This window comes from Molossus molossus, unplaced genomic scaffold (assembly GCF_014108415.1).
Source record: "Molossus molossus isolate mMolMol1 unplaced genomic scaffold, mMolMol1.p scaffold_m16_p_7, whole genome shotgun sequence".
In the NCBI taxonomy this organism is placed as follows: Eukaryota; Metazoa; Chordata; class Mammalia; order Chiroptera; family Molossidae; genus Molossus; species Molossus molossus.
The window spans coordinates 3,900,797-3,969,424 of NW_023425401.1; the positions used below are offsets into that span (position 1 = coordinate 3,900,797).

The 68,628-nt window shown below is 53.2% G+C and overlaps 2 protein-coding genes across 3 annotated transcripts; both read right to left on the bottom strand.

Annotated features, from left to right (window-relative positions):
* Positions 1 to 2,037: 2,037 nt before the first annotated feature.
* On the bottom strand, positions 2,038 to 49,628 carry VOPP1 (VOPP1 WW domain binding protein). Its single transcript, XM_036247657.1, has 5 exons — positions 49,563 to 49,628; positions 21,553 to 21,611; positions 9,769 to 9,846; positions 7,224 to 7,360; positions 2,038 to 2,296 (listed from the first exon to the last, which is right to left on the bottom strand). The coding sequence occupies exons 1-5, from the start codon at positions 49,611 to 49,613 to the stop codon at positions 2,106 to 2,108; spliced, it is 516 nt and encodes a 171-aa protein (XP_036103550.1). The 5' UTR covers positions 49,614 to 49,628; the 3' UTR covers positions 2,038 to 2,105.
* An 8,270-nt stretch (positions 49,629 to 57,898) lies between these two features.
* LSMEM1 (leucine rich single-pass membrane protein 1) lies at positions 57,899 to 67,846 on the bottom strand. 2 transcript variants are annotated; one of them, XM_036247232.1, is made up of 5 exons: positions 67,536 to 67,846; positions 62,826 to 62,957; positions 60,509 to 60,637; positions 58,702 to 58,836; positions 57,899 to 58,242 (listed from the first exon to the last, which is right to left on the bottom strand). In XM_036247232.1, exons 1-4 carry the CDS (start codon positions 67,621 to 67,623, stop codon positions 58,706 to 58,708), a joined length of 480 nt encoding a protein of 159 aa, XP_036103125.1. In that variant the 5' UTR covers positions 67,624 to 67,846; the 3' UTR covers positions 57,899 to 58,242; positions 58,702 to 58,705. The 2 variants fall into 2 exon arrangements, with proteins under 2 accessions (XP_036103125.1, XP_036103126.1); XM_036247233.1 differs by having other exon boundaries at positions 67,293 to 67,603.
* Positions 67,847 to 68,628: the final 782 nt, after the last annotated feature.

Consider the following 68,628-nt stretch of genomic DNA (forward strand, 5'->3'; position numbering starts at 1 on the left):
AGCACAACAGCCAAAGCACACATCCAAATTTACTTTTATTTTGCATACATAAGAAACAGGACCCTATCAAAAGAGAACGGAAGAGAGAAAGGAGCCAAGTGCTGAGAGGAGACACACAGCTCTGCTGAGAGATCCCTCCTGACCACCAACTGCCGGGGACACCCCCCCACCAGTGGACGGGCAGCTCCCCCCACGTGAGGAGCTCCCCCATGCGGTCCGAGCCCTCTGGAGCAGGGTTCCTACCCAGGTTCAAGGGACAACAAAATGTGCCTCACACAAACAGGGAAGTATAAAACTGTTGGAAGCCGCTGAAATCGTCTCTTAACACCGCTTGCTATCAAAAAAGATGCTCAAGATTTTGTCACGGACACAAGGTGCCTCTTGAATGGCACGGGGTCCAGTGCCGGGGCAGCGCCGAGTGTGCCTCCTTATTTAAAAAAAAGCAAAGGGACCGATTGAAGTTCCAAATGCAAAACAAACGACCCGGAGGAGGAACTTTTTAGACCCCTGGTGTTGCGTTGATTGTAAACAGCAAATGTTGTGCTTGATCAACTCATTTCACTCAGGCCCCAGGTGTGAGAGACCCTGCGGCCAGGGTCAGGAGTTCACGGGTCACAGAGGGTGGTCAGGGCACGATGTTTCCTGGGGAGGCTCCCAGAGTCTCCATCCTCACCGGAAGGTAGGTCCGTCTGAGCATCTGGGTGGCCCATCCTGACTCCTCACCACCGCCCCCTGGAGACAGCCAGGAGAACAGGGACACCACGACTCCTGGTCTGGGGAACGGAAAACACCCAGCGTCCACCCCAATGACATGTCCTGGTGTTTCAGTTCAACAAGTAAGGACTAGGTCATTTCAAAAATAGGCACCCTCCACCCCCACCCGCGCCGTCAGACCACCACACATACAGGGATCTAAGCTTCTTGGCTCCGCTGTTTGCCTCCTACTCAGGACCCACCCGTCAGGCCTCCGTCTTGGTTTAAACCCTACACCAGCAGCAGCACTAACTACACAGAGGAAGGGACCTCCCGGCTCACTGTCAGCAGCCCTGGGGGTGGCGTCAACAATCCTGGGGAGGACTCCCGAGATCCCAGGGTGAGATGGGTTTGGCAGCCAGGGTCTGCATCTCCAGCCACATCTTCATTCCCACACTGAGTACGTTGTCAGCGAAGTCTGTTCGGTGCTTTTTGAAGAGATCAACTTGCAGTCCTGTCTTTTTCTTAAGAAGCTCCTCTTTGGAGCCCGACACACACCTGCTGAGATCACACAGACCACAGCCCCGCGGGCCATGCCCTGCTGAGACGCCTTGGCTTTGAAAGCGTCCTTTCTCAGAACTGCCTGGGAAAGGGTGTGGAGACCTTGGTCATGCTCAAAGGCCAGACAGCGGCTGACAGTCAGTTAAGACACTCCAGTCAGACAGGACTGTACACATACTTCCATACAAGCACTAAAAGGGGGAGACACACTGTTCCCCCAGGTCATACCAAGAGCTCCGAAAATGCAATGTCCCGGTTTGAGGCACAGAGCACTGTCCCAGGAATGCCAGAGAACTTTCCTTTGTGATCGTCGGCAGCTGATCTAAAAAATGCAGAGAGGCTTCTTGTCCACCAAACAGCTCTCTAGCAGCTTCTTAAAGAGGAAGACAGGACGAGAGGCCCCAACCTCTGGCCCTGTGGGGCCTCATTCCACCGGCTGCCTGGGCGCAGGACTTCCCGGGGCGGGAGGAGGCCCCTGGGCAGGGCATCGGGCCCTCCCCTGGGCTCTCCCGCACACAGCGGCCCTCACTTGCCTCCTCCTCTCAGTCCCTGTCCTGAGGATCTGGACATGCCACCCTAAGGTGTCAACCCTCGGGGGCTGTTCACACTCTGCCCAAACACAGAGTACAACGGAAACAGAAGGACACAGGGCAAATTCAAATACTGGTCACCTACGGAGAACGGGAAGGGGAGCTATGCTTGCTTCGAAGGTACCCAAGAGGAACACGCCCTGAGAGGCTCACAGGACCGTCCCGGAGCGAGCCCTGCGGGGGACAGGGAAGGTGGCCGGGGGAGGCTTCTCCCCGGCTCCTCTGCAGTGTGGTCCAGGCAGGCTCTGGGCAGCACCCCCGCTACTTGGCCTTCACCACCTGTTCGTACGGGGGCGGGGGCGTGTTGCAGTAGGAAGGGGGTGGGGGGTAGGCCACACTCCCCTGGGCTGAGCTGGGTTGGACCGGAAAAGGCATGGCCATGGTGTTCCCAGAAGGGTTCATCGCCGGTCCTCCGGGGTCTGTGTAATAGGGCAGCCCCGGCGGCTGGGTTCCTGCAAGACAGACAAGCAGGTGTGAGCACGGACAACCTGCAGCCCATCGCCCCCAAGCACTGCCAGGATGGGCGGGCCTGGAGACCACCGCCCCGATGAGTCACCCAGCAGACAGTGGGCACCCGGACAAGGTGAGGCAACAGCAGGCCTGGGCCTCCTGGGGCTTCTAGCCTCCTGGGTGCAAACAACTGGCAGAACGGGTGAGGCTGCGCAACAGGAGGGGCAGTGGCGGCATCGGGCACGGGGTGGGCAGGGACCAAGAACCGGTTTCTGGACTCGGCTAGAGTCCCCCGGCAGCTCTCCAGCCCTCGGAGAACCATCTCAATGCAGAAGCCCATTCCCACCGGCTGGGCTAGCATCTTATCAGGGGGGAGATGGCCTGTTGCCCAGGTGAGCCCACTCCAGACAGGAGACCAGCTGTGGAGGGCCAGCAGCGTGGGCTGGGGCAGCTGTGGGCTCTGCCTGCCCTCGGTGCTGGTGGGGCAGCAGCTCTCCTCCAAGGCGACCCCGTGCCAGCCAGGGCGCAGGGTCCAGACGGCACGGAAGGTCCCGGGAAGGAGCAGGCCGGTCACCCTGCCTGTCAGTCATTCGGCCCCAACCCTCTTTTTATTTATTTTATTTATTTATTTATTTTTTATCCTCACCCGAGGACATTTTTCCATTTTTTGTTCAGGTAGAGTGGGAGGGAGAGAGAGGAACAGAGAGAAACATCAATGTGAAAGGGACACATCGAGTGGCTGCCACCTGCATGACCAACCAGGGCTGGGGACAAACTGCAACCGAGGTACGTGCCCTTAGCGGGAACCGAACCCGGGTCTCTCAGGACCGCAGGCCGACGCTCTAACCGCTGAGCCAAACCGGCCAGGGCCCAACCCTCGTTTTAATGGTAGAAATATCTGAGCTGCTATTCTGGAGCTGACGTGTCAGATCTGCTTGCTCTGGTCATGTTGACACGGAAAGAACCCTGAACATATGAACAAGAATCAAGAAACGAAACGAGGCCCAGCCGGTGTGGCACAGTGGATGAGCATCGTCCCATGGACTGAGAGGTCCCGGTTCAATTCCTGGTTCAATTCCCAGTCAGGGCCCATGCCTGCGTTGCAGGCTTGGTCCCCAGTGGGAGGCGTGCAGGAGGCAGCTGATCATTTCTCTCTCATGTCAATGTTTCTACCTCTCTCTCCCTGCTTCTCTAAAAAAAGAAAAACCAATAAAAACATATTTTTAAAAACAGAAAGAAAACAGGGAGCGTTGGGACTTCCCGGGCTCAGCTGACTTTGTGAGTGGACGCAGGCCTGTTTGAGGGACCCTCCTGTACCCCCGGGGATACCGGGAGTGTCAGAGGTGTCATCCTAGGGTGCGCACACGGTCAGGGGTTCTTCTTCCCCATGTCTCCCTGTGCTACAGTTTAACTGAGTGAAGGTCCGATTGTCCCATACTTGCGTAAGTCAGACCTGGGACCCCACAAATGTGTTGAAAAGAGAATGGAGAAGAGAAACACGAGGCCAGAAATGCACCCCGAGGTGTCCGGCAGGAGGGTGACCAGCCGCGGCCTCCTCTGACACCACATGGCTAACAGATGGCACCGGCGTCTCCTGGGCCGTGTGTGTCCACAGCCCTTCCCCACCCATGACCGTGAGTCTCCTAAGGGCAGAGGTTTACCTCTGGATCCCATTACCTTTCATAAGAACAAAAAGTCCAAGATTTAGCCCTGGCCGGTTTGGCTCAGCGGCAGGAGTGTCGATTTGATTCTGGCCAAGGGCATGTACCTCAGTTGCATTTCGGTCCCCGGCCCTGGTTGAGGTCGTATGAGAGGCAGCCACTCAATGTGTCTCTCTCACATCGATGTTTCTCTCTCTCTCTCTCTCCCCCTCTCCCCCTTCCCCACTCTATCTGAAGATAAATGGAAAAATGTCCCCAGGTGAGGATTTAAAAAAAAAGCTAAAGATTTTTAAAAGAGGTTATTGTCCTGGTACTGGCACAAGAACAGGCATATAGACCAGTGGAACAGAACTGAAAACCCACAAATGGACCCAAGGCAATACGCTCAATTAATATTTGACAAAGGTGGCAAGAGCATACAGTGGAGTAAAGACAGCCTCTTTAATAAATGGTGTTGGGAAAATTGGACAGCTACATGCAAAAAAATGAAACTAGACCATCAACTTACACCATACACAAAAATAAACTCGAAATGGATAAAAGACTTAAATGTGACCCGTGAATCCATAAAAATTCTAGAAGAAAATGTAGGCAACAAAATTTTGGACATCATACGGAGCAGAATTTTCACTGATACATCACCTAAGGCAACAGAAATAAAGGAGAAAATGAACACATGGGACTACATCAAACTAAAAAGCTTCTGCACAGCAAAAGACACAATCATCAAAATGGAAAGGCAACCCACTGTGTGGGAGAACATCATTGCCAATGATGTATCAGATAAGGGGTTAATCTCCAATATATATAGAGTGCTCATACAACTCCACAAAAGAAAGACAAAGAACCCAATTAAAAAATGGGCAGAGGAGCTGAATAGACACCTCTCCAAACAGGACATACAAATGGCCAAAAGACATATGAAGAAATGCTCAACATCACTAATCATCAGAGAGATGCAAATTAAAACAACAATGAGGTATCACCTCACACCTGTCAGAATGGCCGCCATCAACAAATCATCAAACAACAAGTGTTGGTGAGGGTGTGGAGAAAAGGGGACTCTAATACACTGCTGGTGGGAATGCAGACTGGTGCAGCCGCTATGGAAAACAATATGGTGCTACCTCAAAAAATTAAAAATTGAACTTCCATTTGACCCAGTGATCCCACTGCTGGGAATATACCCTAAGAAGCCTGAAACACCAATCAGGAAGAATATATGTACCCCCATGTTCATAGCAGCACTATTTACAATGGCTAAGATCTGGAAACAGCCCAAGTGTCCACCAGTAGACAATGGATAAAAAAGCAGTGGTACATATACACAATGGAGTACTATGCAGCTGTAAGAAAGAAAGATCTCTTATCCTTTGAGACGACATGGAGGACCTGGAAAGTATTATCCTAAGTGAAAGAAGCCAAGCAGAAAAAGACAAATACCATATGATCTCACTTATATACAGAATATAATGAACATAACAGTCTGAGGAATACAGTAGACCTAGACACATGGAAGTAGGGCACAGACTGACATCCCTCAGAAGAGGGGATGGGGGGGTGGGGGGTGGGAAGAGATGGACCACAGAACTTGTGTGCATGTATGCATGACCAATGGACATGGACAACTAAGCCGGGGACGGGGCGGAGGTGGGGTGGGGTGGGGGGTGCCAATGGGGTAAAAAGGTAAAATATCTGTAATAAAAAAAATAAATAAAAATTCATATAAAACTTGAAAAATAAATAAATAAATAAAAAGAGGCTATTGTAATAGTGCAGGAAGCTTCTGAATACGAGACCAAACAGGGAGGTGAGAGGAAGAGGCAGTCGGGAGCTACAGCCCAAGGACCTGGGGACTGGCTCCAGGTGGATGCATGAGATGGAGAAGAGGTCAAACAGAAGTGGCCCTGGCTTCTGGTCTCCATAAGGGGTCCCACCAAGCAACAGCGGGACTGGGGGGGTGGAGGAGGGCGGGGCTACAGGGAAGGGCGGGGCTATGGGGAAGGGCGGGGCTACGGGTGGGGCTACGGGGAGGGCGGGGCTACGGGGAAGGGAAGGGCTACAGAGGAAGGGCAGGCTACAGGGAAGGGAGGGGCTACGGGGAGGGCGGGGCACAGGGAAGGGAGGGGCTACGGGGAGGGCGGGGCACAGGGAAGGGTGGGGCTGCGGGGCAGGGCTACGGGGGAGGGCGGGGCTGGGGAAGGGTCCAGGCGGACCTGCTGGCGCCAGGGCAGCTTTGGGAGTCTTCCGTGTGGAAGCAACCAAACACTGGGCCACAACCCCGACAGCGTGCAGGGAGACACAGGCGGGAGAGCGTGGGGGGAAGCCGACCTCCGGGACAGGAAAGAACGCGGTATCCACGTAGATGAGAAGAGCGCAATGGAGGCTGGGGGGAAGCCGGGTGTGGGCGTGGGAGCTGGGTCAGCAGCAGGGGAAAGCAGAATTTTTAGGAAGGAACACCTGTACTCTACAAGGTCGCAGAGAGGTCAGAACGGCACGGGTTGGGTGAACATGGCATGCAGGGTTTGTCGTCAGTGTTTGGGCACAAAACCCTAGCTGTGGTGGGCAGAAAGCTATGGGGGCTGCAGACTGGTCGGGGGGAGGGGTGCAGACTGGTCAAACGAAGATGTATCTGTCCGGCGTACAGCCTGCACCCCTGTACAGGGTGTGGGGCAGAGTACGGGAAGAGAGAGGGCTTAAGGAGAATATGAGCTCAGCGAGGTCAGGGACCTGAGAACTCTGCTCAACACGTGGACTGCGCTGCCCAGCAGAGTCCGGCCGGAGGGCACCCAATCCTCCCCGTGGAATGGGCAGCGAGAAGCCCGGCTGCCTGGAGAGCCCCACTATGTGGGAAGCGGGGCCAGGGCGCCCCCAGCAGGCAGCCTCTGCCCTGAGCGAAACTGGGTTTCCGACTGGGGCGGCTGGATTCGAGCATCCTCCAAGAAGAGCCGGCCACAGCTGGCAGCAGAATCGTGATGAGGAGTGACCAAGCCCGCTGGTCTGGGATCCAGGGTGGTGGGGACAGTATGCACGAGGGGGAGGATATAAAAGTGTCATCCAGAAGCCGAGGGGACAGCAGCCTCACCTCACCCTCAGGGGGGGAACATTCAGCAGGTGAACTTCAGATGGGAAGGGTTATGGTGGACAGTCGAATTAGAGAAACATGGCCTGGATCGCTCCTTCTAGCACTTTCCTTGGGGCGCCCTTCTCGAATGCTTACAGAGGACACCTGCACGTCAGGAGGGATGAGGGCAGAGGGTTGGCTGACCTGGAGCAGGGTTCGGGGGCTGCCTGGTGTAGGACACATTGAACACCGGCTCCTCGATCAGCGGTGGGGGGTACATGCGCCTCCGGATGAAGAAGCCAGCGCCGCAGCAGAAGAGGACCCCCATCATCAGGAGGAACCTGGGTGAGGACACAGCCGTGAGGAGCCCAGAAGCTAGCAGTGTCCCCCACTTTTCGGGCATCAGAGGCCGCGCTGTTGCTGGAGCGGTGGTCTGAACTTCCCACGTGTAAGTACCTGGTTGGACACCTGTGTCCTTTAGGAGCCTGGCCGCCGTGGGGGCCTCTCAGGGGACCCTGGCGCACACCAGCGGCCCCGCTCACAGACAGAGGAATGCATGGAGCAGCACCGGGCACCCTGAGTTCAGCGGGGGCGCCGAGCTCACGTCTCAGGTTTCTCCGGCTCTATCCTCCATCTAGAACATGGAGTCAGACTCTCAACTCCAGCAGTTCAAACAAATACCCTGGTGTCTGGCACTCCAACCTTGTGGGGGACTTGTCCTCATCCTCGGGGACCTGCTCACCTCACCGTGTTCAAGGTGCCCCGACCTGGGCAAGTGAGCCTGGCCCACCACTCAGAAGCGCCTGCTGCCGGCTCGGGACCCCCTCCCGGGACGGCCCTCGGAAGCCGCTTGGGCCCGGCCTCCCAGTTCTCCAGGACTCTGTTACTTTTGTCTTTTTTTTTTTTTTTATCCTCACTCGAGGACATTTTTCCATTTTTTGTTCAGATAGAGCGGGAGGGAGAGAGAGGAAGAGAGAGAGAGAGAGAAACATCGATGTGAAGGGACACATCGAGTGGCTGCCACCCGCACGACCAACCAGGGCCGGGGACAAACTGCAACCGAGGTACGCGCCCTTAGCGGGAACCGAACCCGGGTCTCTCTGTACCGCAGGCCGACGCTCCAACCACTGAGCCAAACCGGCCAGGGCTACTTTTGTCTTTTTAATCACGTAACACCTGCACTTTGAAGCGTTTGTCTTCCCATCTCCTAGGAGTGTGCCCGCAACCTCACTGTCACCCGCGGCTTGGCGCGGCCTGGTAGTTCTGAGCCCTTGCGCGATGTCCCCCGGACGGCCCGCCCTGCTTCCCCCACAGGCCCCACGGAGGGGACTCTGAGCCGCAGCGCGAAGCCAGACACAGCTCTGAAACGCCACCCCTCCCGGTCTTCCTCCCGACGTGGTACCAGACCCCTCCACGGAAGGTACGCAGACGTGTTGACAGTCGGAAAATCAGAGGCTGAAGTCGCCTGTTATGACAGAGTTTTGAGCACTAGCCCATGAGGGGGGAGGAGCCACCGGCATGTCGCTGCTCAGGAGGTCCGGCCTCGGTGACACCGGGACGGGAAATGCCAGCTCCAGGGAGGCCAGGCCAAGGCCCCGTGACAGGTGAGTCCAGCCCCAGAGGCCACTGCCCCGGAAGGCAGCGGGGATGGTGGGGACAAAAGGAGTCTCTCCCTTGACGGGAAACGTGGCAGGTGGAGTCCCCACATATTGGGGGTGTCCTGAAGCAAGCACGGGGAACAGGTGTCAAGAGGGAAAGATAAAATCCCATAAAAAAGTTCAAGTAGCTTCTGCGACGTGCTTGGTGAAGGTATTCAAGTCCTCAGAGATCAGTCCCGTCAGCATCTTCAAGTCAAAAAGAAGCTTAAGTCTCGAGGGAGTGCCAGCTCAGCCCTCGGTGGGGTGTGCCTGGGTGGGGTGCCCAGGGCCGTGAGCAGGGCGGAGGCGGGTGGGTCCAAGCTCTGCTCCCCTGGTTTCAGGCAAAGCCTTTCCGCCCGCACTCCGCTCCGCCATCCCCGTCATCGACAGCAACAGCTGCTTTGTCTACAGTCAGATAAACCCCCAGACGTGCTCCCAAGGGGGCAGCCCCTGAGTCGGCAGCCGCTGGACCCCTCTTGCTCATGGAGACGCGGACCCCCTTCGAGGACCCCGCGGGCATCACTCCCTCGTTCCCGCCCACGGTCAGTTTTACAGACTTCAGACCGTCGCCCTCTTCCCGCGGGAGGGCTGGGCGGTGGACGGGGTGCAGCCGTCTGTCTTGAAAGTCAGGATCCACTGACACGACGTGGATGGGGAGGCTGTGAGGCAGCAGAAACGTTATCATGAGATCTGTGGATTCTCTAAGGCGGCCTCCTCCTGGCCGGTGGCTCAGTGGGTCGGGCGTCAACCCCTGCACCGAAAGGTTGCAGGTTCAATTCCTGGTCGGGGCACATGCCAGCTTTTGGGCTGCAACCCCTCTCCTTCCCTCTCTCTCTAAAACAGCAATAGAAAATATTTGTAAGAAAGACGGTGGCCTCAGCATCATCGCTGAAACGGAGGAGCCGCTGGCCAGCGCGCCGTCGGAAAGAATCGGCCTCTTCCCAGCCACCGGCCTGCGGACACGGAAGGAGCTTCCTGCCACTCTGCGAGCTGCAATGCTGTCGTGGACCGAACATACCTGCTTGTGACCCTGGGGGAAGTGACTGTGGTCAGGACAGGACTAGCTGTGGGCCGAGCCCTGGGGGGTCCTGACAGGAGGGGGCGTGACCTACCAGAAGTACCACAGCCTCTGGATGGACAGGGCCCGCACGCAGCACCTGGAGCCGCAGCAATCCTCGTAGGGGCGGCATCTGCAGGAGAGGACACAGGTGGTCAGCGTCGGTCACAGGAGGGGCCGGACCGGCCATGAGATCCAGGCAGACCTCAGGGCAAAGGACAGAAAGCCACCGCCATGGAGTCCACGTGGAAGGTGCCGAGATGGACACGGTCAGTGTAACTCAAAGCACCACACGGCCTACGATGGCCGCGGCCAAATACAACGGCTCCTCCCGGGCACAACGGCCAAGCAGGGGCACGAGCCCTGCCGGATCCTGGGGGCACGGCCCTGAGCGGTCCAGGAAGGTCAAAGACAGAGCTTACAGACCAGACAAACCAGGGAGGCCCTGGTCTTGCCACTCACTCATGTGGGCCTTGGGCGAGCTACCCCGGCTCTGCGCCTCGGTTCCCTGAGCAGGATGGGCGGGCAGGACCCATGCACAGGGCCACGCCAGTCTTAAGGCCCCATCCTCGTCCTCGTAGAAGTGCACACGGGGACTGTCCGTGCTCTCGCCACCCCTCCTCCTGCACCCCAACGCCGGAGGCCTCAGGGGCTGCTCGTCCCCCAGAAGAGCAGAGAAAGGCCCTCGCCAAGGACGGGACCCCTCCGGCCCGAGGCCCTCCTTCGCGATCAGGGCCCCTCACCCTGCCTTCTGGAGAGAGACGTATGGAAGGTCAGGCTTGGGTCCGCACGTGGGTTTCTACAGACGCGTTCACAACAGCGAGCGGAGTCCAAGTGGCCGAGGATGGCCGGGAGGGGAGAGGGGGGCTGTTTCTGAGCGTTAAATGGTCACATAACGGTGATCAAGGTTCCTGCCAATTGTCTTCTTTAAACAAAAAAAAGTAGTTGGGAGAAATAAAAATGCAATCCGAGATCTGGGTCACTGAGTTTGTAGATCATTTCAGTACGGAGAGGCTTGCTTCACGGAGAAAAAGCTCCTTAAAAAATACCGGTTAACATGGGACGTCAGGGGTTGGGAGGGAGGGTCCTGAGTGCAGATGGACCTGAGCCCCGAGCTGTCTGCCCTCGAGGGTCCCCCTCTGGCCAGGCCTAGCCCCAAGGCACACTTTTGTGTCTTTCAACACCCAGCACAGATTGTGCTAAACCCTCTATCACTACACACCGAAATGAGAGACCCTTCCCCACCTCCTACTCCCCCAACACACACACACACACAACACTGTCTGCAGGACACAAACGTTTTCACATCTTCCTGGGGTCCATGAACATGAACTTCTGCTCAGCACCCCAAACCGTCATGATTGCAAGGAGATTCTCCCATCAGCTAGCGGCATAAGCTCATTTACTTAACTTGCTGTAAAGCAGCCAACATCTAGCAGAGTCACCCACATGCTGCTGTTTGTCACACGCATGCACCAAACGGCCACCGAGGGGCTACAGGAAGCTCGGCCGGACCGGAGTCTGGCAGGAGGAGCCCCCCTTCTAGGAGACGGAGACACGCCAGCGAGGAGCTGTGGCCCCAGTGCTGAGGAGGAAAGCGGGGTCGGCAGGCCGGGGACATGGCAGGAGGCGGACGGCACGATTTCTATCGGGGTGTTCAGGGAAGGCGCCCTCAGAAGGGGCACTGAGCAGAGACCACGCAGGAATCCAGCCGGGCAGTAACCTGGGCCGAGTGCAGGGCCCAGGGCCCCCCGTCCCAGCTCCATGACTGCGGCCACACTGTAAGGAATGGCTACGCACAGAGTGTGAGAGAAAACGAGGTGCCGGTGTGGGGGGCCCAGCGCTGCATGGCCACCACCGTCTGCTGGTGCGACGCAGGACACTGTCACAGTCACACTGCGGTGCCCTCGTCCCACAGTGTGTGCGTGTGTGTGTGCGTGCGTGTGTGTGCGCGCATGTGAGTGTGGGTGTGTGTGCGTGTGTGTGCACGTGTGAGTGTGTGCGTGTGTGTGCATGTGTGCATGTCTGTGTGTGCATGTCTGTGTGTGCGTCTGTGTGTGTGCACGTGTGTGCACGCACAAAAAGAAACGGCGCTCTTTCCTATCAGGAAGTTGCAAAGCCCTCAGCAATTAGGTCAGACCCGTGACCACTGTGATCATGTGGTGGGCAGACCCAAGGGCAGCTCACCGGGGTCCTGGCCCTCTCCCGGGGTGGCCGCCGGCCATGAGAAGCAGCACCGGGTGACCCCCTCTCCGCTGCCCTCTGCCAATGAACCTGCTGGTGCGCCGGGCCCCAGCACACACCTGCTGACATCCCTTGAAAGAGCGTGGGCGTCAGACTGCTCCGTGACCAGCAGAGCACAGCAGCAGGTGTACTGAACGTGTCCCCACCCGACCAGCAGGCAGAGGCCCCTGGAAACGGCAGGGCAGCTCCACGGACCGCTGAAGACCCACTGAGCCTGCTGCCTCCCAGCTGCTGGACGAAGGACGAATCGGGACGGGGACAACAGAGAGAGTCTTCCTTCTCCTCCATGAGCCGATCCTGCGACATGCAGGGGCAAGGAGCAGGCATCACCGCTCATTAAACCCGCCTCTCCACCCATCTAACTGTAGGGCCAGGGACTCTGACCACACGCTGCTGCCAGCGAGCCAGGGACGCTTCGCTGTTTGTGACGAGGTCAGAGGGCAGGCTGTACGGAAGGACACTGCGGACAGAAGCGGGGGGCAAGGCTCCCCCTCCCCCCTCCCCCCCCGGCGAGAAGGGTGAGGCAGGCCGGAGGAGGAACAGGAAGGAGTGTTCCTCCTGGGAGTGTTCCTGTCACGGCGAGAAATGTGTCACAGCAGTAAGACCCCTGGGAGTTGATGTCTAAGAAACACACGCCACACGAGCACTCTCCCGGAGGGAAGGGGCCTGGCCACGCACAGAGGTGCCAGCACGCGGCGAGGAGCCCACTTCTCACCTGGTGGACATGTCCTTTAAAATCTCAAAGAAGATGTCCCAGGTCTTCCCTCGCCTCTCCAACGGAGCCAGGTCACCTGTGATCTTCGTAACATTTCAGGGTCTCCCCTCCCCGTTAAAAAGACAATAGGGGGCACGTGGAGGAAGAGCCCGTGCCCCACCCCCATCCCTTTCCACCCTGCACACCCCAAGCCGACCTCACACAGAGGGAAGTCTCCACCGGGCCCCCGGGGCACACGAAGCCAGGAGGGAGGGCTCACCAGCGCCTCCTGGTGGCCAGAGGTGGCCTCATGGTTCAGGGCCCCTGGGACTAGTCTTGGCTTTTCCGACGCTAGCAGGCGGGTTGGGCAGCCAGCCAGCCGGCGACTCTACCCAGCCGGCTTCGGGATCTTGCTCTGACACCTGTGAACAACGTTCTCACTCACATCATTAATTATTCACGGCGGAGGAAGGAACCCAGGGAGACTGGGCAACCACAGTAAGGTGAGCCCCTTACAAAAGGAGATTCACACCCAGCGGGAGAATTGGGAACAGGGCCTGGAAATGACCTGGTCAGAAGCAGGGCAGCACTGGGAGGGAAGGCCCTGCCTGGCACTGGGCACACACTGCCAGGGGCGGGGGTGGGGAGTTAAAGCAGGGCCTGGGGCTCCTGCAGGGTGGACACTGCGTCCCTCATCCTCACTTCCCCCAGCCCCACAGGCTTGCTCCCGCCCTGTAGAGGCGGTGTGAAGTCACAGGTACTCCACAGGTGCTGGAGCCATTTGGTCATGACCCTGCCGGGTGTATTCATGGGTCCTGCCATCCACATCGATGCCTGTATCCCAGCTTCCTAGACATCTGAGTAAAAGCCCTCCATACACCTCTGCTCTTCCGTCCTCTGCACTGAGCTCAGCAAGGCGCGAGGTTCCCGAGTCCCATCGCCGCGTGCAGAGGTCCCCCACTCTCCTTCGGCAGTGCTTAGGTCCGGGGCCAAAACCACAGTAAGTGCAGGCAGAACGCGAGCACCCAGAGACCCCGGGCCCTGCTCCCATGCGGCCCCCGAGATGTGACCCCGTGTGCACAAGCCCCTCAGAGAATGGCTTCACACTCGTGCACAAATCTTGGGGATGGCCCGAAGATTTCCTTAGTATTTTAAGAGATGACAGATAAACAAAGACCACCTTTGAGGTCAAACCGTCCACACCGCCAGCTCTCCAGAGGGCCACCGGGTTATTCTCGCTCTTAAACCACTGGTGTCCAGTTAAGGAGCCCCGACCCGCCTCTCACCCACCCCGATTTCCTGAGTGGAATTCCAGATGCATTTCCGTTCATAAAGAACGGGACCCCCAAGTCACCAGCTTCCTCTGCCTTGTTTAAGACCACATGCAGGAAGCCACGGTCTCAAACAGCGTCCGTGTGCCTGGCTGCTGGATGGCTCCAGCGGCCCCCCAAAGGTTATCTCGGGAACCTCAGAATCCAGAACGGCGAGGGGCCACAGCTCCTCAGACGGTCTCACCCCGACCGCGATCAACACCCTCTTCCCACTGCTGTGTCAACACTGAGGCTGAAGGGAAGGGTTAGCTGGCTGCTTTGTACCCGGCGGGCAGGTCGGAGCCTTCACGGGCTAATCTGTCTTACATCCGCACACTCGTCTCAGCCACAACAGCTGGCTGGGTCGTTGGTCTCTTACCCTCTCCGCTCTAAATGATTCCACGCTGCCAGCAGAGGGAGGGCACCTAGAATGAGCAGCATCGCACCTTGGAGATTATCTGGCACAGGCAGCCAGGCCCAGAAAGGTTAGGCGATTTGTCCAAGATCACACATCACACAGCAAAGATGAGACTAGAGACGGTCTCATGACTTCCAGTCCCTAAACATGTCCCATCACCAAGCGTGTTGCCAGTCGCCTTTCCCTTCCTGCCCCCCGCCCGCCCGCCCGCCCGGCCACGCGATTCTGTGCACCTGCAGAGTGCCTTCTTGTTGGCAGCAAAGATGTGAAAGTCAGCGGCTCCTGCCATCCAGCTCCCCACTAGGGAGGAAAAGGTGGGGCTTTCATTTCCACGACTTGACGATGAGACACGGTCCCCAGTTAGCAAGCGGCACAGCCCCTCGGCGGGAACAGAGGGCAAGGAAGAGAGACGGCCGCCACCCAGCTTTCTGGAGGGATCAATACTGTGTTTAATAAATGTCAGCTATGCTCACCAATCCCCCACACCCCCCTGGCTCCGTGGAGGGCCCCATCTGGGAGAACTCGGGGGACACGGAAACGTGGGTGGAGCTTGGCGATGCTGGACGGGGGGCCGGGCTGTGAGGGTCGATGGCCCTCCGTGGCAGGTTCTTTCAGCTCCTTCGCCTTCGGAAAAGGCCTGGGGACCCTGGTCCCCCGCAGTCGGAAACTCGCTGAATCCGCGTGCCCAGCACGACCCCCTTCCTCCTGCTGCCTCCCCCCTCTGCTCGTGGGGACATGTGTCCTTCCACGGATGGCGGCTTTGGGCAGGAGAGCCTCCGGACTGACCGTTGAGCTTCAGCTGCAAATCAGCTGAGAGGGTGGCGGCCCCTGGAGACACTGCTCCTGACCTGAGCGGTGCCCGCTGCCCACAAAGGGGTCGGTTATGGCCACGGGGGTGCCCGTGCAGGCCTCTGGGAGCTGCAGATGAGTTGGGAAAGGCCTTTCCAGAACCACCAAGTACACACCTCGTGGTGACACATTCCTCCAGTCCCCCTGCCCCTCTGGTCATCTCTGGACACAGGCTGAGTGACCCTGGACAGGCCGTACAGAGACTGCAGATATTAGTGATGTTCGAATACACAGGCACCCTCCCAGCAACCGAAGGCGGCAGCTACCACGACCACGTCTGCTTTGTAAGGGGAGAACGGAGGCGAAAGGTTGAGGGACCCCCCCCGAGTTCACAGGCAGTGACAGCAGGTGAGCCAGAGCTGCCCCCCTGCACAAGCAGGATGTGCTCCCGTCACCCCGCAGGGGACAGGGAACGGCCAGCAGCCCCCTGCACCCCAAAGTGAGCCGGGTGTGAAAATGCATTTGGACTTCTCTCTGACAAACGCCACCTCTGTCCACAGTACCGTCTGACCTCAAAGGAACAGGAAGGGACAGAGAGCACCGCTCTAGCTCTGAGCAGCCCAGGCCTGCGGGACCCAGGGCGTGCCGCTGTCCGAGGTCCTGCCCTATCTCATCCCCCCAGCTGCCCAGCTCACGCGCGGTCCAAGCCGGCGACGGAGGGGGCTGGCGGGAGCAAAGGAGCAAGTTCTCCATGGAGAACAAGTCAGGCAGAGAATAAAAGCGAAGGAAGTGAATTGGGGGAGGCCACGTGACATCCCTGCTATTTTTAAGTCACACTGTTGCTAAGAGGAGATACCTAGTAGCCTTGAACCAAAGTACAAGCAAGGGGCACGTTTCATTAAAAGCCTAGGGAAGGTCAGAGTGTAGACAGGAAAGGAAGTTAGCGAGGGGAAGGACGAAAGGAAAAAAGAACAGGAGAAAGGTTTGAAGTAGGTGTTGCTTCTCTGTTCAAATTCCAAAGGGCGTTTTTCTGCAAAAATAAGGAGACTATTTTTGGATGCCTATCCATAGCAGTCTTCCAGCTCAACACTGGTAGAATAACAAATGAAAGAAATCAAAATCGATGTGGGAGAGAGCTATCATTTAGCATAAAGGAATCAAAACAGGTGGGAGTAACTTTGTATGTCTGGGTAGCTCCAGTAGAAACCTAATTGTCTACAAAAAAATAGTCTCTGGCCCAGCCAGTGTGGCTCAGTGGTTGAGCGTTGACCCTGCACCAAGAGGTCACTGGTTCGATTCCCAGTCAGGGCACATGCCCAGGTTGTGGGCCAAACCCCCAGTGGGGGTCATGCAGGAGGCGGCCAATCGATGTTCTTTCTCATCGATGTTTCTATCTCTATCTCCCTCTCCCCTCCTCTCTCTCTAAAAATAAATAATAAAGAAAATTAAAAAAAAAAAAACGCAGTCATTGCCCTGGTCGGTTTGGCTCAGCGGTTGGAGCGTTGGCCTGAGGTCTGGAGAGACCCGGGTTCGGTTACCGCTAAGGGCAGGTGCCTCGGTTGCAGTTTGTCCCCAGCCCTGGTTGGGTCGTGTGGGTGGCAGCCACTCGATGTGTCCCTTTCACATCGATGCTTCTTTTTCTCTCCCTCCCACTCTATCTGAACAAAATATCGAAAAATGTCCTCAGGTGAGGATAAAAAAATAAAATAAAATAAAATGAAATGAAATAAAAACGCAGTCATTAAATATATATGTATGGCCTCTGTTAGCTGATAACTGTAATGCTGGAATGACATTCAGGAACACGCAGAGACACACTGACAAATGAAACAGGACAGAGCCCGGAAATGCACCCTCACATGTACTAATATTCGACCAGGGAGCCAAGAACACTGAACAGGGCGACGAGTCTCCTCCACAGAAGGTGATGGGAAAACCAGACAATTACAGACAGAAAATAAAACTGGACTCCTCTCTCACCCCACTCACCAAAATTAACGTACAGTGGGCGAAAGACTCAAACATTAGACCATGAACGCCTAGAAATGAACATGGGAAGAAGCTCCCCGACGTCGATCTTGGTGATGGTTTTGTCAGAACTGATAATACAGTGACCCGACTTTGTTTTAATATGTTTCTATTGATTTTTTAAGAGAGAGACAGAAAGGGAGAGAGAATCATTGATGTGAGAAACATCGATCAGCTGCCTCCTGCACGCCCCCTGCTGGAGATCGAGCCCACAACCCAGGCATGTGCCCTGACCAGGAATCGAACTGGGACCTCTCAGTCCACGGGATGACACGCCATCCACTGAGCCGCTGGCAGGGCAGTGGCCTTACTGTTTAAGTTTCGGGACCCTTCCCCTCACTGTGAGTAGAGAAGAGGGGTGAAAGAAGCCCAAACCAGCAGGTCTAAGTGACAAGAACAGGGCTTGTCTTTGTCCTCCCTGTCAAAACCAAGACTTTCAAACTATGTCACGAATTAGTACATGAGTAAAGGAACAAATTAACAAGTAAATAGGGACCAGCAACGACCTCCTAGTGCAGCCCCTGAAAAACCTGAGAATGGTCCACCCTCTAACCTAGGAAACAAGACGAGAAAGGTCCGTCTCCACAGGACCAGGCTGAACCACACTTGCATCAGGAACAGAATCAAGCGTACCCAGGAAAATCCATTGTCCTAGGAAGAAGCAAACTATGTTCTCGCCCTGCTACCCCCATACCCATCCTTCTGCCACCTGCCAACTCGGGAACCACAGTCCAAGTGTCCACGCTGCTGTTTATTTTCCAAGGTTCGGGCTTTCTGTAGCAGCAGAGGCTCTGCCACCACTCGCTGGTTCCCGGCCCTGGGCGCGTGGAGAGCTGCCCAGAGCCCACCTTCCTGCCAGCCAGGCTGTGACGGCTTCCCAGCTCTGCCCTCCCGCCGAAGTCCCCGCTGTCGGGCTCCAGGGCCCAGTTAACACAACGGCAGGTGAAGAAATGTCTCTAAGAATGGGCTGTCGCCTGGCTGGTGTGGCTCAGTGGATTGAGCATCATGCCATGGACTAAAAGGTCCTGGTTCAATTCCTGGTCAGGGCACATGCCCAGGTTTCAGGCTCCATCCCCAGTAAGGGGCGTGCAGGAGACAGCTGATTGGTGTTTCTCTCTCACATCGATGTTTCTATCTCTCTCCCCCTTCCTCTCTCTCTATAAAAAACAAAACAAAAATCAGTCAATAAAAAAACATATATATATATTTTTTTTTTTTAATCCTCATCCGAGGACATTTTTCCATTTTTTGTACAGACAGAGTGGGAGGGAGAGAGAGGAAGAGAGAGAGAGGGAAACATCGATGCGAAAGGGACACATCGAGTGGCTGCCACCCGCACGACCAACCATGGCCAGGGACAAACTGCAACCGAGGTACGTGCCCTTAGCGGGAACTGAACCCGGGTCTCTCTGGACCGCAGGTGGACGCTCTAACCGCTGAGCCAAACCGCCCAGGGCTAAAAAAACATATTTTTAAAAAAGGAAATGGGCTGTCAAAGTCCAGTGAAAATCCTAAAGAAAAGACAGACCAAGGAAACCCTACAAACAGTCCCTAGAGACACCACCAGGCCATGGTCGGTTGACATGAAACAGTTGGAAAAGGTATCGCCGACGGCAGACACTGAAGTTCCCTGTGTTGGCTGGACCACTCCAGGCCCGACAGGTGACTCCCTGCGTTCCTAGGTCACCTGAGCTGAGCTGTTGCAAGTGGACTGGACTCTTGAACACTTAAGCAGAACGTTTTTTTCCTTTTGGGGAGAAGGGAGATTACAGCTAATGTAGTGACAGATTTCTGCTGGGTCACATTGGCTGAAGCCTGAGAAATTGCATCTGTTTTGTTTCTTGACTATCTAATTATAGACTAAACATCACGTTGGCCGCTGAATGAGCCAAAACACTTATGAAGAAATCATTGAAATACCTCTGGCTCAGAAATGTTTTTTTCAAGCACCCTGTTGGAATGCATGCTAATTAACCATACAATTGGGGGAAAAAATATCATGGGACTTTTTGCTATTTCTAGTAGAGAGAAAATATCTGTTTTCCAAAGATAATCTAATTATACACCCTAATGTGTATTTTTTTTCCCAGTGTGTATTTTTTAAAATATGTTTTTATTGATTTTAGAGAGAGAGGAAGGGAGAGAGAGATACAAACATTGATGAGAGAGAAACATTGATCAGCTGCCTCCTGCACGCCCCTTACTGGGCATCGGGCTGAAACCTGGGCATGTGCCCTGACCGGGGATCGAACCGGTGACCTCTTGGTGCATGGGACAATGTTCAGTCCACTGAGCCTCACTGGCCAGACACTTGGTCTGTATTTCCTGAAAAACGTTTGGTTCTACTCCATCTCTTCCTTGTCTTCACTACACAGTGGAGGTCACGGTTTCTGTGAGGCAAACTCACCTCTCACCTCGAACCCTCCAGTGTGCATTCTGGGGTGACAGGCTGGGATGGACAGAGCACAAAGGAGGTGCAGGACAGAAAAACATTCCCTCTGACAGCTTCCAAAACTTTGTAAAAAAAAAAAAAAAAGAGATGTGCAGAGTGAAACATGCTTAAATTATTTTATCAGGGCACTTATGTGAAAAATAACTTTGTGGTTTAAACGTTAGGGTCATAACTTCTTTTACGTTATTCAGAAGTAACCTTTGGTACAGTTATTTTGTTTTCTCATAAATACTGACAAATTATTTTGCAGACAAGTAAGTCTGTAACAGAAGGATTGATCACCTACATGAATGTTAAGATGACTATTCAAGATTCAGAAGCTGGAAAAAACTCCCACTATCTGGGCACTCGGGATTCACTTATGAACACAAAACGAGGCAGGAAAGTGGCCTGTTTCCCTGTTGCTTCCTCCCCACGCACAACGAGGCCACCCTCCTCCTCCTCCACCGGCCTCTTCAAGATCGGAACTGCCCAGGAATGGCTGGTAAGAAAGATGTACATACTGGCCAATTAAGAAATCGCCCTTTTGGCCCTGGCCAGTTTGGCTCAGTGGCTGAGCGTCGGACCTGCGGACCAGAGAGTTCCGGGTTCGGTTCCTGCTAGGGGCACGTACCTCACACACACACACAAAAGCAATCGCCCTTTTGGCTCCTCTTACAGAGTTCCGGTGCAATTCTCCTACACACTGGAATACACAGCCTTTCTGCTGGGATATTGGGTGCGTTGCTAAAAAATCTCATGTTCTGCAAAATTTAATACTACAAATAACAAAGGCTTGGGGGGAAAAACTGGTTTGGGGCATTCCACGAAAAACATACGGGACTTCAAAATACAATCAAAAGTAGTCATTAATAATCTGGAGAGTTAACCTGGCCACCTCGGCAGGAGGCTCAAGAACACCTAGCGACTAACACGGCAGAAATCAGAAATACATACGAACAGGTAAGTGCGGTGGCGCTCTAATTAGAGCGAGACTGGCAGGCCCCAGAGCACAGAGAGAGCCACGCGAGGCCGTGACAGCCGCTGTCTGGGGAGCGGCCCCAGGGCCAGGGGATTGTTGAGACCACACACACACACACACACGCGCGCACACCCAGGGCCAGGTGACTGTTGAGACCACACACACACACACACACACCCAGGGCCAGGTGACTGTTGAGACCACACACACACACACCCAGGGCCAGGGGATTGTTGAGACCACACCACATACACACACACACACACACCCAGGCACCCAGGGCCATGTGACTGTTGAGACCACACACACACACACACACACACACCCAGGGCCAGGTAACTGTTGAGACCACACACACATACACACACACACCCAGGGCCAGGTGAGATCACACACACACACACACACACACACACACACCCAGGGCCAGGTGACTGTTGAGACCACACACACATATACACACACACCCAGGGCCAGGTGACTGTTGAGACCACACACACAGGGCCAGGTGATTGTTGAGACCCCCCCGCCACACACACACACACACAGGTACCCACAGTCACAACAGCTGAGCGGGGTTGTTTTCCTGCTCAGGTTCAAACCCCCTCCCCCACCCTCGTTCCCGTGGCCTAGGAAAATCCATAGAAATGACATCAAGTTGGCCTTGCTCACACTTCTGGCCACTGACCGATCACGCGTGAGCTAACATGCAGCATGGAACACGGCCCCGGCACTTCACGCTGTCCTCAGCGGAACAGGCCTGAGCAGGCTGAGTGTCCGCAGGGCTGTCAGCTGCCCCCGTGAGCAGAGCAGGTGAATCCGGGGTGAAGGCCTCCCAAGACAGGGCCTTCCCCATCCCATAACCAGGCCTATTAAAGAATGACAATTCCCAGGCCAAGACATGTCCCCAGAATCAAACCAACAGGCCAGGGCAGATACTCACATGTAATATGTTGGGTAGAGTCCTTCAAAATACCAGCAGTGCTTTTTGGCCTCTGTGCACTGAAAGAGAAGAGGGAGACCTGGTCACTGGGGGACAGGCTGCAGGGCGTGAGGGTTTCCCAGAAGGAAGCAGGAAGGAGAGGGGGCGGAGCTGAGGGTGAGCAGCAGGACCTCAGGAGGGACCGGTGACTGAGGGAGACTCACTCACCTGGACTTTTTCAAAAGGGAAAAGAAACACAAGAAAACAAACATTTCCCTATTATTTTTCTACTTTTCATATATCTAAACGCACCAAGTGCAACCCATACATGAAAGAGGCAAACTAAAGACAATCCATCTTTAAACGCACATGGTATTCAGATATCTAAAGAATGCTAGCCCGCTGGTGTGGCTCAGTGGGTGTGAGCGTCAACCTCATGCACCAAGAGGTCGCTGGTTCGATTCCCGGTCAGGGCACATGCCCAGGTTGTGGGCCTGATCCCCAGTGGGGGGCATGCAGGAGGCGGCCAATTGATGTTCTCTCTCATTGATGTTTCTATCTCTCTCTCCCTCTTGCTCTAAAATCAATAAATAAAAAACACATTTTTTAAAAAAGAAAGAAAGACCCCAGGAGCCCCCTGTGCTTCCCAAGGAAGTCACACACTTGACATTCTGGAGAGGCGAACAGAGCAGGAATGAAGCCACCTGGTGGCCCGACTATCTCACACAAGTGACAGCAACCCAAACACCACCGCTGTGAAAATGCCAAGCAGAAATGCTCCCACTGGCCGGTGTGGTTCAGTTGGCTGAGCATCATCCCAGGCACTGAAAGGTCGCTGGTTCAATTCCCCATCAGGGCACATGCCCGGGTTCCGGGCTTGATCCCTGGTGAGGGGTGTGCAGGAGGCAGTCGATTGATGCTATGCTCCCCCATCAATGTTTCTCTCTCTCCCTCTCTCGTCTCTCTCTCTCTAAAAAAATATTAAAAATAAAAAAAGAAATTGTCTGACCTATCTGAACAAGGATTTTCTAAAATTATCCACTCATGCCATTATTTATTAAAATTCACAAATTCCTGCCACCATGATCTAGTTCACTGACCCCTGGCGTGCATATAACACCTTTGAAATAATCCTGTACAAAGCTACCAGCAGCAGGAACATGGAAAGGCATGGGCTATTGTCTTGCCCAAGCACCCTCAGCCCACCCCAGCCCCGGGCAGGGCTGCTCCCTCCACGGCCTTTCCAGGAGGGGTACAGATGCCCTCCTGTCCCAGTGCAGAAACAGACCCCAGATCCAGAGCAGAATGCCCAGGGAGAGGCGAACGCAAACGTCACGTGCTAAACTAGATGCCTTGTGACAGCGTGAGACACACTGGGGCTGTGTTTTGTCTTCAGTGCTTCGAGACACGTGGAGACGCACCAGGCAGCCCGAAGGGCCCCCGTGCTATGAAGGGAAAATGAGTTTATTCAGGCGACGGCAGTTCCCGTCCCGTCCCGAAAGGAGGCTCAGGCAGCAGCAGAAACCCACTTTCGTCAACCAAGAGCAACTTCAGGTCTCTGCCCCAAACAGCGCGCTCCACCAGCCCCCGTGACCAACCAGGGCTCCTCGGCAGGCACTGCACGTGTCTCCCCTTTGCTCTCCATCACCGCCAGAGACGGGCACGCCTCCTCGACCCTGAAACTCACGATCCACACAACCCAGAAGCAGCCCCCCGTGCCGCGGACCCCACAGCCCAGGCAACACCAGAAGGCAGGCCCGAAAGCCCTTCCCATCCCAGCCGAGACTCAGCCCCACAGGCCTGGCTGGGAGCCAGAGACACCCAGACTGCCTGCCCACCGCAGGGGCCTCCCCTTTGTTTACAGAGCTGCCTACCCAGAGGCAGCCACATTTTGGGGACCCCTGCACCACATCTCCTAACTCTTAAGGTAACAACAAAATTAACATTAATGCAGTACCTCTGAGGGTTTTGTTCTTGGTTTGTGAATATCACAAATACCATTTTACAGATAAAAAAAAAAAGAGCCGGGGTTCCAAATGGGTGTCTTACCTGGAGTCCCAGTTTCTTCGTGGTGGCAAAATTGACAACCCTGGGCGTCATTTCTCCTAGACTAGTCCCATCGCCCTGCGGAGCCACCTCCCCCCTCCAGCTGCCCCTCGTCCTGACCACAGGATGGGGGAACAGATCCGGACCGAGACGTCAACCACCCGCTCACGGCCCTGCTGCCGTAACAGGCTCTGGGGCGGGCTCTCTCGGCTCGGACCTCCCACGTGCTTGGCTGCCCAGGCGGGGTGCGTGTGATCTATGGGGGATCACAGCACTGTGCCGGGACAGTGCCGGCCCTGGATTGTCACCACAGCTCCGCACCGGCAGGCACACTCACACACGGCTGTCGGGGAGGAATCGGGCAGGAAGCTGGACAGAATCTGGGAGACGACTGCTGCATCTCTGTCACCAGCCTTCTCTCCACGGTTATTGATCACGGCATTATTTCCACTAGCAGAATCCCAGAAACGATGCCCGTGCCCACTCCTCGTGAGCCGGTTAAGCCACGACGGTGCACCCACGGTGGAGGGCTGCGTGGCCACAGGAAGGAGGTCGCAGAACCCGTATGAGAGGATTTCCAAGGGGCAGTGCTAGCTGAAAAAGCAACACAGTCGTGCCCCCGTGACAACGGGGTTCGCTCTGATGGAGGCGCTCAGGCAGACCTGGATGGGACAGCCTGCTACTCCCCGGGCTGCGCGGTGCAGCCTGTTGTCCTGGGCTACAAGCTGGTACGAGATACGGCACTAAACACAGCAGCAAGTGTAACACATGCGTTTGTGTACCTACACACACCTAAAAGAAAAGATACAGTAAAACTACGGTATAAAAGAGAACAAATGGGCCCGCTCGTGTGGCTCAGTGGTTGAGCATCGACCCACGCACCAAGAGGTCTCGGGTTTGGTTCCCGGTCAGGGCACATGCCCAGGTTGTGGGCCCGATTCCCAGTGAAGGGCATGCAGGAGGCGGCCCATCGATGTTCTCTCTCATCAATATTTCTATCTCTCTCTCCCTCTCTCTTCTCTCTAAAATCAATAAAGAAAACAAATAAAAATAATAAATAAATGTTTTTTAAAAAGTGTTACGAAAAGAAAAGATAATAAATGGCACACCTGTATTGGGCACTTAGCATGCGGGGCTGGAGGACGCTCTGGGTGAGGCAGGGAGTGAGTGGTGGGTGAAGGGGAAGGCCACGGACAGCCCTGGACACAACTGCGGGCTTATGAACACTGCACCCTTGGGCAGTGCTACCGTTACGAAACACCAGACGAAATCGAGCCCGAGAGAAAATGATGCAACCGTGAGCTGCCGAAAACGCGAGATGCACGAGGCTACCCCGGAGACAACACGGCAGATTGCCTCACAGTCGTTCCTTTAATAGGCAGAGAGCACACTCTGCCACGACAATAAAAAGGGCAGCATAGTAAACACATAAAACAAAGCACAGACCCTCGAGCTCATTAACGAGTATTCTGCACGGCCCGCAATTGCATGCCATCGACCGTCACAGCCCGGCAGTGCAGTAGGTGTGTGCCCACCAGCATCACACCGACCTGTGAGCAATGCATTGTTACAATGTGACCATGGCTCCGGCGCTGAGCAATGGAAGGTTCTGGGCTCCATCGTAATCTCATGGGGCCACTGCCGAACGTGCAGACTGTCACTGAAGCACCGAGGACGCATCACTGTACAGGCAGCCCTCGGAGGTGTCACCGGCTCTGTCCCACCACCATAAAACGGGTTCACAGTAAAGCAACAAACGTGCACTTTTTGGTTCCGTAGTGCATGTAAAAGTTATGTTGACACTGCACTGTAGTCTATTAAGTGTGCAATAGCATTGCGGCTGAAAAACATATACCTTAGTGAAACCATGCTTTATTGCCCCGATGTGCTAACCACCATCTGAGTCTTTAGTGAGTCCTCATCTTCCTGCCGGTGGGGGGTCTCGCCTCCATGTCAGTGGCTGTGGACTGATCGGTGTGGTAGCTGAAGGCTGGGGTAACTGTGGCAATTTCTTAGAATAAGACAACAGTGAGGTCTGCCGCACCAATGGACTCCTCTCTGTAGCATGTGCTACCGTTTGATAGCATTTCACTGATAATAGAATTTCTTTCAAAACTAGAGTCTATCTCTTCAAACCTTGCTGCTGCTTTATCAACCTAATGCACACGATATTCTAAACCCTTGGTTGTCTTTTCAATGATCTTCACAGTCTCTTCAGCAGGGGTAGATTCCACATCAAGAAACCACGTTCTTGGCTCATCCGTACGGAGCAACTCCTCATCCGTTCAAGTTCCCTCTCGAGATGGCAGCAGCTCGGACCCAGACGGCAGCATCAGGCCCCGCTTCTGTCTGATTCCAGTTCCTGCTGTTTCCACATCGGCAGTCACGTCCCCCGCTGACGGCCGGACCCCCCAACGTCGTGCCTGAGGGTCGGGATCACCTTCTCCCAAGCTCCTGTCGATGTTGAGAGTCTGACCTCTTCCCACGAACCACACTTGTTGTCACCAGCATCTAGAATGGTGTGTCCCTTCCAGAAAGGCCCAGCAGAGGAATCAGTCTCGGGACAAATGTTTTCCTGGGCTCGTTCTCCTGTGACACCCTCTCTTCTAAGGAGAAGCCATGTTTCCAAGCCTCTTGAGGACAGAGATTCTAAATATGTGGTATCTTACATGTATCGTGTGGTAGTTTTCCAAAACTCCCTAAATAGAGCAAACCCATCTCCAAAAAAAAAAAAAAAATGTTTCAAATGTGAATGAGAAAAAAAATCAATGTCGGGGTTTTATGCCCACCCCTAAAAGTAGCTCTGCCTACTCTGCAAAGATGATCACCATGGTTTCTTAAGAACTGCCCAGCTACTGAAAAAGAAAATGTATTTCTTAGGAGAGGTCATTTCAGGGGCTTCCTGTTACCCCGCCCCCACCCCCCAGCATCCTCAGTAACCAGGGCACTGTCCAGGGTTCTGGGTGAACCGCAGCCCCTCAATGAGCTCATAATGTGTATCATGGAAGCAATAATAAACACAGCCATCTCTTTATTGAAGTGATCATAAATAGTAGAAACATACAATTTACAAAGTATCAACAAAGCAGGATACACGAGACTGTGAAAAACCATCAACTGTCAGGAGCAATCTGACCAAGGAAATCTCGTGTTTAAACCACAAAGGAATGCCGGTGGTCGGGGAAGAATACTGGGCCCTGTAATTAAAGAACAGGCCATGTATCCATGTAGCTAAGCCCTCCTAAATATAGCTATCTGTATTTAGCCAGGATCTAAATAAGCCCCAAAGAACAATCCTTGCTAATCCTCAGTCATAATCCTCATGCCGATGTAAATTATTCCACATCTAGTCATATTCAAAACAGAAGGACCCAGGATGCTACTGTTTGATAAAATGGTCCATCCTCGTTCTGTTCCAAGTTGAAAGGATGGCTGTACCACAACCATCACTGAGGGGCTGCTGTTCACCCAGAACCCTGGACAGCACCCTGGTTATTGAGGATGCTGGGGGTGGGGGGGCAACAGGAAGCCCCGGACCTGACCTCTCCTAACAAATACATTTCCTTTTGCAGTAGATGGATAGTTCTTAAGAAACCATGGTGATAATCTTTGCAGAGGGGGTAGAACTACTTTTAGGGGTGGACATAAAACCCTGAAATTGAATGTTTCTTAGTTTATTCACCTTCCAACATTGTTTTTGGAGATCGGTTTGCTCTATTTAGGGAGAGTTTAGAAAACGACCACATGCATATTTAGAATCTTTGTTCTCAAGAGGCTTGGAAACTTTGCTTCCCTGGGTACTGGCATCTTAGAAGCCTTTGAGAGAACTTGAGTTATCTGTGGCTTTGGGACACTTGGGAACTAGGAGATAAGGTCTAATGTTCAAAACATTATGGATTTTATCCAAATTCCACCCCCTTTCCTTTTGTTCAGTGGGGAGGGGGGATGAGGTGAAATCTTTAATGGATCGTAAACTGCCAAATTAATGCTACTCTAACAGAGTGAATCCCACCAACATCTGGAAAGTGAGAATCTTTATTTCACTTGTTGTGGGGACTACATCAGTCAGTCTGTCCTGAGCCAGGAAGTTCATAAAGTGCCTCCAAATGGTCAGGAAACCCTGGGAGGATCAGCCTGGTGGCTCTTTGTCAAAGAGGACAGGTGCCCTGCTTGGCCTGGGCGCTGCCTTCTCAGGCATCAGAGCTGAACTGGACACACACTGTGAGCTCCCAGCTGCGGCCAGCTCCCGCCCAGCCAGCCACACAGGCCCTGAACACACGGAGCCTCTGGGACGCTGGCGGACTTGGTGCTCAGGACCAGGGACAGAGGCGGCGGACAGGGACGGGTCTGGCTGCTGTCACCGAAAAAATGTATGGAGGAGTGACAGGTCATAATGAGCTCAAGGTCTCTGAACTTCAATAACAGAAATAATCCTGCTGTAAATCCCGGCACTGCAATTTTAATCAATTCCCCAAGTACCAATTATTTAATCCTTAGGCTGACGGATATGGTGGTTTTCTGGAACACCTCATCTCCTTATTTTTAGAAATAAAGAGTATGAGGTGTCTCACAAGCATCATTTGTCAAAGGGAAGAAAACAGAGAAACTGTTTAAACAAAACAGAACAGAAATGAACGGCCCTCAGTGTCTTGCAGATGAAGCCCATCAGCCATGCATGTGATACCAGTAAACACCCGGGAGACCTACGGGGACCACATCTCAAGGAGCCTGGGGACATGCAGCTGCCAGACAGGAGTAGCTTCCCTGGGAAGACTGCAGCAACGTCCCCTAACTCACTCTGAATCAAGTCTCTTTGTCTGCGTGATCCTAACTCACTCGGAATCAAGTCTCTTTGTCTGCGTGATCCTAACTCACTCGGAATCAAGTCTCTTTGTCATGTGACCCGCTGTAGTCTTGAACAAAAGAACGGTAGCCAATGTCCTTGAGGTCCCCAATGCAGGGAGGTAGAAATCCTCATCTCCAGGACATGAAAATTAATCAATAACCCAAATTAAAAGGCAAACAATACAGGGAAGTATTGAAATACAGTAAGGCTGATATCTTTAAAGAATATAGAGCTTATATAACTTAATAAAAGGAAGATAAAAATCCCAATAGGAAACAATAAGATAGATAAGAGAATTCTCCAAAGAAGAAACACAGAAGGTCAATAACCCTATTCTGGAAGATAAAATTCATCAGTAGTCGAATAAAGGTACGTAGTGATGGTTCAATCTACCGACACCCTAATGTGCAGTGCTGATGAGGGCCTGAGGAGGCACCCCACCATGTGTGCAGGACATAAATGTAAGCCCTCAGGAAGACAGTGTTTCACCAGGGCCCCAAAAGCCTGTAAAATGTACATCACCTGAACAGGGTTATTACACTTATCCCCCCCCCCCAAAAAAAAAGAGTAACAATTGTGAATAAGAGTTATTAAGAAATAACAACTGGGCCCTGGCCAGTTTGGCTCAGTGGTTAGAGCGTCGGCCCGTGGACTGGAGAGTCCTGGGTTCAGTTCCCGCTGGGGGCATGTGCCTTGGTTGCTGTTTGTCCCCGGTCCCGGTTGGGGTCGTGTGGGTGGCGACCACTCGATGTGTCTCTCTCACATCAATGTTTCTCTCTCTCCTCCTCCCTCTTTTCCTCCTGCTCTATCTGAAGATAAATCCAAAAATGTCCTCGGGTGAGGATTAAAAAAAAAAAAAAGAAATAACAACTGAAAATAACTAAAATTTTCAAAATATGGGTTTGGTTAACAAATTAATAATACATTCAAAATACATACAGTAGCCATATCCTCTCAGATTGTAAACAAACGTATATCAGTATGAGAACATTTTGCTAAGAAATATAAAGCAGTGTATCTAGGAGAGTATATTATAGTATATTATCCATCAGAGAAGAGAAAATAATATGGAAAGACAGATACCAAAGTACTGACAATAAATGGTCTTTTTGGAAATACTAGAGATGATTTTTTTCTCATTGCATATTTTAGTGACCAGTCTCCTAGTTTTCTGCATGGAACTCATACCATTTTAAATCTTCTGTTAAATTTTACTTTAAAAAACAGATCGCTTATGGTCCAATAAAGAAATGGAGAGTGAATTTAAAGAGACGTTTAAATTAAGGAAATATAATTGGTTAACTAAAGCGAACATCACTCAACTAGGATTTAAATAAAAAGTAACCGATGAGCAAAGTTTGTAAAAAATAATATACGAGGAAAGGTATCACCCCTCAACCCCTAGCACTATCATTTGGCTCTCCGAGGACAAAATAAAGGGCGGGGTACCTAGCAGTTCTGGCAAGAAGTCTGTTATCTCTGCTCAGAACAGTTACAATCAGGCACCAAGGAGCCCGGAGCCCACCCAGGGGGCGAACCGCAACACCAACCTCTTTCTCTCTTGGCAGGGAGTGGTGAGCTGCTAAAAATACTCCGAGGTGCAACCTCAGGGCGCAGAACGGCTTGAAATGAATGCATGGGCTGCAGCCAGAAAGGTTTACGGGACAGTTTTCCTAATGCCACAGAACGTCATTCATTCCCACACTGACGACTGGGAGACTTAATTAGCGCGGTCTGAAAGCAGCCACAACAGACGGGAAGAGCAGAGCCACTGTTTCTGGCACCAAGTGAACAGAACCAACCTTGGTGATGGGCCCGAGGCCAACTGAAGCCCTGAACAGAGACCCAGCCCTCGGACGCGCCCCCTACGGACTGCACCCGGGAAAGTCGTGCCTGCAGCGGCAGGGCAGAGAGGGAGAGCCGGCATGTCAAAGGTCACCAGCTCAGCTCTGCCAACACCGGGTCTGTAATGCCGGCACCCTGCTGCGATGCCGTCACAGGAGGTGACGGGGAACAGGGCAAGGTCAGCTGTGTGCAGCCTTGTCACACAGGGCCCCCAAAGGGGGTGACAGGTCTATGCTTCAAAAGACTGCTCCTTTCCAGTGGGGCCTAAGTCTTTGCCAGCAGAACCAAAACCACCACCAGACTCAGGAGGAAATACCAGCTTCTCACCGTGTGTGGACAGAAATGTGAAGGACAGCAGCTTCAGGAGCAACATGCCAAGGAGCAAAGACGGCCCACTCAGGTCGCCCACTGCCCTCCCCACTGGAGTTATATTTGGGGAGGGACACAGGTAAGGGCATGAACAATAGGACTGCCCCCCTTTCCCGGGCCCTTGAGAAACCATCACCTTCCAACAGCGCCACCTCTTCCCACTTCAGCCACTCCAAACCTTGTCATCAAAAATCCAGCCCTCGCCCTGGCCGGTTTGGCTCAGCGGTTAGAGCGTCGGCCTGTGGTCCAGAGAGACCCGGGTTCGGTTCCCACTAAAGGCACATACCACGGTTACAGTGTGTCCCCAGCCCTGGTTGGGTCGTGTGGGTGGCAGCCAGTCGATGTGTCCCTTTCACATCGATGTTTCTCTCTCTTCCTCTCCTCTCCCTCCTACTCTATCTGAACAAAACATGGAAAAATATCGAGTGAGGATAAAAAAAAAATCCAGCCCTCAAACCACCCAGCAAAGTGTATGCCCCCCAAACCCACCTAGTGCCGAGACTCTGCCAGGCGCTGGACGGAGGCCCGGATGAATCAGGGCCCTTGGCTGCCCTCATCTCCGTCTTCCCCACATCCTTCCCTTCATCCTTAGCTCCTCTCCACAGCCAGGGAGGAGGCCGGGAGCGCCCAATGGGGACGTGCAGCTCGGAGCAGGGAAGCCTACCCAGCCAGAGCCAAGGTCCACGCCCAGCCCAGCTTGGTCCCACGACGCTGCCCCCCACCCTCCCCGCTGCCCCCAGGCCCCCGGGCTGCCAGGCACCTCGCTTCACCAGCGACGTGGAGAATCTGTGCTGCTAATCCACACTGGGGTCTCTCCGGGCCCAGCTCCCTGGGAAAGTGCTTGTTTCTGGAGCCTGAAGTGGTGGGCGCCTGCTACCCCAGGTGTTCCCCACAAACTCCATCCCTTCTGCAACCCGCACCGTGGACAGCCATCCCTGCTTGGGCCTGTCACCTCTAACAGTGCCATTCCGCAGTCTGCCTCCAAGCCCAAGCCCACACTTAGCCACGGTGCTTCTAGCTTCCAAAGTAATACGAAGATGCAAAGAACAAGTTCAACACCCTGAAAGGAACCATAGGTTTGGGACTTTTTCTAACTTAAGGCTCAAGTCTCTTCTCAAAATCAGACTATGAGCCTTTCTTACCAAGCTGCCCCCGAGCCACACACAATGAATCCCAGGCAACCCAACGCCCTGCTGACAGGCATAGTGGACGGTGACCTTCCACGGTTTAATGACAAACAGAACCATCTGTCAACAGAAACTTGGGGGAGAGCGTAAGACAGACACTTGCCCAAGAGGGTCAAAGGGCATTGTGTTTAACGGCAGAAAGCTGGAAACTAGCTCCATGTCCATCAAAAGAGAGCCAGGTAACGCGTCATGACCATTCAGACGGAAGGACTCTGATTCTGCAGAGAAGGCAGTGGGCGTGGGCGTGGCGCTGTCGAAGCACCTCCAAGGAACCCCTCCTACAAAATGAAGACGAGGGGCAGAACACTGTGTATAATGTGATCCCACCTGTGTCCTTTTAACAAAGTTATCTGAGTGTACACAATTTTAACAAAACTCAGAGGACAGCAAATGAAAGTTAACAGTAGCTCCCTCTGCAGAGAGTCCAAGGTTGGGAGGTAAGGGGAGGGAGACGCCCTCACATTCTGTATTATACCTTTTTTAACCATCTACATGAGTTCATTTTGTCCAGAAAATGAAAAACACCAACTCCATTATCCGTTGTCTGTGAAAAGAGGTAGCAAGGTCAATACAGACGAATTCCTCTGATAATGTAAGCATGCATTTCACTTGGTCTTCACCCCTTCACGACAAAGCTTCAAGCAGCCGAATTCAGTTTCTCCCTGTCGCCCTCTCCTGCCTGTCCATAAAGCAAAACTAATGAGCTGTGAAAATGGCCAAATGCGAGGCCCGAAGGAAGAGAAACACAGACTGTGAGTAACGCACAACTAGATAATGAGGTCTTCCAGGAGCAAGAGCCACGGTCCACTCAGGCCCTGCCTGGGGTGGCGCTCGTGTTCTTCCCTAACAGACGGTGACGTCCTGAGGACAGAGGTCCCCGAGTATTCCACCCTCCAGCCATGATCCTGGCTCAATAGATGGCTGCTAAATCAGCTACTCAACTGCACAGAACAGGTGTCAACTGAAGGGCCCTGTCATCAATTCAACACCCATGGAAGTCCCCAGTGTGGGGTGCAATGAGGGAGAGACTGTATTCAGTGGAAACAGTTCAAATGTGAAACAGCAGGGCTACAAGGCAGCCCGGGCAAGGAGGCCCCGTTGTCACAGCTCCAGCCGAGGACATGCAGTCTTCCAGGGAAACTCAAAGTGCACACCATGAAGCTGGCTTATATAACATAAAAGTGCCCGCCCCCGAGTCCTGATTGGTCCATTTCTATGCAAATGAGGACCTCACAATATGACTGGTCCAAACCGCACAATACTGATGGGTCATAAGAAAGCTGCTCTGATTCGTCAGTGAAGATGCAAAGGAGGCTATCACGGGGCAGCTCCAGTTGCAGGGGAAAGACTCAGTCCTATTGGTGGGATTTCCACGTGGGGGGGGGGGCGCTTTTACCATGGTTGACAGCAGGAGCTCATAAAATAAATGAACTCCCAGTCTGTCCTTGAGTTTGACTGGAGCAGATCTATTTGCTCAAGAGTCTGCTCTCTCCCCCAGCCCACCACCAAGCAGGAGAGCAATGACCGTGCCCACAGGATCATTGGGGACAACCATCAAGGTCACTTTGATTCTATCATCTATCACCCTCAAGGACTAATATACCTGTCCCGGGCTGCCTCTCCCCCTGTCCCACCACCAACGCAAAGCAGCACACAACCAACACGTGTCAGGCTGGGGCACAACCACAGGCGTCCTGGCCAGGGACGGAGAATGTATTCTTTCCTGCTCTCCCCCCTCCAGCCCCCTGTGCATCGCTGATTCTCCCTGGAGATAGTGTAGGTATGATCTCACCCTGGTGCGACTAGGAAAACAAAACAGACACCACTGCAGCTGGAGTCCCCGCTTGGGGTCACCCTGGTGCACCCCCCAGAGCTCAGAGGTGATAAGCTGTGCCTCAGGACCGCCTCTTCTGGTTGTTTCTAGGCTCCTGAGAAGCCCTGCCTTGCATCTGGTTTAGGTCACAGGCTTCTCAGCTAGCGGATCTGTGGCTGGAGAACGGGTGAAGGGAGTTAACGCTCTGGTGTTTAAAACTTAGTTCACAAACGAATGTATCGTCCTTCCCAGGGGATCCGCAGAGTTGCGAGGGGCTGTATGAGGAGCGTGCTCCCCGAAGGGGAAAGGCCGCGGCAGGAGGCAGGAAGTTTTTGCAGGCCTGGCTTCAGTAAGGTATCTGGACTGGATCCTGGAACAGGAAGACGTTAGCAGGAAAACTAGTGAAATTCAAATGAAGCCTAAAGCTCACTTAGTGGTGCTAGATCAATGTGGGCTTCTCTTTCAGCAAACGTCGTATGTCATACAAGATGTTGCGTTCGCCCTGGCAGCTCTGGCTCAGCAGTTAAGAGCACTGGTCTGTGGACAGGAGGGTCGAGGGTTTGATTCCCGGTCAAGGACATGTAACCCCAGTCGGGGTCGTGCAGGAGGCAACCAATCGATGTGTCTCTCTCACATCGATGTTTCTCTCTCTCTATTCCTCCCTCCCATCTACTCTACCTAAAAATCAATGAAAAAATATCTTCAAGTGAGGATTAACACAAAATAAAATTAAATTAAACTTGTTAAGTTAGTGTCGATTGAGTAAGAGGTATACAGGAACTCTGCATTAGCTTCACAACTTTTCTATAAATCTAAAGTTATTCCAAAATTAAAAGCTGAGCCCGGCTGGTGTGGCTCAGTGGTTAAGCGTTGACCCTGCACCAAGAGGTCGCCAGTTCGAGTCCCGGTCAGGGCACATGCCCATGTTTTGGGCCGATCCCCAGTGCAGGGTGTCCAGGAGGCAGCTGATCAATGTTTTTTCTCATTGATGTTTCCATCTCTCTCCCTTCCTCTCTCTGTAAAATAAAGAAAAAAAATTTTGTTTCATTTTTTATTTATTAATTTGTTTTTGTTACAGATGTTTCTCATTTTCCCCCATTGACACCCTCCTTCCCTTCCCCCTCGCCCCATCCCCAGCTTTGTTGTCTATGTTCATTGGTCATGCATACATGCATGTAAGTTCTGTGGTTTATCTCTTCCCCCACAAACTGCCCCCCCTCTTTTAAGAAGCTGATTGCAAACACATTGTGCCAAGAAAAATCCACAACAAAAACCGGAAGGCCCGGCTCAGAGAGGCCGAGAGCAGGCCGGGTGACGAAGAGGCTGCCAGGGGCCAGGCGGAGGCAGGAAGCACCGGCCTCCCGGCCCATTGTAAGGGTTACGGTCTTTATCCTGGGGCTCACCGGAGGCCACTGGATACTTGAAAGCTACCGTCAGACAGTCTCCCCGCAGGCCTCAGGCACACGGGGTGACGGCAGCCTTGGGTGTGCAGATAAACGAACCCGCCAGCGCAGAGACTGCTCAGCGTGGGAGCGGAGAGCGGAGACGCGGCCGCTCTGCTGACCCACGTTATGCAAACTGCCGATCGGGCAGAAGGCCAGGCACCTTGTGGTCCCCACCCCCAGCTGGGTGCGGACAGCCTGGGTCAGCTGTGCGGACGGGCCCAGCTGCAGGAAGCAGTGGTGGACTGGACATTACTTCAATGCTCTCACGTAAGGCTGACTCACAGCCCGGTCATACCTGGTCCCACCTCTGAGACTGCAGGGATTTCCCAAGGTGACTTTCCTGCTACAGGTGGGAGGAGTTTGGGGAGTAGCAGCCAGGTGACCTCCTGAGGCTCTTTTTGTTTTTTTCCTTTATTGATTTTTAGAGAGAGGAAGGGAGGGAGAGAGAGAGATAGAAACATCGATGAGAGAGAACATCGATTGGCCGTCTCCTGCACGCCCCCCACTGGGGATCAGGCCCACAACCAGGGCATGTGCCCTGACCAGGAATCGAACCGGCGACCTCTTGGTGCCTGGGTCGACGCTCAGCCACACTGGCTCTTTTTAACTCTGATGCCACATAAACACTGAGGCTTGGCAGGACATTTTGGCTCATTTTACAGGAAAGTCCTCTTCTTCTCTGGCATTTCAGTGCAGGGATCTACCATTTAAACCTGTCTCTTTCCACCAATAAACCTTGCCAGCTTCTTGGGAGTTACAGACTATGTCAATTTGAGAAACAGCAGGGAAAGACCTTTACCTCGGAACACACAGAGATCAGTGCCAGTTACTCAGGCCCTCACTGGAAAGTGAGGTCAAGCATGGTCATCTGCAACCAGCCGCCACGGACGTGTTTTTCTGGCTCACAGTGGCTTTAAGATAAGGAAACACTACAGGGAACTCTAGATGTCCAGTTTTTTCGTGAAAATTGTTTCAACCAAAATTAATTTCACATGTTAAGTCAGAATAAAAAGCACTTATTTGAGCAAAAGGAGCTGCAGCCCGGGAGACGCAGACGTCGGTAGCAACCCAGCTGCACCCCTGGAGGAAAAGCCAGCCCACCTGCCATGCCTGCAGTGTCCTGGGAGCCCCCAGGCCGGGTAGCCCACTCCCTCCTAAGGCAGAGTCAGACCTCCGTGTCCCTGAATAAGGTCTTCACTCACAGAAGAAAGAGAAGAGAAAAGGCAGCTAGGGAGCCCTGTTCTCTCAAGAGACCTCCCAGGGCCTGAGCCACTGTGCAACTCAGACAGGTGACAGAGCACAAGAGACCACCCAGGGCCTGAGCCACTGTGCAACCCAGACAGGTGACAGAGCACAAGAGACCTCCCAGGGCCTGAGCCACTGTGCAACCCAGACAGGTGACTGAGCACAAGAGACCTCCCAGGGCCCAAGCCACTGTGCAACCCAGACAGGTGACAGAGCACAAGAGACCACCCAGGGCCCGAGCCACTGTGCAACCCAGACAGGTAACAGAGCACAAGAGACCACCCAGGGCCCGAGCCACTGTGCAACCCAGACAGGTGACAGAGCACAAGAGACCACCCAGGGCCCGAGCCACTGTGCAACCCAGACAGGTGACAGAGCACAAGAGACCACCCAGGGCCCGAGCCACTGTGCAACCCAGACAGGTGACAGAGCACAAGAGACCACCCAGGGCTTGAGTCACTGTGCAACCCAGACAGGTGACAGAGCACAAGAGACCACCCAGGGCTTGAGTCATTGTGCAACCCAGACAGGTGACAGAGCACAAGAGACCACCCAGGGCCTGAGCCACTGTGCAACCCAGACAGGTGTCAGAGCACAAGAGACCACCCAGGGCTTGAGTCATTGTGCAACCCAGACAGGTGACAGAGCACAAGAGACCGCCCAGGGCCTGAGCCACTGTGCAACCCAGACAGGTGACAGAGCACAAGAGACCGCCCAGGGCCTGAGCCACTGTGCAACCCAGACAGTGACCAGGCACTGTGGAGACAAGTTGAGGGCCCCCAGCCCGTGGCATGCAGCATGTTGCTGATGACCCCTCACACAGTCTTGGAAAGACAGGCACCGGACCCAGGCCCTGCACGTTCTCATCAAAGTCAGGGTGGCGCTTCCTGTCTGGGTTTCCATGTTGTTGCTACAGTAAAAGTGACAGAGGCTTGACAACCTAATTACAACTGTCAATCTTCCTACAATGAATGAAGCTTGGAACCATTCAGGGAGTGAACAGCACAGGCACAAGACTTGTGTCTCGTAACTTCCTTTCAAAGTCTGTTCCGTGGCCAGAGGCGTTGTTAGAATCAAGATATATCTGGTATACTGGGTATTTGTAAACGTGGGAGTCAAGAATTTCCCCCCCCAAAAAGGAGGGGTGTGGGGTCAGTTCCTAGTGTAGTCCCTAAGGATCGGCCGCACAGAATGTCATGGGAAGTATTTTCATTTGTAGTTTTACAGACATGGGGGAGGCACCCGGACAGGCTCCTGGAATTCTCACAGTAAAAACCTTCCTAAGGGGCCTGCTGCCAAGGCAAGGGGCGCGAGGCTCACCCGGGGCGCCAGGCTCACCCGGGGTGCGAGGCTCACCCGGGGCGCCAGGCTCACCCGGGGTGCGAGGCTCACCCGGGGCGTGAGGCTCACCCGGGGCGCGAGGCGCGAGGCTCACCTGGGGCGTGAGGCTCACCCGGGGCGCGAGGCGCGAGGCTCACCTGGGGCGCGAGGCTCACCCGGGGCGCGAGGCTCACCCGGGGCGCGAGGCTCACACGGGGCACCAGGCTCACCTGGGGCGCCAGGCTCACCTGGGGAGTGAGGCTCACCTGGGGCGCGAGGCTCACCCGGGGCGCGAGGCTCACCTGGGGAGCCACAGGAGCTTACCTACGTCCCTAAGACAAGGTTACCTGGTCGGCTGTAAACTCTATCTGCTGTAAAAGAAATAATAGTTAGGTTATCAGTGTAGGCCTAACAATTTTGGTTTTGGTTTCAGTATTTCCCTTACAGAAACCAATGAATCGGCCTGGCCGGTGTGGCTCAGTGGTAGAGTGTTGACCCAGACACCAAGAGGTCACCGATTCGCTTTCCGCTCAGGGCACATGCCCAGGTTTTGGGTTCAGTCCCCAGCAGGGGGCTTGCAGGAAGCAGCTGATGGATGATTCTCTCATCAATGTTTCTCTTTCTCCCTCCCTCCTCTCTCTCTCAAATGAATAAAAACTTTTTTTTAAAAAAAAGAAGTACAAATTAAAAAAAGAAAAAGAAACCAATGAGACAGACAAACTTGGGGGTCAAAAGTAGACATTTCCGCCCTGGCCGGTTTGGCTCAGTGGTTAGAGCGTCGGCCTGCGGTCCTGAGAGACCCGGGTTCGGTTCCCGCTAAGGGCATGTACCTCGGTTGCAGTTTGTCCCCAGCCCTGGTTGGTCGTGCGGATGGCAGCCACTCGATGTGTCCCTTTCACGTTGATGTTTCTCTCTCTCTCTCTGTTCCTCTCTCTCCCTCCCACTCTACCTGAACAGAAAATGGAAAAATGTCCTCGGGTGAGGATAAAAAAAAAAAAAAAAAGTAGACATTTCCCTCTACCTTACCACATACCGTGGCTACTCATGTCCTGCGTCACCATATAAGGGCCCTTGTGCCCAAGTTTCATTGCACTGGTATCACCATGATCCCTTCTCCTCCACCCCCGACACACACACACACACTCACACACACGTTCACTCACCCTCTTCCCAGGCCTAACGCCCAGGCATCATTTTCTTCCAGACCCTAGGACCCCACAGCAGGGCTGAGGTCCACCCTGTTCATCGGCACCGCTGCCCACTGCTCAGCTCAGGGGACGCACTTAGAGAGACCGTCGGTGACAGGCACATCCTGGAGGAACGCTTCTCAGCAACCCTGGCCATTGCCCACTTGTTCAAACTTTACACTCTGGGATCTCTTTCCTCCCAACTCGTGCGATTTCTAAAACGCAAACGTTTACCCGGAACTGTGATCCCCGGTGAGGAAGGGAGAACTGGCCAAAGGCAGTCCTCACCCATTCACCGCAGAGGCACCAAGACTTGTAAGTGGTCAGGTACTTCTCCGAAGAGAAGACACACTTAAGGACGTGGGGTGTCTGCTACCTCACCACCGGACACAGCACCTGGCCAGGGGCGGCGTGGTCCGAGCTGGGGACGGTGCAGCTCTGCGTCGCCCCGCCCAAGGAGCCGACAGGGCACTGAGGAGCACCCTGCCTCCGCGGAGGTTGGCCCGAATTTCAGATCCGTTAGAGGATTTCAGGAAGGGACGTGACAGATTGGATTAGGGTTTCAAAAGGTAGTGCACGGGGACCCTGGGCTGAGGCAGGCACAGAGAGAGTACAGGTCCGGGAGAGGGGCATTCTAGTGACCTGAAGGAGGGGCATCAGCAGGCCTCGGGGCCCACAGAGGGTGCAGGAAGGGCGGGGCTCGAATGGCCCCAGGTTCCTGGAGGGTGGTGGGGACACTGACTCAGACAGAAACCAACAGGTGGCACTGGGGGAAGGGATCTGAGAGACCTCTGGGAGGCCTGGCAGAGATTTCTATTAGATAACTGGATCAATATGGGCCAGAGCTCAGCAGGGAATTCCTGCGCTGGAAATCTAGCCTTCGGATACATCAGTGCTAACACTGTGGATGAAGATTTAGATGCGGGAAGGATTCCTCGGGGTCTTTCAGAGAACAAGAGGAGGAAGTCCTCAACCAAGCTTAGCAGACAGCAGCATCTAAGGTGCAAATGAGGGGCTTGGGCAGGTGATGGTTCTAGAAGGAAGAGCCACTGAAGAGGGGGCGCTCCGCTGAATGCCGGGAAGGAGGAAAACAGGAGAAGGTTCTCTTCCTGCCGAAGTGCTTTTCCACGTTCAACTACTCACCCAAAGGCACTTCTAAGCCAAATGACAACTTAGGTTGTCACCTGAAACTTAAGCTACGCAGAGAAATACACTTTTAAACAGTCTCTTTAAAAATGATCACTCTGTCTGCAGACTTCGGAGGAGTGGTGTAAAGGGGGAAGGAAAGCAACTTGAGGGGGCTGGGAATGGGGGGGGGCAGGGCCGCTCTCCCTCCCTCCTCCCAGCTCACACCTGCCCTGGAGGGATTACACGGCACAAAAGTTAAGATGGTGACTTGCGACCGTCCGTCACCTTTAGTGCCTCATTTCCCCACACACAGAAACTAGAAAGGACAGCCCCTACTACTTTTTTTTTTTTTTTTTACTGCACACACGACCTCTGATAAATCACTTCACTTCTCAACCTCAGTTTGCACATCTGTAAAGTGGGGCGACCATGCTGACCAGGTTCCTGGGAGGACCGATGGCTGTGGGTGCCAATTCAGGGTCAGCAGGAATCCCCGGTTTGGGGCGTGGTGAAGAAAGAAGCTTTATTCAGTGCGAACAGCTCAACTGTGATACAGCACAGGCTGTGCGACAGCTCAGGGGCATCACAGCTCAATCATGAAGCCCTGGGACAAGGGGGTCCCCAGGTGAGGCCCCTCCGGTGGACGGCTCTGCTCTGATGAGGCAGCCTCTGTGTCTCAGCTCCAGCCAGGGAAACAGTCTTCAGTCTGCAGTGGGAAGAAAAGTGTGCTCCTCACACCAGAGGGGAGCTGACTTCAACCATGAAGGTCCCCACCCCCGGTCCCTGATTGGTCCATCCTCACTCAAATGAGACTCCAGTTTGATTGCTCCATAAGGCACTGTTCTGATTGGTCAGAATGGTGCTGCCCTGATTGGTCAGTGAAGGCGCTGATAGGATACACTGCACAGCTCCAACTAGAAGGGGAAGGCTTCGGTCTACGGGTTGAAATACAATTCCAGGAACTTCTTTATTGAATATTTTTTCTTTATTGATGTTAGAGAGAAAAGGATGGAGAGAGAGACAGAAACATGGATGAGAGAGAACATTGATTGGCCGCCTCCTGCATGCCCCCCACTGGGCATCGGGCCCACAACCTGGGCATGTGCCCTGACTGGGAATCGAACCAGCGACCTCTTGGTGCAGAGTCGACGCCCAACCACTGAGCCATACCGGCCAGGCCAGAAACTCTCTCTCTCTCTTTTTTTTTTAATTCTTCACCCAAAGATATTTTTCTATTTATCATTAGATAGAGTAGGAGGAGGGGAGAGAGAGAGAAACATCGATGTGACAGAGCCACATCGACTGGCTGCTTCCGTGTCCCACCACCCGACCAGGGCCGGGGACGAACTGCAACCGAGGTATGTGCCCTTGACCAGAATTGAACCCGCGACTCATTGGTCTGCAGGCAGACGCTCTAACCACTGAGCAACCGGCCAGGAACTCTGTATAAAGGACTGGCTCAGTGTCCGAAACACGGAGGAGGCAGGCATTCGGGGCAGGCTTCTTCCCGAAGGGCAGATGGCACCAGGGGACCCTGAGGAAACAGCCACTAGGAGACAGCTGTAGGCTCTTCTTTTTTTTTTTAACTTGAGCCCAGTCACCAGGAGCCCTTCCTGGCTGTCCCCTCTGTTCTCAGGGCCACAGGGTGCACCTAGAACAGTGCCCGGAACATTTCCGGTGCCACCTAGGACCCAGCTCTCATCGGAGGTCGTGCCATTTCGGTTCAGCCTATTGCAGATGACCCTTCCCCTACGTTTCAAAGTATCGCAAGCGGGTCAGGACCTCTCCTCATTTCCCTGCCCACACTTCATTAGTGAGTTCAGTAGCAACAGCCATTAGATTTCACGCTAGCAGCTGCCCTGGGCTGGAACCATTATTCTTTATGATAAGGTTAGAAAACAAGTTTCACTCACACACCGCTCCATACAGAAGCCTTCTGAGCGCTGTGACCCTGCGGATAGAAAGACTGCTTACACCGAGATCTGTTCGTGAGCTCCACACATAAACCGTGCGGGCCCGGCCAGCGGTGCTGGCTGCGAACCAGGCAGTGGGCGCCCCCGAGCCTGAGCATGCTGGCGTCTTGATCTCCCTAACCTCCCGAACTGTGAGAAGTAAATTCCCGTCGTTTAGAAGCTACCCAACTAAGAAACCGTCCAAACATGAAACCTAACTACCATCCATCTCTCCCCTGCGCTTCAAGCCTACGACTGATCCATTCCAAACTTGATTTTATTTATTTATTTACTTACTTATTTTTTTACTTATTTTTTAAATCCTCACCTGAGGGCATTTTTTGCATTTATCTTCAGATAGAGACATGTCAACTGGCTGTCACCCACACAACCCCAACCGGGCCGGGGACAAACTGCAACCGAGGTACGCGCCCTTAGTGGGAACCGAACCTGGGACTCTCTGGTCTGCGGGCCGATGCTCCACCTGCTGAGCCAAACTGGCCAAAGCCCAAACCTGATTTATAAAATACTTCCTGTTCGTCTGGTCTGAGGCTGCTGTTCTCAGGTCAAGAACTTCGAGGTACACAGCGGAAATGATCTCTCTGTGTGTATTCATGGCCTCCCTGTCTCCCCGGAGCACTTGACTCCTTAACCCCAACAAGTGAGGGGCGCCACTCTCTAATCACCAAACACAATGGCCTGGCACGGGCTCCTCGAGACCGCGGGGCAGCGTGAGCCCAAACAACTCCCAGCTAGACGTCTGCTCCTTGAGGTGTAGACTCTCACTGGCTGGCTCGCTCCTCAGCAAGGACGAACCAGGGAATGCTCCACACTTCCCAGCCAACGCTGAATTCTGACTTCCTGCAAGCAACGACACCCACGTCTCCCAGTCAAAATCACAGTCATCGACCTCAGTCAAGATGCGTCTCCGTCTCTGATCTCCGCTCGGCCTTCCTATTCATCAGTTGGATTGATGGCATGAGAATCAAATCTGTGTACGGCACAAAACCATAAAGAATGCTGGACTTTTAAAAAAATTTTTTTTTCTTTATTGATTTTTTAGAGAGAGAGGAAGGGAGAGGGAGAGAGAGAGAGAAACATCGATGAGAGAGAACATGCACTGGCCGCCTCCTGGATGCCCCCCACTGGGGGATTCGGACCACAACCTGGGCATGCGCCCTGACCGGGAATCGAACCGGCGACCTTTTGGTACATGGGTCGACGCTCAACCACTGAGCCACACCAGCTGGGTAGAGAACACTGGATTTTTTAAAAATTGTGTTCAGACGGATGTTGATAGGCTTAAGAAAACGAGATGAAGGAAGTAATGTGAACTATAAGTAAAAATCAATCTGTAGTTCTCAGGTTAGGTTTTACGTTAGAATAAACAGCTCCACAGCTGCTGCGAGGCCTGGTGGGTTACCAGCAGCCCGTGTGAAAATAGATTTGAGGGTCACTGCACACTCAGTGCCAATCTCCTGGACTATCTGACGTGCACAATGAAACGGTCCAAACAAGGGCTGGGACGGGCCAGAGAGACCACTCCTGGAAAACAGCGTGATTTGTTCAAGTGAGTCCCAGGGGGAAGGGAAGGGAGGCGAAGGCTTCATGACAAAATGCACTCACCATTGAGCTTGTTCCTTCTAAATCAGGGTACCAACACCCAGCCCACCTAGTCCGACGACGGGACCATTATGGGGGAGCACCATCCAGTACCACACAAACAGACAGCAACATGACCTTCAGGACCCCACAGCAAGGCAGTAACCCATGAAGTCTACGAAACAAGAATCCGGCGCTTAAGACACTCATAATGACCCAAGAGAGGCCCAAATGAGAATATTAAAAATAAAAAAGATCAAGAGAAGTTAGAGGTAGGGGGTGGGATAGAGGTCTGATTATTTTATTTTTTATTTTTTTTTTTTATATCCTCACCCGAGGACATTTTTCCATTTTTCGTTCAGGTAGAATAGGAGGGGGAAAGAGGAACGGAGAGAGAGAGAAACATCGACGTGAAGGGACACATTGAGTGGCTGCCACCCGCACGACTGACCAGAGCCGGGGACAAACTGCAACCGAGGTACATGTCCTTAGCGGGAACCGAACCCGGGTCTCTCCGGACCGCAGGCCGACGCTCTAACCGCTGAACCAAACCGGCCAGGGCGAGGTCTGATTATTAATGCATATAATTCTGGGGAAAAAATAAAACCTCTACCATGATCATGCCACTAGCTTCCAATGTCAACTATCCTATTACGCACCATAGACTTTTATCAGAAAAATTAATGTCTCCCCCTCAAACTGACTCATAATTCTAAAAATCAGTACTTAGGATAAACTTAACTTATTTTTATAATTTGGGCTTTGCTGGTCTGTTTTCCGAAATGAAGTCGCGATCAAACTTTCCGCTATTAACTATGAAAATGCGATCCCTGTTTTAAATGCATCGACTCTGGCTTTCAGGGCAGTTCTTGTCCGAGAGTGGAGACTTCCGAGCACTGTGTAGGTGGCAGTTTCGAAGGGCGGTTGTCAGGGTGGTGAGATCATCCCTAACCACATCTCCGGGGAGATGAAGGGAGCACAGCCTGGAGAACGCAGTGGGGACCACAGCAGCTGTGCTCAATGCCGAGGGGTCGTCACTGCAATTCTACTTTTTCAGGAAAGCTCAGAAGGACAAAACTAGGACCAGGCAAAAATAGTCGTTTCTCCTCGATATAACAGAAGACTTGAGCAACTGAAGTTGTCCAAAAAGATGATGCTTTGTTTTGAAAGATGTGACTTTCCCTCACGAGGAAGTGTTCAGACAAGGACGACCTCGAAGTCCTAGCACAGGGGGCCCCCTTCCAAGACCACAGCGAATCAACTAGTCCTCTCCTACAACAGAACCACCTAGCTCCTTCCCCAGGGCCATCACCCACAGATCTACTGACTCCCAGATATTTACTGAGGCCCAGGCTGTCTCAAACACTGTTTCTAGGAGCTGGGGATATTTCACTTAAGAAAACGGAGCAAGTCCTAGCCTGTTTGGCTCAGCGGTTAGAGCGTCAGCCCGCAGACCAGAGAGTCCTGAGTTCGGTTCCTGTTAAGGGCACGTACCTCGGTTGCAGTTTGTCCCCAGCCCCAAATGGGGTCGTGTGGGTAGCAGCCAGTCGATGTGTCTCTCTCACATTGATGTTTCTCTCTCTCTCTTCCTCCCTCCCACTCTATCTGAAGATGGCAAAAGTGTCCTCGGGTGAGGATAAAAAAAAAGAAAATGGAGCAAGCCCTGGTGGGTTTGGTTCAATAGTTAGGGTGTCAGCCTGAGGCAACCAATGGATGTGTCTCTCTCACATCAATGTTTCTCTTTCTTTCTCTCTCTGTCTCTTTCCCTCCCTTCCACTCTATCTACAAATCAACGGGGAAAATATCCTCAAGTGAGGATTAACAACATCAACAACAACAAAAAACAGAGCAAAACCTTTGCCCCTGTAATGCTTAGATGATAGAAAATAAACCTGTGAAGGTAAGAGATATGGAGCAGGGAGGGAACTGGTCAGAGCAAGGGGGGTGGGGTTGGAATTGTGTACAGGGTGGGCAAGACACGCTGATTGGGAGGGTGACATCTTAGTGGCCTCATGGGGAACAGATCACCAGGAGAATGACTTGCTATCACGGCCAGAGAGACCGAGTGGCTACCCGTCTAATCCATGTACTTCTACAGCCAGTAAGAGCCCAAGCCTGGGCATGAGGCTTGTCGTCCTGGGTTCCTGGCACACCTACAGCCAGATTTCCCCACATTCCACCTGTTCATTCATCACACCTCTCCTCCAGGCGCCCCGCCTCCCACGGAGCCTCCCGAGAGCAACTCTCTACTCTCCTCTTTTCCATTCAAATTACATGTTGCCCAGATTCTAAAAACTCTACAGAGTGGGAGGGTTGAAAAGGATTATTCCAGAAAATTGGCACCCAGCGGGCTGCCATATTCACTGCAATCCCAGGGCACGAAAAACATTTGGCACCAGACAAAACAGAAAAACACACAAAATCACTCCAAAACATGACTTGGTTCTGATTTCGAGACTCTTGGGTGTCAACATACACAGGGCTCTATAAAAATACTAATTCGTCCTCTTCCTTTCCCCCGTTTTCAAAGACAATGTTCACTTTCCAACCCTCTCTAAGAGAAGACCACCCCTTTCTCTAGCCCAAGGAGGGCTGTCCTTTTGCCAGAACGGCTTTGAAACACATGGCGGCCTCGCTTCGAGGCCCTCGTTCCAGGGAGAATAAAAAAAGACACGGATGCCAGGCCCTGGAATAAAGTAGCGGAGCAGGGTCCATCCCCCGGTGAGCGGTGCAGCAAGCCCTCCCCTGGGAGCTTTGATGCCGAGGAGTACGGCCCCCATTTCTGGGCTGGTCAGTAAGGACAGAGCCCTTCGGACAAAAGCTACCAAGTCTATTGCAGCAGCTCCCACAGCGACCTCTAGCAGGAGGGTATTGCAGCGACGGTATCTAGGAAACCAAACACTTGGTGGGAAAGCCCCTGGGAGGTACATATGCCTGGGGCCTGCTCCCCAAGTTCAACTAAAGCACAGTCAGGTCTGAAACCTCTTTTTTTTTTCCTTTCCATTTCTTTTTTTTGTATCCTCCCTTGAGGACATTTTTTTCATTGTTTGTTCAGATAGAGTGGGGGTGGGGAGAAACATCCACGTGAAAGGGACACATCGAGTGGCTGCCACCCACACGACCCAACCAGGGCCGGGGACAAACTGCAACCGAGGTACATGCCCTTAGCGGGAACCGAACCCAGGTCTCTCTGGACCCCAGGCCGACGCTCTAACCGCTGAGCCAAACCGGCCAGGACTTTTCCTTTCCATTTCTAAGGAGCTGCTGCAGAACAGGGAAGAAGCTGGGCATCACTTCCCAGGAATGCTGGGAGCCACGGGTCCAGGACCTCACAGAAGCACAGAACTTTATGATGCAGAAGGGCTTTGGGGTTCCCCCTTTTCATGGCCACATTCACGGCCTGGTGCTTGGGACCCAGCAGCGGGCAGAGTGGCTGGGGGAGGGGAGAGAGGAAATAAGGGCCCTCACTGGCTTCTCCTGCAAGTCACAAGAAGTCACAGGAAACTCCAAGTTAACACAAAGGAAAGGTCACCTCAGTAATGAGCTCACAAGAAGCCTCCCAGGGAGGAGGGTGCTGTTCCGGCCGCCTGCTTACAGCCCCGTCTGGGTCAGGGCGCGCGTGCAGCCCGGGCTGACCGTCTAGAAGCCTGGAGGCACACGGCCTCCATTTCCCCCTCCAAGGCGTCCTGAGCTGGATGCTAAGGCCTGTGACTGTTCCCACAGGCCACGTTGCTGGATTCCCTGTGTGATGGGACGAATACCTCCCCAGCTCCACCATCCGCCTGGGGACACACTGTGGGGGAGCAATCTCCGCGTGCACGTGAGCTGGGAGAGGCAGCAGGCAGGCGGAGCCCCCGCGCCAGCCGTGACCCTCTGGACAAGCTCTTCAACCCCTCCCATTGGAAATAAAAACGGGGAGAAGAGTAACTGCCAAGAGGATCAGTGAGTTGATATTTGTCAAGTGCCCAGAACAATGCCTGACGGAGAAGAAGCACTCAGAAGAGTTTGCCGAGTTCAGAAACAAATACGCAGTCTTTATGTCTAACAGGTGCCGGAATTTCTACAAAGAGATGGAGGGTGGGGGGCTTCTCCAAAGAGCTTTGAGATTTCCTCTGGATGGTACCAGCTCGGAACAGGGTGCTGGAGGGCCAGCCTGGGACAGCCACTGTCACCAGGGAACCTCATTCCAGGTGGTTTACGATCAACTGGCAACTACAATGAAAGCAGCTCAGGCCGAACAAAGAGACAAAGACAAATCTCCCAGGCTGCAGCTGGCTGTAGGAGCCATCAAATATCTCCGTCAATTGTTTCGTGCCCTCAAATACCAGAAAGCCCTTTGCGCCCCCACACACAGAGCAACTGCAATGGCTCGTTTGTGTAGACAAAATCCAGAGCGACCAACTGAAGGGGAAAGCGGCTCAGAGCCAGCTCTCCCGTATAAAATTCCATGTGATGAAGCATCAAGAAATCTCCTGGATTCCGCGGAGACGCCTTAGGATAATCACCATGTAAAAGTGGGCTACCCCACACCAGCCTGTTGAAAACAAAAACTACCCATCAGCTGGCTACCCGACTTGGGGAAAGGTCAGTGAGTCATTTAGGTTTTAATGTTGGGCTAGTTCTGCTTTCAAGGTCTGTCAACCTTTAGATATGATCTGAACTCTGTTAAGATGAGAAATCCCGATGCAACAAAAACAGCTACTTTGGAAAGAACCGAGTCCCTGATGCCCCGCAGAAGCGGAACCAACAGAAGGCTGGATTTTCACCCAGCGCTGACTTTGAAAGGGGGTGGGTGTGGCCACTGCACGAGGAGGGTCAGAGGCTTGGGTTCTTTGATAGTGGTCTGAGTCCTGTTTCTCTTCTGGTCAGTGACTCACCCGGGGGACTTTACTCCTAAGGTTCTCAAATTCTGAACCAATGGAAAGAATGCCGATGGGGAGTCCTCCAGGAAGACCGTAAAGGACCAAGTCAGGGAGATACCAAGAATTCCAAGTCCTTCCTGTGGCCACGCCTGGGGCAAGAAACTTTCCATTAATGTCCCTTGCAAGCCAGCCGAGACTTCCCCTCCCAACGCCCTGTAACATTTATTTCTTACTAAGTTCAGAAAACCTAGTAGTCTGTTCCAGCCTTAACACCCAACTATTAAACAGTTTGACAACCCTCTACAATATCAAAGACAGAGGCATGAGTTACTCATTACCCATTTACCTCGACTTCATTAATTCCATGCAAATATTCCTTCAAAATAAGGAAGTTGAGCAGAGTTGGAAGGAGCCCTAATTCAGACTCAACACCCGGGAATGCCACTAGCTCACGTGTTGAAGAACCCACTTCAGCAAGGGGGTGGCCACGCATCAGAGGATGCCACCGGGACAGCCAGGTCCCCACGAAGGCGGCGGTCGCCAGGTGCTCCCACCCTCCATCCTTCCCCAAGTTCCCTCTGGATCCAGCCGCACCCCCGCCCCAGCTCCCGGGGGACGCTGCCCGCGCACGGGAGCCCCTGCTCGTCGCTTGCACCCGCACAGTGCTCCCTCCAGCCGCCCCCCACCATCTCCCCGGCACCCCGTGACATTTTCTCAAAACTCGCACCGCGACCCTCCCGCGGCCCACCCACCCTGACTCTCTGCGCCTGCGCCACTCCTGGGACTCCCTCCTTAAGGTCCCCGCTCCACGGGATCCGGGTCCCCTCGGGGGAGGGGACAGGGGGAGTGTTGCGCGGAAAGGTCTCTCCTGGGTGACCCGGGCGGGCGCTGGAAGCCAGAGAAACAAGCACCCCCGGGGTTGGGGGCGGGGTTGGGTGGGGACCGAAGGGGAGGCGGGGGGAGGCGGGGGGAGGCGGGGGGAGCCTCCCTGTCACCGGGGTCCCTACACGTCCCAGCACCCGGACAAATGCCGGAGCAGGAGGCAGCGGCGCTCGGCCACTCGACCCCTCGGTTCTCGCGGAGGGTCTCCGGGGCGTCTCCGTGCTGCGCCCGCCTGGCCCCGCATTGTTCGCGCTGCCCGGCGCCTGGGGTGGGCGCCCCGGCGCGGCCCGGCCCGGCCCTACCTCCACCAGCAGCGCCAGCAGCAGCGCCGCGCCCGGGGGCAGGCGGCTCATGGCTCCGCGTCCTCTCCCGGCGCGCCCGGCGCTCGTCGCAGGCGCGGGACAGCCGCACGTCCCCCGCGCTGGGCCACAGGCCGGCGGCGGGCGGGGACCGGGACCGGCCGCCCTCGCCGCGCTCCGCCCCGCGCCCCGCCCTCGGCCGGAACGCGCTGGGGCGCGCGCCCGCGGACACCTGGAGCCCGGCCGGGGGCGCTCGGCGGCGACCCACCGGGCCCGCGAGCGGAGCTGCCAGGGGTCGCCTCCGTCCGGGGAGGCCGTCCGGTCACCCCGGAATCAACTCGACAAAGCTTTTCAAAGGAGCACAGTATCCACGGGGCGTGGTTCGTTCTGGAGGGAGCTGGTTGTTCCTGAACCCATCGCTCCTTCCTGCGCCCCGGGCCTCCCGGTTCTTCCCTCTCTGATTCCTGCGGACCGAGGGGCCCTGCGCCCTGCCCGCACGCGATGGCAAGGACACCCCAAGGACGCAGGAGGCCGGCTGCCAGCGGCAGGCTCCCTGCACCACGCTTCTCACTTTTGTGAGGGCTTTTTATAACGGCTCCCTCTTGCCCTGGCCTGGCCAGGACGTCACCCAAATGGGCACCGCATTGAAGTCCCCATCCCCACCCCACCCCGGGCCGCTGAGTGTAAGGTGTCCTTAACCTCTGTGAGCCTCTCTCCGGCCCACCGCCTCGCACCCACCACATGTTCTTCCCGTCCTGGCTCGGATCCCACCTCTTTCCGCAGTTAGTTATTCAACAAGCATTTATTGAATTTGTAAGATGTACCAGAGCCTGAGCCAGTAGGGTAATTAAGAAAACTATGCCTGGCGTCGAAAGGGGAGGTAGTCACTTTCACAACGATGATACAGAGTGCTGAGTGCAGAGACCGCAGGGTGTAGGGTAACAAAAGACAGGAACCTACCGGTGACTAGAGTTGGAGGGTGTGGGGTCAAGAAATCAAATGTCACCTGAGGTGAATCCCAGACACTTTCCAAGCTTCAGTGCAGGACCTCATACGGTGACTATTCAACAGCAGACCAGATCTTCCGGTTAAAAGCCAGAACTTCAAAGCAGAAAACATGCCCCAGGCCTTGATGATGCTAAAGCACCAACAGAGAAGCCCCCAAGGGTCTTTGGACTCCAGTAACTTTGACTATTTACAATTAGGGTATTTCTCTACTTTATTTTTTTTATCCTCAACTGAGGACATTTTTTTCTTAATATTTTGTTCAGATAGAGTGGGAGGGAGAGAGAGAGAGAAATATTGACGTGAAAGGGACACATGGAGTGGTTGCCACCCACACGACCCAACCAGGGCCGGGGACAAACTGCAACGGAGGTAGTGCCCTCAGCGGGAACCGAACCTGGGTCTCTCCGGACCGCAGGCCCACACTCTAACCCCTGAACCAAACCGGCGAGGGCCATTTCCCTATTCTTGTAAGGGCATAAGTTAACGCACAGAAAGCTAAGCTGCGAGCCTTGTTGTATAATAAAGTGGCAAATGTTTTTTTCCACTGGTGAAGTGAATGATCTCCTGTGAAAATGCAAATGACCTCCGCTGGGAGCAGAACCAGCCCAGTCTTGTCCCTCACGTATCAATCTCATCCCAGGAGTTCCGGACCCCCCCCAGCCCCATCCTTTCTCAGTGGCTCTGTATCTTAGCCAGATTCAAGTTCTTGAGCACAGACTCAATAACTGGGGAAGTTTCCCACTTTCACAATAGATTAGAAAAGGTAAACAAAGGTGTGTCCCTTCCAAGAAAGAGAGATAAATGAAGTAAGATGAATAGTAAAGAGTACAGGCCCGGTCTGGTGGTTTCAGGAAGGTTCTCTCTCAGAGGCCGCATGCTCGGCTTTTGACTGCTTTAGCTTCAGGTCACCAGACTGTGTGCAGGTCTGATCAGGGTTTGGAACCTTCTTAAGACGGGACACGTGTCTCCAGGAGTCTACTCCCTGGACCTGAGCAACGCAAGGTTAGTCCGCAGCACCTGACGAGGTCCTCCCAGTGAGGCTGGAGGAAGTCTTCATGGAGGTGTCTTTGCCAGTAAACCAAATTCCCAGGTTGTAGAATGTGGGTCTGGGGGTTTCATCTCCTTGGAGCGTGCTATAAAAAGATGGCTCAATGTTGGCCTGTGGTCCAGAGAGACCCGTGTTTGGTTCCCGCTAGGGGCATGTACCTCAGTGGCAGTTTGTCCCCGGCCCTGGTTGGTCGTGCAGGTGGCAGCCAGTCAATGTGTCCCTTTCACATCGATGTTTCTCTCTCTCTCTGTTCCTCTCTCTCCCTCCCAATCTACCTGAACAAAAAACGAAAAAATGTCCTCCAATGAGGAAAAAAAAAATCGCTCAACCAAAGCATGGTGATTTCCACTAGCAGCCATTAGGCCTTGCAGTATGCAAATGTGTGGCTCTCTTTATCCACTGTGAGTCAACAGCAGCGGAGCCAGAGGCAGGGGGTGTCCTATAATTATCTCACACGGTGAGAGCCCCGGAGCCCAAAGGGGGTAGATCTCAGATTTAAAAGAACCAACAGCTATGCCTTCGGCCAAGCTGTTGGGAGGGCTTCTCCACATTTTGCCAATTGAATCTTAATAAAATGAGGATGTTCGACTAAACCTGAGGACTGAGGGTGGTAAGCTCCATAAAAGTGTTGTAAAATTGGTCAAACAGCACAGGTGGTTGAAGCGCCTGGCCGGTAAAATGGGACCTCCGTCGCTGTGGACTTAGAGAGGAGTCCCGGGTCCTGTAAGCTTCTCTAACAAGACTTCAGCCGCAGCAGCAGCAGCCGCCGCCTGTGGCCTTAACCAAGTCTCCGCTGTGGCTCTTAGGCAGGGAGGGTCCAGCTGCTGACTCAGTCCTCGGGGTCTCTGGGGTTTTGAGGTGATTTCCTTTCTTTCACATACAAAACGAAAAAGGGGAATCTGCTCATTGGGAGGCCCAAGAGCGGGTGAGTTTATTAAACTCTCCTTTTAAATTAGGTGAGGGCTCATCCTTATTTTATTGATGAGAGAGAGAGAGGAGACCGATTGGTTGTTCCACCTATTTACGCATTCATTGGTTGCTTCTCGTGTGTGGCCTTACCGGGGATCAAACATACAACCTAGCGTATCGGGGCGACGCTCTAACCACTGAGCCCCTGACCAGGGCAGGACTCATTCATTAGTAAAACATACGTTGATTCTGTCATAAGAGAGATTCGTTACCAATTTGAAGAAAGTTTTCTCTGAGCCCGTTCCCAGAGAGGATTGGGGAACGCCCCTGTGCGTCCCCCGAGCCCCATCACTGGATGAGGAGGATCTCGGGGAGGCTGGTTAGAAGGCCGATCGAGAGGCTCAGAGCATCAGGAGCAAGGATCCCTTTTCCCTGGATCGTGGCTAAACTGGCAGAAACTGGTCGCCTTTAGGTTTCCTGCGGGGCTTATCATTTACCAGGGCTGGAAATTAAAAATCTCGGCCTCTCACTTCCGTGTGGCCCATGTCGGGTGCGGGCAAGCTGGGAGCCCTGGGGGGCTCTCTGGTCCCCCTGTTAGGAAGTCCTGTCTGCAAGGCGGCCAGCCCTGTGGGCCTCTGCTGGGACGCATCTTCCCCCGAATTAACAGGAACTTTGTTTTTTTTGTTTGTTGTTCATCCTCGCCCGAGGACATCTTTGCATTTTTCTTCAGATAGAGCGGGACAGAGAGAGGGAGGAAGAGAGAGAACAAACCATCGATGTGAGAGAGACACTTCCAGTGGCTGCCACCCAGACAACCCAACAGGGGCCGGGGACAAACTGCAGCCGAGGTACGTGCCCTTAGCAGGAACCGAACCAGGTCTCTCTGGACCGCAGGCCGACGCTCTCACCGCTGAGCCAGACCGGCCAGGGCATGAATAGGAACTTAGTGGTCACCAGTGTTTTTTCGCGCTGAGGACGTGCTTCCTCATGGAGCTCACCCCTACGTGGGAAGACAAGAGCACCACACAAATAAGGCGTGGTTAGGAGCCCAACGTGTGGCCCAGAGAGCAAGAGCGGGGGGGGGGGGGGGTGTGCAGGGGAGGAAAGGCATCTCCCGGAGCCGACAATAGGACCAGCTGTCCTGGGAAAGCCCTCGGTACCTCCTTGGTCTCCACCATTGTTAGGTGACCTTCTAGCCTTGTAGCCACTTTCTGAAGATGTAGCCTCCAGTTGGCCCGCAACCGATGCAACTATTTCCCCTCCGGTATCACACTATCTTTTAACTCTTGACTTCTTTCGATCCTTTTGAATTGACCTCCTTCCCCTGAAATAGCCAACTGCCACCAGGTGTCCCTCCTCTCCTATTAGTGAGTAGCACTTTGCTCTAACCCGAGGCAGTGCGGGCCTGGAAATCCCTCCCAGCTTAGTTCAGTGCCACAGACTCCGTTACCGAGCCACGGACTGTGCCCGAGGATGCCCAGAGCCCAGAGCCAAGCACAGTGTGCAGTGCAAGCACAACAGTTGCAAGGCAGAATCGGAGTCCCGCGAAGCTGTAGGCTCAAGCTGATCAGGGAACACTCACGCAAGATTCCTTTGTGGCGTCTGCAAGCCATACGGAAGGAACCTGGGTTTTCTGTCACCTGTGCTGAATGGAGATTTAAAACCAGGTGCTAGGTTGCACCTCAAAGGGGCCTAGTGTCTTTTCCATGACTGTTTCTTCTGGGTCTGTACGAAACCGTTTTGAGTGCCCCGAAATGAACTTACAGTGATTCAGAAGTTGATGCCAACTCATCAATATTAAAGAAGTTTGCTAGGCAGGGCCCAGGGGGAGACGCAGAGTAGAATTCTCATTTAGTCCGTGGATGGCAACATTTGCAATCATTTTAGGGCATGGAAAAGTCGACATTCTGGCATTTGAGAAGCCGCAATTGGCTATGAAGTGTGTTTGCAGTTGTCCGCCTGCGCATTCACCGGGCTGTAAGTGCTCTGTGGCAGGTGTGTGCACGGACGCAGGAAGAGTACCCCTGGGGGAATGGGCTGCTTACCACCCCCTCCTGAGGATTCATGCTTGAGTAATGAACCATGTTTTAACCTTTAAAAGGGAGCAGGAGAGGGCTTCCTGTCCAGACAGCGGGCGAAGGAACTGCGGTACTCAAGTCCTCCCACAACCACCTCAAAAGTACAGCGGAACACAGAACGGCCACCATTCAGAACCGCCTGAAACGGAGATGGAAGTCCTACGACTAGGGACTGAAAGAAGAAGCCACATCGAGACCGACAGAAGAGGCAGAGTTGTGGAAGGAGCTGGTCCCACACCCACGTGTGGTAGATAAAAATCCGGGGGATACTTTGGCTGCGGGGGTTCCCCCTGAGATCTAGGGGTCCCAGCCCCACACCAGGCCCCCGGTCCAGGGTTCCAGTGCCAGGAAGAGAAGTCCCCATACATTCTGGCTGTAAAAACCACTTGTTACATGGAATTAACTTTGTTCTGAATTGCATTTTTGTTTTTTAAAAAATCCCTTTCCTCTTCATAAAAAGTAGACTTACATTTCAATCATGTTTTCCCTATTAAAAATTTACTGAGGCCCTGGCTGGTTTTACTCAGTGGTTAGAGCATCAGCCCACAAATCAATGAGTCTTGGGTTCGATTCCGGTCAAGGGCACGTACCTCAGCTGCGGTTCATCCCTGGCCCTGGTCGGGGTCGTGCAGGAGGCAATCAGTCAATGTGTCTCTCTCATATGGATGTTTCTCTCTCTCTCTCCCTCTCTCCCACTCTATCTGAAGATAAATGGAAAAATATCCTCGGGTGAGGATTAAAACAAAAAAATTTACTGAGGCCCTGGCTGGTGTGTTGAATGTTGTTCTATGCACCAAAAGGTTGCCAGTTCGAATCCCAGTTAGAATATATGCCTAGGTTGTGGGTTTGATCCTGGGTTGTGGCATGTGTGGGAGGGAACCGATCAATGTTTCTCTCTCTCTCTCTCCCTTTCTCTCTAAAAGTAATAAAAACATTTAAAAAAAAAATTTACTGAGAAGCCTTTCTCTTCATCAAATGAGAATGAGTGGACACAGGGATGCCAATAAGAACATTTTCATGGTCCCTCCTTTTTAAAAAATGCACTTCCTGGCCCTGTGGAAGGCTGGCGCTCAGTCCTGACCCTCTTTCTCCTTGTCACAGCTTTTGGGCGAACTCGTTACAGAGAAGGTAGATGAGCAATCTTGTCTGATGGTCTAGCTCCCTTGCTTATCCTCAACTGAATTTATTTATTTATTTATTTATTTATTTTTATCATCCTCACCCGAGGACATTTTTCCATTTTTTGTTCAGGTAGAGTGGGAGGGAGAGAGAGGAACAGAGAGAGAGAGAGAAACATCGACGTGAAAGGGACACATCGAGTGGCTGCCACTCTCACGACCAACCAGGGCCGGGGACAAACTGCAACCGAGGTACGTGCCCTTAGCGGGAACCGAACCGGGTCTCTCCAGACCGCAGGCCGATGCTCTAACCGCTGAGCCAAACCGGCCAGGGCTCCTCAACTGAATTTAAAGGGAGTCCTACTTTACGCTGGAAGAAAAGTATTGAATCACCCCGACTCAGAGCAATCTTGTTTCCATGAACATGATCTTTCTAAGCAATAAAAATGGGCCGTAACAAACTGAAATTCTTCCCTTTTACACACACACACACACACAGTGTGCCATGCAGCTGGCCAATATTTTATTTTATTTTATTAATCTTCAGATAGAGCAGGAGAGAGAGAGGGAGGAAGAGAGAGGAGAAACATCAATGTTAGAGAGACACACTGAGTGGCTACCATCCATACGACACCAACCAGGGCCGGGGACAAACTGCAACTGAGGTACGTGCCCTTCGCGGGAACCGAATCCGGGTCTCTCTGGACCGTGGGCCAACGCTCTAACCTCTGAGCCAAACTGGCCAGGGCTGGCCAACATTTTAAAGCGGGGTTAATGGAAGCCCTTCTGTGGGGATCCCAATGGCAGGAGCCATGCTGACTGGAGTCCTCCAGGTGTGTGTCACACAGGCACAGGTGTGACAGCGCAGGTGCAAAAGGATGGATCGCAAAAGGGGGATGAAATGAGGGACCAGACACGGCTTTATGTTGTAAAATCCACTCATTCCATGGAATAAAAATTATTTATTCCTGAGCATGAAATACCTCCACTGTGCCGGTAGACAGATTTTTTTTTAAAGTGTAATGAGAGCCAACAGATTCTAGGAAAAAAATAGGTCTTTTCTTGGGTGGTTTCTGAAATGACGTCACAAGTCCTGATAATTATGCTGCCACGCCCCCTCAACGGGTCAGTAACAATTTTCCAGGAAACCCACATTTCAGGTGTTTTTTGTTTTTTTTTTGTTTTTTTTTTAATAAAATTATTTTTAAATTATGTTTTTATTGATTTTGTTTTTTGTTTTGTTTTTTTTTTTTGGTACATGCCCTTAGCGGGAACCAAACCCAGGACTCTCTGGTCCGCAGGCTGACGCTCCAACCACTGAGCCAAACCGGCCAGGGCTTCAGGTTTTTAAAAATATTCTGCATATTAGCTATTGGTTTTAAGAAAACAAGCATGCAGGACAAATGTTTTGAGTGTGAAGATGGATAAGTAAAACACCTTGTGTTTATTTCATTAACTCTTTAGTGTTATAAAATGTGTGTGTGTGTATGTGTTTAATTGCAGGGTAAACCCAAATGTCTCTGATCAACCCAAAATGACAAAATTCTAACACATTCTTTTTTATTTTTTAAAGTAATACATGTTTATTGTGGCTATTTTATTTTTTATCCTCACCTGAGGACATTTTTTCATTTTTTGTTCAGATAGAGTAGGAGGGAGAGATTAGAGGAGAGACAGAAACATCGACGTGAAAGGGACACATCGAGTGGTTGCCACCCGCACGACCCAACCAGGGCCGGGGACAAACTGCAACCGAGATACACGCCCTTAGCGGGAACCGAACCCGGGTCTCACTGGACCGCAGGCCAACGCTCTAACTGCTGAGCCAAACCGGCCAGGGCTAACACATTCTTCAATAGACGACCACATGAATTTCTAGTAAAGATGTTCTATGACTCATGTTCTGCATTTTAAGCTCGTTTTTCTCGTTTTTCTCACACCATGTCTTACTGACTGTGTGCCTCACCTTTTTGTTCATTTTTTTTTCTTTACTGATTTTAGAGAGAGGAAGGGAGAGGCAGAGAGAAAGAGAAAGATTGATGAGCAAGAACATCGATGGGCCGCCTCCTGCATGCCCCCCACTGGGGACCGGGCCCACAACCTGGGCATGTGCCCTGACCCGGAATCGAACTGGCGACCCCTTGGTGCAGGGTCGACGCTCAACCACTGAGCCACACCGGCCTGGCTGCCTCAGCTTTTGTACACACAAGGCAGTTCCAAACATTCCAGATGTAGCGGTTCCTACTGTAGTTTAGTGAAGGCTGCAGACCGACCAGATTTCTTCCAAATGAATTATGGGGTACTGAGAAATTTTTTTTTTTCCGTGAGAAATAAAGTCAACGAAGCTTCTGTACTGACACGTAATGACCCACCTCCTTCGTTTCGCACATGAAGCGGAGCTTCTCCGCCGTCGGCTGTTTGCAGAAAGAGCTCAATGAACTCGGGTGGAGTAACTGGGCTCCCCGCCCAACGCACGCGGCTGCTGGTGAATAGCAGCAGCCAGCTCCTCAGCCACGCTGTCCCTGGGAAATAACAGTCCACGTTTAATCCCCGGAGCAGAATCTCTTTCACTAAAAAGACTGTAACACAAAGGCTGTCGCTCACTGCAGGAGTTTACAAAGGTGCAGGGGGCACGGGGGACCTCCCTGGGACAGTGACCTTGTTCTGGTGACAAAGCACCTCTGTAAGAGCAGTTGTGTGTATTGGGGCGGATTCTTGCTCCCTATGGGTTGTCCTTCATGCCAGCCACCCCCTCGCCCCATTAAACAGAAGGATTGGGCCAAAAAGTGAGTCCCTGGGACCCCTCTCCCGCAGCCCCTCGCCTGGGAGCTGTGGGGTCTCCGCAGCAGGGGCTGCCCCAGGGCGGGCTCCCCGGCCAGCGAGGGGCGGCTGCGGAGGCGCTGGCTCGGCTCCCCGCCCCGCACAGGGGAAGCGGGACCGGGGTGGGGGGGGGGGGGGTGAGCAGCGCCCTGGAAGATCACCTCTTTAGTTCCGTTCTGCATCCAGCTGGTTGAGTTGCTTCAAGATCATGCTGTTGAGTTTCTTGAGTTCCTCTATGTCCTTTCCCTCGGCTGCCAGTCTTCTCGACACGTCGTCCATCCCGTTTCCTGTTTGAACTTCAGGAGGGGACACAGAATGTTACACTGGTGTCCAGCGTGTTCCGTGGGGACTCGCCAGAGCCCCGTCTTGGTGCCCGGCAGAGCCCGGAGAGGCCCTGTTGGCACCCCCTTGCTCCAGCAGCCCAGAGGCAGGGAGGGAATGCCGAGGACTGAAGTTACTGGTCAAGTGACTCAGTTTACAACCTCCTGCTGCCAGCCTGGGCGCCCGTGGGCAGTGGATGTCTCTGGAGCCAGGCAGGCCCGGGTTTGAACCCCAGTTCAGCTGGGAGAACGTGGAGAGTGGAGCTCTCTGGACCAGAGTCTGCCATGAGGCAAACTGAAACATTAGGCACTACTTTGAGGGGTAGATTAGGATCTGAGTTAAGGAATTTATGTGCTGGGCACAGAGTGATTGTCTAATAAAAAGACACTTCTCGCCCTGGCCAGTTTGGCTCAGCGGTTAGAACAGCGGTTCTCAATCTGTGGGTCGCGACCCCGTTGGGGGTCAAGCGACCCTTTCACAGGGGTCGCCTAAGACCATCGAAAAACACATATTTCCGATGGCGATTCATAACAGTAGCAAAATTACAGTGATGAAGTAGCAACGAAAATCATTTCATGGTTGGGGGTCACCACAACATGAGGAACTGTATTAAAGGGTCGTGGCATCAGGAAGGTAAGAACCCCTGGGTTAGAGCACCGCCGGTGGACCAGAGAGGCCCGGGTTTGGTTCCCGCTAAGGGCATGTACCTCCGTTGCAGTTTGTCCCCGGCCCTGGCTGGGGTCATGTGGGTGGCAGCCACTCGAAGTGTCTCTCTCACATCGATGTTCCTCTCTGCCTCTCCCTCCCTTTCTCCCTCCCGCTCTATCTGAAGATAAATGCAAAAATGTCCTCGGGTGAGGATAAAATATAAATAAATAAATAAACAAATAAATAAAGACACGTCTCTATTCAAGTCTTTCTGTTTCTTCTTATGACTTTGCCCTAATAGAAAACACTAGAAGCGGATGTAAAGTAAACCCTATTCATACAAGAGTGTAATATGGCACTGAAGTGCGTGATCACCGAGGTCTCTGAGCCCCACTGGGCACGTGTCAGCTGTGTGACCTTGGGCACGTTCATTTTTCTCTCTAAGCCCGAGTGTCTGCACTGAGCATACAGACGTCAGGGGCCTAGCACGGCGCCGGGAACAGAGTAAGCGCCCAACGTATCGCAGCTTTTCATTAGCATTCTCCTTCCCCTCCCTACACATCAGCCCACAGCAGAAGTCCCTTCGGGGTGCCCCCTTGCCAGCAGGTACTTTCCTGGGGGGTAACAGTCCCTGTGCCCGGTGGGTGTGGCTGGGTCGTTTTCAAAGCGCTGGTTCCCCGTTTGCTAACGCCCCGAGGAGGAATCCGTGCGAAGGGGTGGACGCTGACCCTGACTCCATGCTATTGCCCCGAACTAATGGAACAAGCTACGCATTTGGGTTAAGAAAACCAGATCAACTAGAATACACCGCCTACCACCCAACAGCCAGAGCTCCGAGTGAGACATCGCAGGGTGCAGAAGTTGGAGGTAGGTGCTGGCGAAGGTCTGCATCCCCGGCTCGCTCTGCGCCTTTGCTGAGCCAGGGAAAACCACGGGCTGCGGAGCGAGCGCGGGCTGCGGAGCGAGCGCGTGCGCCGAAGACGCGTGGGAGGTACTCACTTATGAGAAACAGCACGAAGGAGACCAGCACCAGGCTGACGATCAGCACGATGATCAGCCCCACAAAGAACAGACTGGGGCTTCGGTTTCTGGCGTGAGTGCCGACACCTGCGGTTTTCTCCTCCGGCGCTGAAACAGACCGAACAGACGGGAGAGCAACCACGAGCCTCAGCGCACAGCCGTCGGCGGAACTGGCCGGTCCCCACGCTCCTGGATGTGAGCTCGGGGCGCGCCCAGCTTCCCGCCAAGGGCTCCAAGAGGGACCGGGCCCTGCGCTGGGTGCCCTTCCTGAACTGTGCACCGTCCGCTACCCTGGCGTTCCTGGAACACGCAGGGCGGGCCAGCTCCTCACCCCAGTTTGGAAGGCGCCTTGAAGGCCGTGTAAACACCGCAGTAGCAGAACATGGACTTTTCGTTTGTGGGTGGAGGGGATCAAGAAGTTAAGGGTTCAGCCCTGGCCGGTTTGGCTCAGCGGTTAGAGCGTCGACCTGTGGTCCGGAGAGACCCGGGTTCGGTTCCTGCTAAGGGCACGTACCTCAGTTGCAGTTTGTCCCCAGCCCTGGTTGGTCGTGCGGGTGGCAGCCACTCGATGTGTCCCTTCACGTCGATGTTTCTCTCTCTCTCTTCCTCTTTCTCCCTCCCACTCTATCAAAAAATGGAAAATGTCCTCAGATGAGGATAAAAAAATTAAAAAAAAAAAAAAAAAAGAAGTTAAGGGTTCAGCCCTGGCCGGTTTGGCTCAGCGGTTAGAGCATCAGCCTGCGGTCCACAGAGACCCGGGTTCAGCTCACGCTAAGGGCATGTACCTTGGCTGCAGTTTGTCCCCGGCCCTGGTTGGGTCGTGTGGGTGGCGGCCACTCGATGTGTCCCTTTCACATCGATGTTTCTCTCTCTTCCTCTCTCTCCTTCCTGCTCTATCTGAGTAAAAATGGAAAAATGTCCTCGGGTGAGGATTAAAAAAAAAAAGAAGAAGTTAAGGGTTCAGAGGGGAGATTCGATTGCCCTTTCCCCAAAGGGGCCCCAGAGTCCGAACAGCTGGCTGTGGGACCCCTGAGCCTGGCAGGCTGGACGCTCTGGGGTGTCTCCCGGGAAACCGCTTTCACAGCAGGAGAAATCGGTTCAGCCTGTATCCACATGAACAAGAACCGGCCCGGATGTGTTCTGGCTTCTTGGCGTGGTTTTCAGGACAGACATGCTGGGGAAGCAGGCTCTTTCAGATGGTTTGCCCTTGCGCGGAGAGTGCAGCCATGCTTATAATGGTCCTGGTAAGTACAGCCACGCTTATAAAACAGCCTGGCTCACCCAACGGGGACTCGTCGGCATTTGGGCGTCATATTGGAGGCCTGCCTAATAACACCCCAATTCAACTGAATACGAAATGTAGAAACTTGGGGTAACGGAGACCTTGATTTAAGCTTTATTCTCTCCTGCTTTGCTTCGGTCCCTCACGCTGTGATCGTAGACAGACTTACGTCCTATTCTATGTCACCACGCGTCCTATTCTGTCACCCACTCCACAGCTTTGCTTCCTAATCAGAGCGACAACATGCACTGGGCCCGGACACCCCCTTTCACTGACACTGAACTGCAGTTAAAACAGGTGGAAAACCTGAGCACTTTACAATAACGAGAAAAGCAAGATTCGGGAGAATAAGCCAGATATAAAATCGGAACACCAGAGCTCAGAGTACATACGAATCAAATGCCAGGTGGACAGCCTACACCGTGTCTGAACGGCAGCGTAGAAGCGGGAAAAGGCGGACTCAGCGTGAGTGGATCAGCTCGTGTACAAGATGGGGGTGGGGGGACGAGGTTCACATTTAGTACTGAGCAGATTTTTTATTTGGCCTTCTCCCCTGCCCCTTTTTCCCCCTTGAATTGGGACAATTTGTCATTTGTAAGTAGAAAATAAAGTTGACTTTTTTGCCCAACAAAATATTAATGCCTTTAAAAAAAACAAAAAACTAGATAAATGTGTGGGACTTTTCCTCAGTGATTCACAATGAAGTGAGAGGTCTCTAGGAAGGGGGCACCCGCCGTGACCTGCCCATGGTCACTCCAAGGCCAAGCAGCCTCTGGGAGACCTGCCCTGCAGCCTCCCCCTTTCCAGGGAGAGGAACTCAGACTTCGGAGCCGAGAGAGCCCATGTCCGCGGGCTGTTCAGAGAACAGAAGCAAGTACCGCCTGGCAATCAGCTGCCAGTCTGGTGCTAGCTGTCTCCCCAGCCCCTGCTCTCCCCACACCCACGTCTGGATTAGCATCTATTTTTAGGTGGCCTCGAAGTCGGGAGGGCCCCAGCCTTGGAGGGCACACATACGGAGCAGATGCTGAGATCCGTCGGGGCAGAAGTTGAGCTTGTGTAAGTCGTTTATGGAATCCACCACGTAGAGCTTCCTGTCTTCGGGAATGTCGTGGGAGCCGGCGTCCCGGGAGGAGTAATTCATCGTCCCTGGAAGGAAGCACTGTCATCAAACACCAGGCTGGCCCGGGAGCTCCCGTCACATGAATGACGGCCCTGGAGAAGCTGGACAGTGGCGTCAGAACCCCCCCCACATCATCTTTCCGGCTGAAGGCCTGGAAAAGCTGTGCTGTCCAGAAGACAGTATTGCCTTTTGGGGACCTCTTTGTACCTATTCTTTCTCTTTGCTAGCCAGGAGTCTCGCAGTCGAGTGTGAGGCCCAGTTTGGAGAACTGCTGGGCCTCCTACGCCTGCTGACTGCACGCCTCCCCCCTCCTCTGGGACCGCTCCCCTCCCCCCTCCTCTCGGACCGCTCCCCTCCCACCTCCTCTCGGACCACTCTGTTCTGCCAGTGTTTTCCCTGGGCCCTCTTTTTATTTTGTAATTGACTTAGAAATATTTTCCTTTTATCCCATTGCTCATATTCGGGTGAGATGACCCAAATTCTTTGTGCACAAAGACTCTGTCTAAACATCCAGAAAGAAAAAATGAAGCTCATCAGCCAGTGGCCGTAAGATTCTGAGAGAAGAGGGTGTTACTGTGAAGGGTTCTCAGGGTTGTGGTTTTCATAGGGGCTGTCACTGCTGTGTATGAGTCTCTACCTAAAAGGTGATCTTTATTTTTTTTTCCTTTTTATTGATATTATTGGGGGTGACACTGGTTGACAAAATTATACAGGTTTCAGGGCCACAGTTCCACAGTACATCATCTGTACACCGTACAGTGTCCACTCCCCAGGCCAAGTCTCTATCCATCACCATGTAGCCCCTTACACCCTCCTCCCCTCCCCTACCCCACTCTCCCGCTGACCATGAGTCTGTCTCTATTTTGCTTATTAGTTCAGTTTGTTCATTAGATTTCACATATAAGTGAAATCATATGGAACTCATCTTTCTCTGACTGTATTCACTTAGCATAACACTCTCCAGGTCCATTCATGCTGTCACAAAGGGTAAGAGGTCCTTCTTTTTTATGGCTGGGTAGTATTCCATTGTGTACATGTACCACAGCTTTTCTTTTTTTTTTTTAATCCTCACCCGAGAATATTTTTCTATTTATCTTCAGATAGACTGGGAGGGAGAGAAAGAGAGACAGAGAGAAACAGCGATGTGAGAGAGACACATCAACTGGTTGCCTCCTGCACGACCTGACCAGGGCAGGGGACGAACCGCAACCGAGGTATGTACCCTTGGCCGGAATTGAACCCATGACTCTTTGGTCTGAGGGCCGACGCTCTAACCTCTGAGCCAAACCAGCCAGGGCATCACAGCTTTTTTATCCACTCATCTACTGATGGACACTTGGGCTGCTTCCAGATCTCGGCTGTTGTGAATGTGTTCTTTAGCCGCCAGAGGCTGGCTGTGGTCCCCAGGACAAACTCTGACAAGCTGAGATGCTACAAAGAGAACCCTGTGGCCGTGGGAAGCTCGACTCCAGGACCTCTGAGGTGTCGTCCCCACGTTTCCTTAGATGGCGGCCACCAACATAAGATATCACTGATAAATCGAGGTTGACATTTAAGGTGAATTCCCTAATGACAGCCCCAAGTCAAGCAACGCTGAGGAGCCTGAATGGATTGAAAGGCCGATTTTAAGAGTCTCTGTAGCAGACAGAGCTGTTGCTTTTGAATTAATTATGTGAAATGAAGGCTCTAGGAAGACACATTGCAGTTCCCATCAGGCCTCTTCTTTTCATGCTGTCTCTTCCCACAGACTGAGCCTCCTAGTGACACAAGGTTTTGCTTTGATCTGGAGACAGCTGGAGATGCCCCCCGTCTAGCTCCGTCCTTCCCCTAAACACGGAAAGTGACCTGGAGCCGGTGGCGGAGCCGGAGGCAGCCAGAGCTCCAGAGTTCACTGGGTCCTCCCCGGGGTTACCGTCCTGCTCCACACTGCTCCCTGGTCCCCGCTGGACTCAGCTCCAAGCTCACCTCCTCTGAGAATCAACCTGTCTCTCCTTTGCGCACCGGCTGGGTCCTGAAAGTTCCCCTCGCAGCACGCGTGGAACCCCTTACAGTATTCCTGCACTTGCCCCTCCGACTGCCCCCCTTGACGGAGAACCCCAACCCTATTCTCCGAATGCCCTTGCCAGGTTTGGAAGCCAGTGACTTTTGTTAAGTAGGGACACCTAAAATATTTCAGTTAGGATTTTAACCTCACTATTTTTTCAAGTAATCTGAGGCAGTTAATCATAAGCCCACGGACAGAAATAAGACTGAGGGTGACGATTCCCACGTGGTCTCTCTCTGGACGCCCCAAGAGTCCACAACCTCGGGCCTGCCCGACTGTGGTCACACCCTCTGCTTCCGGTGTGCATTCCCTAAGTCTCCTCCAATACCCAGCGCCAGCGAGGACAGAACAGAGTGAGGAGCCACCAAGTCCGAGAAGAGAAAACAGATGTGAGCACTTAGAAGATCTGAAAAGTGTCAGCCTTTTGCTAAGCAGCTTACCTGCCCTGGAAACCACTGCAACCCAGGCCCGCTAACCCTAACCGCAGCCGGTGCTTGCAAACACCTGCTCCCAGAACCCTCTGGAAAAAATACGGACCGATTCTTTTTTCGTTTTCAAAGTTCAAAACTTAAAAGGGTGTTTCAGTTGTCCCGGAATTTGAATTACCAAGAACACATCACACCCCGACTGTTTAGATAAAATACTACCGAAGCCCCTTAGATGTTGATCTCACTGAATTCCAAAAGTAAATAAATAAATATACCTCATGGGCATTCCTAAGGGAAAGACTTGAAATGACAAAAAACGAAGAAGAAAGCAGCAGCATCTAAAACAAAGGTGTAAATTGTCACCTTTTTACAGATGGAACCAACGTAGTGACTGCTGTCATGGTCACAGGGCTCTAAACTCTTCTTCTACAAATATCTTGCACTTGGTCATCTCTTTATGCTTCGTTATCCCAAAGGCGAATGTTTGATGGGTGAGGCGTCTGTGTGTCATGTCAGAGGACCGCCCGTCCAGACCCCGCTTCTATTTCAGGCGAGGTGACTGAGGCTGGTTCATTTCTGGATCCTGACTTCATGCCTTGAGCCCTAGCTCCCCCTCTAGGAATGTGATCGCTGTGCTTACATCTCATTCCGAGGCTTCATCGACAAAGTAGAGGACTCGCTGGGAAATCGTAGCCACGAAAACCGATAGAAGAGCAGAAGGGCTAATAAAATCTCCAAATGACTGGCCTCGCACCAACTCAAAGGTGACTCAGTTCAACTCCAAATCCCAAAGCACTCAGACCAGGACACAGAGAAGCTACGAAGTGCCCCAAGGGAGGTGTCACCGCGTAAACAGATGCTATCTCGACGCATCTTTAACTGCAACATGCAAATGAAAAATAAAGACCCAGCAGAGAAAGCTGAGTTGGGTGTGTGCGCGCGGCCAAGATCCTGCCACCGAGCCTGCCTGTAAATGGATACATGATCGCGTCCCTAAAACCAGGCCGCACAGCTGTTGGACACCTGGGCCTGGGAAGGACTTCCGGACTGGAGACGCCCGAGTGATACTAATGCTGCACCGCAGGACCTTGACCATCCCTCTCGGCTCCGGTGTGCAAACCCGTTCATCAAGTAAGAGTGACCAAGGCAGCCTTCTTTTCTTAAAAAAAAAAAATGTTTTGCCCTTTATTGATTTTAGAGAGAGAAGAAATGAAAGAGAGAGATAGAAACATCGATGAGAGAGAACATCGATTGGCTGCCTCCTGCATGTCCCCCACTGGGGATCAGACCCACAACCTGGGCATGTGCCCTGACCGGGAATCAAACCAGTGACCTCTTGGTGCCTGGGTAGACACTCAACCACTGAGCCACACCAGCCGGACAATGCAGCCTCCTTGTAATGAATCCCTTTCCAATACCTTGAGCTGCAACATATGAGTGGTTTCATTTTCCTCTGGTTTGGGTCAATGCTAACCACTAACTCTTTTTGTCACTGAGGAATTCTTTGACTACCTACAAGTAAATATTCTGACAAATAAAGATAGTTGTCGACGAAAAAGTGCTTTGCGCTTTATTTTTCCCCACGGTTTATTTTTACCGGAGCCCAGAAACACAAACTCACACCAGCGTTGTTCGCCACATCAGAATTGCTATCGCTGGGCTTAATGCACATCTAATAGGAAGCTTTTACGGAGTGATTTGCGGTCATTTGTCCTTGAATTCCGTTTCAGAGTCTCTGCCTCGTCACCTTCAGGAAGTCCTCTTTCAAATCAAGTCTAAATCATCTCTATCCAAAATTAAAAGCACAGACACATGCAACAAAAAGCATCCCAGCCTCAAGGATCAACTACCGTTCAGCCTCAGTAGCTAGCAGCATGCCGATTACTTACAAAACAACGCAAGCTTCCCCTGCTAGGTCACCAGAAAAGGAAAACAGAACTATTCAGAAGCAAGGACAATAGCACTTTCTAGAAATCCGAGTTCTTCCCCGGCCTCCCTTCCTCCAGGGTTTGTATTTAGTGATTTAGCCAAGCGTGTGCGGTTCCCAGTGCCGACTGTCCTCTAGCTGGCCAAGGCTTTAGGGACCATGTCCCTGAAACTGCGCTGGAGAAAGCAACCGAGGAGGCTCTTACTGAAGTTAATGTCCTTATTTGGCCGCTGTGAGCGTGGAAGCCGGCTGGTCTCCAGCAGCGCCGCTGGTGTGGTCCCTGAGACAAACATCCCGAGCAGGCTGCGGCCGCGACAACCGGCTTGCACAGGCCTCCAGGCCGGGGGAGGACTTCAGTCATCCGGGGCAGAGGAAGGTCGTGACATTGGAGCTAGGACGGTGGCAGGTCAGAGGACTCCTAGCCCTGCCGGTAGCTGCAGAAACAGCGGTGAGGGGAGGCGGCATGGCTGCAGACCCGCTGCCCTGGACGAGAGCTGGGTCTCATCCACTTCCCCGGCGAAGGCCTGGCTCCGAGGTCCGCGCAGTCAGGGTCCTGTCCCAGGCCGGCTGCCTGGCTTCTCCATGGTTCCCTCGCACACCGGCCAAGCAGCTCTGCCCCCTGGTGGAGGTGGAAGGAGCCGCAGCGAGGAGGGGACCAGCGAGCCCACCAGCCTAACTGCCCCAGCTGGTGCTAAGGGGCGGTCAACTGATCCCCAGTGTGCACAATCCTGCCTCCCACTGCCACGACCAGCGGGACACCGGTCGTCCCTGGGACACACTGCACATCAAGCACAAAAGCTTTGCTCCACAAAATTTCTGTTACATCTACATTCAGTTTGGACCTCGCTCTACTTTGGGAGAAAGGAATAATGGCCCTTGCGTAAGCTTCATCTACACCCGAGGAACAATTCAAAAGCACATTATACATGAAAAAGTGAAGCCCAATTTCTTTAAAAAAATGAAAATGCTCGTTAGCTAGTATTTTAATTACCATGCTCAGTTTTTATCTTTTTTTTTTCTTTATCCTCACCCGAGGACATTTTTCCATTTTTTGTTCAGATAGAGCCGGAGGGAGAGAGAGGAAGAGAGAGAGAAACATCGATGTGAAGGGACACACCGAGTGGCTGCCACCCACACGACCAACCAGGGCCGGGGACAGACTGCAACCGAGGTATGTGCCCTTAGCAGGAACCAAACCCGGGTCTCTCTGTACCGCAGGCTGACGCTCCAACTGCTGAGCCAAACCGGCCAGGGCCCATGCTCAGTTTTTAAAAACAACCCCCAGCCCGGCTCATGTG

What these genes read in the sequence shown, in the direction of transcription:
- VOPP1 (XM_036247657.1), bottom strand. Translation starts at nt 49,613, where the DNA reads ATGAGCCGCCTGCCCCCGGGCGCGGCGCTGCTGCTGGCGCTGCTGGTG. An exon ending in CTCTACCCAACATATTACAT is followed by an intron (nt 9,847 to 21,552) that starts GTGAGTATCTGC and finishes CCTCTCCTGCAG; the next exon opens with ATGCCGCCCCTACGAGGATT. An exon ending in CAGAGGCTGTGGTACTTCTG is followed by an intron (nt 7,361 to 9,768) that starts GTAGGTCACGCC and finishes GTCCTCACCCAG; the next exon opens with GTTCCTCCTGATGATGGGGG.
- LSMEM1 (XM_036247232.1), bottom strand. Translation starts at nt 67,623, where the DNA reads ATGTTTGTCTCAGGGACCACACCAGCGGCGCTGCTGGAGACCAGCCGG. An exon ending in AAATAAGGACATTAACTTCA is followed by an intron (nt 62,958 to 67,535) that starts GTAAGAGCCTCC and finishes GCTTCCTTCCAG; the next exon opens with GGACGATGAATTACTCCTCC. An exon ending in CTTCGTGCTGTTTCTCATAA is followed by an intron (nt 58,837 to 60,508) that starts GTGAGTACCTCC and finishes CCCCTCCTGAAG; the next exon opens with TTCAAACAGGAAACGGGATG.